Source organism: Cannabis sativa, chromosome 6 (genome assembly GCF_029168945.1).
Source record: "Cannabis sativa cultivar Pink pepper isolate KNU-18-1 chromosome 6, ASM2916894v1, whole genome shotgun sequence".
Lineage (NCBI taxonomy): Eukaryota > Viridiplantae > Streptophyta > Magnoliopsida > Rosales > Cannabaceae > Cannabis > Cannabis sativa.
This window is the reverse complement of record NC_083606.1, coordinates 71,290-143,378: the sequence shown is the minus strand read 5'-3', so window position 1 is coordinate 143,378 and position 72,089 is coordinate 71,290. Positions and strand designations below refer to the sequence as shown.

At 30.6% G+C, this 72,089-nt stretch overlaps 6 protein-coding genes across 6 annotated transcripts; 3 read left to right on the top strand and 3 right to left on the bottom strand.

Annotated features, from left to right (window-relative positions):
- Window positions 1-15,515: 15,515 nt before the first annotated feature.
- On the bottom strand, window positions 15,516-19,598 carry LOC115725352 (COP9 signalosome complex subunit 6a). Its single transcript, XM_030654840.2, has 9 exons — window positions 19,146-19,598; window positions 18,972-19,060; window positions 18,782-18,875; window positions 18,499-18,560; window positions 18,318-18,396; window positions 18,044-18,136; window positions 17,375-17,475; window positions 16,788-16,843; window positions 15,516-16,648 (listed from the first exon to the last, which is right to left on the bottom strand). Exons 1-9 carry the CDS (start codon window positions 19,480-19,482, stop codon window positions 16,567-16,569), a joined length of 993 nt encoding a protein of 330 aa, XP_030510700.2. The 5' UTR covers window positions 19,483-19,598; the 3' UTR covers window positions 15,516-16,566.
- Window positions 15,667-16,284, top strand: LOC115725353 (putative 4-hydroxy-4-methyl-2-oxoglutarate aldolase 3). The gene has a single exon (XM_030654841.2). The coding sequence runs from the start codon at window positions 15,667-15,669 to the stop codon at window positions 16,168-16,170; it is 504 nt and encodes a 167-aa protein (XP_030510701.2). The 3' UTR covers window positions 16,171-16,284.
- Window positions 19,599-20,483: 885 nt separating the features above from the next.
- On the top strand, window positions 20,484-26,943 carry LOC115725097 (peroxisome biogenesis protein 5). The gene is made up of 15 exons (XM_030654521.2): window positions 20,484-20,780; window positions 20,885-21,019; window positions 21,111-21,273; window positions 21,502-21,695; window positions 22,061-22,312; window positions 22,551-22,673; window positions 23,294-23,434; window positions 24,082-24,287; window positions 24,704-24,950; window positions 25,061-25,145; window positions 25,337-25,446; window positions 25,655-25,879; window positions 26,125-26,190; window positions 26,324-26,418; window positions 26,508-26,943. Exons 1-15 carry the CDS (start codon window positions 20,658-20,660, stop codon window positions 26,584-26,586), a joined length of 2,244 nt encoding a protein of 747 aa, XP_030510381.2. The 5' UTR covers window positions 20,484-20,657; the 3' UTR covers window positions 26,587-26,943.
- A 12,088-nt stretch (window positions 26,944-39,031) lies between these two features.
- LOC115725148 (scarecrow-like protein 18) lies at window positions 39,032-40,912 on the bottom strand. Its single transcript, XM_030654576.2, has one exon. It carries the CDS (start codon window positions 40,554-40,556, stop codon window positions 39,162-39,164), a length of 1,395 nt encoding a protein of 464 aa, XP_030510436.2. The 5' UTR covers window positions 40,557-40,912; the 3' UTR covers window positions 39,032-39,161.
- A 9,544-nt stretch (window positions 40,913-50,456) lies between these two features.
- LOC115725091 (probable protein phosphatase 2C 66) lies at window positions 50,457-52,990 on the bottom strand. The gene is made up of 5 exons (XM_030654516.2): window positions 52,546-52,990; window positions 52,096-52,455; window positions 51,868-51,985; window positions 51,390-51,613; window positions 50,457-51,301 (listed from the first exon to the last, which is right to left on the bottom strand). The coding sequence occupies exons 1-5, from the start codon at window positions 52,744-52,746 to the stop codon at window positions 50,771-50,773; spliced, it is 1,434 nt and encodes a 477-aa protein (XP_030510376.2). The 5' UTR covers window positions 52,747-52,990; the 3' UTR covers window positions 50,457-50,770.
- Window positions 52,991-53,048: 58 nt separating this feature from the next.
- Window positions 53,049-55,046, top strand: LOC115725092 (single-stranded DNA-binding protein, mitochondrial). The gene is made up of 2 exons (XM_030654517.2): window positions 53,049-53,199; window positions 54,156-55,046. Exon 2 carries the CDS (start codon window positions 54,208-54,210, stop codon window positions 54,886-54,888), a length of 681 nt encoding a protein of 226 aa, XP_030510377.2. The 5' UTR covers window positions 53,049-53,199; window positions 54,156-54,207; the 3' UTR covers window positions 54,889-55,046.
- The last annotated feature ends 17,043 nt before the right edge of the window (window positions 55,047-72,089 follow it).

Below are 72,089 nucleotides of genomic sequence, written 5' to 3'. Positions count from 1 at the left end.
ATTTTTGTTTTGTTTTCATAATCTTTATTATGGTGAAGAAACCGGTTTCTTAATGAAAAAACCACTTTCTTGGTGATTTTTCTAGTGATTTTGCTAGCGACAATGCCAATTCTGACGACTTTTTTTATGCCGGCAATAACTCCGACGATTTTTCTGACATCGACAACTATTCCGACGAATTTTCTGGCACCGACATCAAACTCCAGAATAGTCGTCGGACTCGGCATTGTCACTGGAAAAATCACCAAGAAACTAGTTTCCAAGAAACTGGTTTCTTGATATTTTTTGGTGATTTTTTCAGCGACAATGCTAATTCTGACAATTTTTTGGCGCCGGCAGCAACTCTAGCACTTTTCCGGTACCGACGACTACTCCGACGACTTTTTCGGTGCCGGCAGTAAACTTCAGTGACTTTTTCGGCACGAGTAACAACTTTGGCGATCACTATAGTTTTATTTGTTTTATTTTTTTTAAAAAAATAAATATGAAGAGAATTTTAATATTTTTTATGGTAATTTGATTAAGTTTTTATTTTTTATGAATTTTAAATTTAAATTTCTTTTTAATGTTTTATATGTTTTTTTTTTTAAAAAACTATATTTTTAGTTTGATTGTTTAGATAATGTCATATATAGTGACATTTACTTTTTATGCCATATTTATCATAAGCTTAATAATTTTTCTCATATTTTTAAAAATAGCCCCAATATCTAACACTACTTAAAATGTTACATTGTTACATTTACATTATAATTAAAATATTAAATGAATTTCACAAATAATTATTTACACGGCGTTATTTAAGAATGAAATCTCCAATTAATTATTAATTAGATCATATTATTATTATTATATATCTATATATAATATAAAGGAAAGCATCAACAAGTTTATGTGGCACTCTATATGAGTTTTTTCATCTATTCTTAATTTTCTCATATTTGTCATTTTATTATTTTTTCAATTATTTTTAAAGTTAAAAATTTATATATAAAACATCTACATTAATGTATAACACATTTATTATCTATTATTATTACTAATAATTAATAATGAAATAACATCTAACTATTAATCTATTATAGATATCAATATATACAAAATATGTTAAATGATGTTATGTATATTTTTTAATCTATTTTTACTCTTTTTTTAGTGTTTCATATTTTGTTTTTTCTTTTTTAAAAAAATTCCTATACCAACATATGCATTAATATAAATTATTTTAAAAATCAATATATCTATCTAAGCAAGTGATGTGGCATCATAAGATTTTTCTAATGTGTTTTATCATTTTTTATACTTAACAAAATTTATTTTCATTTAAGAATCTATCTATATAAAGGAGAGTTTTAGGAAAGTTGATGTGGCATCTTATATGTCATTTTTGTCTAACCTCTCTTCTCTCAATTTTTTAGATTTACTAAAAATATTTAATTATATATTTAGTCTATTCTTTTCTTTTAATTAGTACCATTTAAACCCATGAAATAGTTTTAAAATTTATTACATTAATTTATCACTGTCAAAGGTTACTAAAAAATTTGTACCATTTTTGTTAATTTTTTCACATGTAACATTTTTTAACATTTAATAATAATGTAACATATATTAATAAAGGTTATTATATAACCGTTGCTCTTCATATAAATTCATATAAATTTTTATTGATTATTAATTTTTTTTATCATTTAAGAATAATTATATAGCATTTAAACAAAACTTTAACCATATAATAATATAAGAATTAACTATTAACCTTTCACTTTTTTTTTTAAAATTAACTATTAACCTTTCACTTTTTTTTTAATAAATCTATATATCAATAAATCATCAATATATCAATATCAATATATAGGAAAGTATAAAACTTTCCATGTGGCAACTCATATAAGCTTATTTCCTAATCTTGCTTCTCTCAAATTTTCAATTTTAATAATTTTTTGGTCTGTTTTCTCATTTAATTAACTTTCTATATTCTCTGATTTAATTATTTTTTTTTTCACTTTTTTTTGAACAAATAATAAGTAACCGTAATTCCCTCAAAAAAATAAAATAATAAGTAACCGTAATTAATTGGTTAACTAGACTTTTCATTTTTCTTTCAAAAAAAAAAAAAAAATAAAAACTACTCTTTTCATTTCACTACTTATTATATGACTTTTGTATTGGTCTCATTTATTTTTGTGATTTAAGTGCTCTCTTTCTCTCAAGATATATATATATATATATATATATATATATGATTCCTTTTTACTTTTCATCATAGCCATCGTTTGTTCTTTGTACTAATTTTTTATTTCTATTTTTTACTTTTCTTTCTCTTAAGCTTAATTATCATATGTTTAAATTTTCTTCTTTTATTATGGCATTGATCTCTAAATTTTTTTATTTATTATGTTATATTTGCAGTACTCAAGAATTAGTCAACATTTTGGATCATTTATAATCAAAGAATTTGATGTTGTGGTAAGTGTTTTTATGTTGATATATGATTCAATAATATTCAAAATATAAACTAAGTATTTCAGATACTAAAATGTTTTTTTGAAACACAGATACTAAAATGTTAAGTTCACTCTATATACATATTTGTATACACATGTTTATTCTACTTCTTTTTTCTTTTTTTTTTATATAATTAATTAGTTCTTAATCACAATATCAATATATATAAAGGAGAGTCATGTGGCAGTTTATATGTCATTTTTTTCAATTTCTATTCTCTCAATTTTCTAAATTTACTCTTTTTTTAAAAAAATTTAATTATATATTATATATTGATGTGAGTTGGAGTAAAAAAATTCAAAATATAACCAAAAGTTGAACATGATGTGTGAGGCTCGAAGAATGATGAAAGCATGCTCTCAAAATTTTACCTTACGAGAAGTATGCTCTTTTTTTTTTTTTATTTATTGGTAAGTATTTTTATGTTCTCAAAATTTTAACATTTTTAATGCATTTTAAGTATGTCATTGTCATTGTTATATAATTATGGTCATTCAATATTTAAAGAGTAGAAAAAAATAAAACAATTTTATTATTTGTTTATTCTATTAAATTAAATTTATATATTTCATTACAATTTAATTTTAATCTATAATAAAAAGGCCAATATAATATTTCATTGTTTGTAGTACTTTCTTATTTTTTAGTTACTATTTTAATAGTAATATTTCTAATTAATTGAAATTGAAAATTAAATAGATGATAGAATAGATTCATCTTTTGATTTTTATAAAAATAATTTTTATTTTTTACATAAATTTTTGTATTCTTAAGAGAATTTGGATGGCAAAACTTTATATGATATATTAGTGATCTAATACAACAACTTACAAAAATAGGATAATAATTAGAGTGAATATAATTTTTTTAATGGTAAGACGCCTGTACACAATTTTATTCTTCAATTATTATCGCAAATTAACTTTGTTATTCGATTACCAAAAAGCATCCCTACTTACACGATAGGGACATCCCCACCTAACATTTTCCTATAAATATAACAATTACGCTTGGCAAAAATTTATTTACATGATATTCTCAATTTTTTCCATTCTATTTTTAAATGTTTTTTTTTAGACTTTCATATTTTGTCCAAAAAAAAAAATAACTAAAAAAATATGTTTATAACAATAAAACTATGTAAATATTCTTTTTTAAAATAAAAACTATTAGCATTCTTATAAAAACTATTTGTATTCCTTAAAAAAAACATGTTTACATTAGTTATATGAAAAAATGCATATATTAATCATTCCATTTATCTTTGATGTAAAAAGAACAATGCATACCTTAAACTATTAAAATTTATGTTATAACATTTCAACACAGGTAAACATTTTATGTATTTAGAGCAAATATAAAGAGTAATAAATTTTATAGTTTTAAATTGTAAAGTATTTTGAAGTGACCGTTATATTATTAATGATGTATTGTGTTAGTATCTGTGTGACCCTTCAGTAGCATATATCTTTGAATTGAATTTCTTAAAAATAAAACCACTTTTAGCTTATATTTTTGTTTAAGCTTTCATTTTTTTTTATTATTGAGTTTCTTCTCTCATTTCTAACCCATAAATTCCTAGAAAGGAAGATTTTTTTTTTGTAATTTGATGTTTTGTTATGGAATTCTCAAACTCTAATTCAAAACTATTTTTCTTAATTTTTAAGAAAGTGATGTCCTTCTTGCAAAATAATAAATATAGTAATAATAATTTTTTATTATTTTCTTTGCATTTATATGTATCCTATATTTTTATTATGTAGGCATATCAATATATGAAAGCTCCAAAATTTAGAAAAGTAGTAAGAACATGAACAATCGATAATCTCACTTATAAAGTGTCAAAAGACACTTGATCTTATTTATATATGTCATAATGAGTGTCACAATCTTTTGGTCAAATATGGTGGAGGCAATGTATGTCTATCTATTTTTATTTTGTTTGTAATAAAGAATATTATTATTTATTTATTTATTTATTTTGGTTTTCTTTTTGTGACATATGTTATTATTCATGAGCTTCTTTCAATTTTTTTTTTTGTGTAGTTTTCATTATGTCAAAATTTAAAGACTTTAAAGATTGTGAACTATCTTAAAATTAATTTTAGGATGTCTTTAAAATTGGTCGACAATGATTTTAGGCAAGGTTAATTAGTTCATTTACTCAAAATAGTTGAGTTGTTGTAATAGAATTATTATTACATGACTATTGTATGGGTTTCAAAAGTTTTATTGGGGAAATCCTACAAGAGAGAAGATTCTTTACAAGTTTCAAAAGTTTTAATGAAGTAATTTTTCACAAAACAACCAATTATGCCTATTTTAACCAATTGTAAGAAGACATTCACTAATTATCAAAAGAAAAAAAAACAAAATAGTATAAAGCCAATCACAACTATAACATCTTGATTATTTAATAGTGTGTTAAATATATATTTTTAATTAATTAATATTTTAATTATATAAGTTTTGTGTTTAAAGAAAAACAATTAAACGATAATGACAACAATAATGATGATTATAAGAATATTAAAAACAACCGAAACAATAATAATATTTGATATTATGCTACATACGTTTTATTATGACAATTTTTGGAGTTAAAGTTTTTAAGTTAAAAAATAATTAGGATAATTAATAGTTATTTTTATTCTATTTGAAAAATATAACGTAATATATAATTATATAAATAATTCAATATTCATGTGAAATGCTAAAAGATTATCCTAAAAAATTGTACAAAATATTGAAAAAAAAAAAAGATGAACATGTTTTAAAATTAAATATTTAATTCAAAACGATATCTTTTAATTTAAAAAGAATAAAGAATAATATTAAAACCGTTGAATTTATCACTAAAATTATACACATTTAAATATAAAAAACATAAAAAAAATCTAATAATTTTCACAATATAATATTATGTTTTATATCATATCACTAATTCAGTAAAAAAAAAATTACAACATACAAAGAATAACAAATATTATCTAACACCGCGCGAAGCGCGGATTAAGTCTCTAGTTAATTATATATGAATGCATAGGGCTCCACAATTCATGCATGTGAAACCACTTTAATTAATTTGATTGTAAAAAAAGTAAGGTAAATAATGATTAACGATATGGAATTGGGTTGAATTAATTATCATTTTAACCTTTTTCAAATATATAAATTTAAACCAAAACCCTCTAGAGCTTAATTAGCTATTCTCTCATGAAATATTCAGAAAAAGTATATAATATGCACAATGCATATATAATATAAATAATATATATTATGTATCATTGATCCATCTCTTTCTTTGGTGGCCTAGCTGGCTGGCTACTTGTAATTTTATACATATATGATATGGCCAATTTCAACTAAGTGAATAGTTGTATTAGATCGAATGTCTTCTCAATATATATATCATATACTTCCATATTTATTAATTTGTAATGATATATATCATATATATTTATTAATTAATCCTCTTTTCACATTCTGCTTATAACTTACTCAAGTTTGACTAATTGCGCATTATGGCAATTGCATATATATATATATATATATATATTTAAATTAATAAACACATTTATCAAACTATAATTGTATTTAACTTTTAGTGAATGGCTACTTTTAATATGTATTAAATTATACTTATTTATCAAAAAAAATTAGCTTAATAAAGTAGATACTGTTTTCAGCACATGGCAAAAAAAAAAAAAAAAAAAAACAATGAGGACCCCGCTTCCTAAGGATATAAGGCAACAAGTGGTTTAGAATGTTATTTATCCTTCACCAAACAGGTCACAATGATCACAAAACAATGAATCATAAAACTGAAAATGTCACTTGGACATCCTCGAGCTCAACTGGGCACAAAGTTGACATGTCGTGCTTTGGCTTGTATCATTTTTAGTTTCCAACTAATTCCTATGTGAATATAATTAGCCATTATACTGTAATACATGAGAGACATGCCCCAATTAAGTTTTAAGTCTTAAATACAAGTTTGAAAGAAACTGCACCCGGAGACACCAGGGTGCCTAGGTTGATATTCAATTGACCTTGGCGGGATGAAGGCTAAGGTTTAGGCTTTTAGAAACTTCTTTGGATCCAAATTCCTCAAATCCAACTTGGAACAATGCAAAAACATGAGTTTTGTCAACGACATCCTGAAGAAGCATATCTGAAACTATGGGTGCCCAAGCTGACATTGTAACATGGGCACCGATTTTACTCCACTTAGTAACTTTAGTGCGAATTAGACAAATATGAAATAAAGTGAGCACTTTTCACCAAAAATAAGTTAGGACATGAACGAGATAACTTTCAGAGACTTTGCCCCTCTACTTGGACGCCCAATGCTGGCTAGGCCACTATGGGCGCTCAAGTTGACGTATCTATAAGGAGCACTTCGGTACACCTTTCTATATTAGTCTTTTGGGAATTTTTCTTATTTTTGTCAACGATGAAGATACAAGTACTTTTGGAAAGAAAACAAAACCACCTAAGGCCTAGATAAAAAGCTGGGTGCCCAACACATCAAGAGCAGGTGCCCTAGGTGCCCAGGTGGACATATACCATGCCACTTGTGATTTTGTCAATTCAATTGCGATTCCGTCTCGAGCATTATTGTTTTTCTCCCAAAGCAAGATATGAGACTTGAAATCAGAGGAAAATGTCTAAGTGGTGGTTCAACCCCCAGGTACCACACTGGGCATCCAAGTTGACATTCAACCTAGAGCTCAATGTTTTGTCCATTAAACGACAATTCTGTCCTAGGCATTAGTCTTAATTTGCTGCCAAAATAAGATTTGGATGCTTCCACAAGTCAATATCTCATGTATATGTGTCAAGCACAAATCTACCGACATTTACGAGCACTAATCACCCCATCATCAACTAGTTGCAACCGGTGATCACCCAGACATCTCTTGCGTGCATCAACTATAAGACCAAGAGATATCCTGCTATTTGTGGAATAGAGAAGAGAGCTACGATGCATGCATGTTATTGATATATAAGAATTTTTTTTTGTTGAGCTTATTTTGTCTACTTTTCCTTAGTAAATAAGGAAGTGCAACCACAGGTTGGAGTTGGGCTTTCCAACTCACACAGTTTCCTCCAAGTAGGAACATGTAAGATGAAGTAGACTTTCTGCTGTCTCTGTCCCCGGCATAGTCGGCATCGCTGTATCCTTCTATGTTGGTGCTGAACTTCTGTTGCTTGTAGATGAGTCCAACCTTAGGTGTCCCTACTAGGTACCTGAAAACCCATTTCATTGCAAGCCAATGAATCTTTCCTGGGTTTGCCATGTATTTGCTCAAGGTACTTATGGCAAAGGCCAGATTTGGCCTTGTACAAACCATTAAGTACATAATAGTCCCAACTGCACTTGAGTAAGGCACTTTACTCATTGCTTCCTTCTCTGCTTCAGTCTTAGGACATTGTTCCTTTGTTAAAGTGTACTGGCTAGTTATTGGCTGAGAAGTTTTCTTTGAATCTTTCATTGAAAACTTCTCTATAATCTTTTGAATGTAGTCCTCTTGTGTCAAGAATAACTTGCCCAACTTTCTGTCCCTCTTTATAGTGATACCCAGTATCTTAGATGCTATCCCTAAGTCTTTCATCTCAAACTCAGCCTTGAGTTGCTTCTTCATCTCATCCACTTGAGATCTTTCCTTGCTTATGATAAGCATGTCATCTACATAAAGTAACAAGTAGATGACTGTGTTGATGTCAGTTCCTTTGTGATAGAAACATGCATCATAGTAACTCCTTGAGAAACCTTGTTTCATCATAAAGGTGTCGAACCTTTTATTCCACTGCCTAGGGGATTGCTTGAGTCCATACAAGGACTTAACCAGTTTACAAACATGGTTAGGTTTTCCCTTCTCTACATACCCTTCTGGTTGGGTCATGTATATTTCTTCTTCCAATTCCCCATGGAGAAAGGCAGTGGTAACATCCATCTGATCTATCTCCATGTCAAACTGAGTAGCTAAGCTTAGGACCACTCTAATCGTTTTATACTTCACCACTGGAGAGAAAATATCATTGAAGTCAATACCTTCCTTTTGTGTGAAACCTTTAGCCACTAGCCTAGCCTTGAACCTTATAGGCTCACCTTTAGATCTTCCTTCCTTGTGCTTGAACAACCACTTACAAGACACAATGCTTTTACCCTCGGGTTTTGGTACCACAACCCAAGTCTTATTCTTCTTGAGAGATCCCATCTCATCATCCATGGCCTTATTCCACTCCTTAGAATTCTTTCCATTTACTGCCTCACTATAAGTCTTGGGTTCCATATCATCCATTTCCAAATCTGTTAGAAGAGCATAAGCCAATTCTTCACTCCAAATGTTGTAGCTGAATTTCTGATTAGGCTTCGGAGTCCTCTTAGATCTGTCCCTTGTCAACTGATAGTTTGTAAGGTCTTCTTCGGTGTCTTCATCCCTGATCTCTTGATGAGCATCAGTTCCTCCCCCTTGACCATTGTTAATGGGCTGCTGGCTTTGGTTAGGTTCCACCTGAACCATTCCCGGTGTGTCTTCATTTTGTTCCACCTGATTAGAACCAGTTTTAACTTCTAGGTTTGTACCTGCAGGGTTAGTATCTTCCATTCCTACACTAGACTTTTCATTAGGTAAACAAGGAAAAATATTTTCTTGGAATATAACATCTCTACTATTCATAGTTTTAAATCCCCCTTTTTCCTTTACCCAAAGTCTATACCCTTTTACCCATTCGGGGTACCCTAAGAAAACACACTTTAAAGCCCTAGGTTCAAGTTTTCCTATGCTTTGATGTGCATAAGCTGCACATCCAAAAACTTTCAAATGAGAAAGGTTTGGTTGTTTACCTGACCATTTCTCCTCGGGAGTTTTACCTTCAATTGCTCTTGATGGGCTTCTATTTATTAACTGAACTGCTGTCAAGGCAGCTTCTCCCCAAAACCCTTGAGATAATCCTGACTGAAGTAGCATACACCTTACTTTGTTTAGTATGGTGCGGTTCATTCTTTCAGCCACCCCGTTTTGCTGAGGTGTAATCCTCACTGTTCTATGTCGCTGCAAGCCATTTTCTTTACAATAGAGGTCAAATTCATTGTTACAAAATTCCAAACCATTATCAGTTCTTAAAGTTTTCAGCTTTTCATTAGTTAAGTTCTCAACCAATAATTTCCAATGTTTGAATTTTGTAAAAGCATCATTTTTATTCTTAAGTAGATGTATCCATACTTTCCTAGAATAATCATCTACTATAGATAAAAAATAAGAACAACCACCATGAGTGCTGATTTTTTCTGGACCCCATAAATCAGAATGTACATACTCAAGTATTCTTTTAGAGTTGTGAGTACCTGCTGTGAACTTTAATCTGTGATGCTTTCCAAGTATGCAATGTTCACAAAAGTCTAGTTTACTCACTTTATCCTTACCCAACAGTTGTTGCTCACTCATGAGTTGCAAGCCTCGCTCACTTATATGCCCTAATCTTCTGTGCCATAGAGTAGCTATCTCTTCTTCTTTGTCGTTGTGAGTTGTAATATTACAGCTTGAAATAGGAGAGCCTTGTAGGTAGTAAAGTCCACCATTTTTGATTCCTTTCATGATTGTTAATGCTCCTCTACTAAGCTTCATATGACCTGCCTCTACCTTACTCACAACACCCAAATCATCAAGCACACTAATAGAAATTAAATTTCTAGAAAGATTAGGCACATACCTCACTGCTGTTAGGGTTCTTACTATCCCATCATACATTTTAAATCTGACAGATCCCGAGCCTTTAATCTCACAAGTCTGATTGTTTCCAAGGATTACTTTTCCTCCTTTAGATTCCCTATAATCAAACATATAACTCTTGTCATTAGTCATATGAAAAGTACAACCTGAATCTAAAATCCAATCATCTTTAAAAGATGATGCAGCAATGTATACTTCACCACTATCAACACTCTCATAACCATCACCATAATTAGCTTGGTTATTTTTATGAAAATTAGGTTTAGAGTTAGAATTTTCTCCCTGTCCTTTATATTTATTTGGTTTGCCTTTGTTTAGAAAATAGCAATCTCTCTTGAAATGCCCTGGCTTGCCACAGTTGTAGCATCCCGTAGGATCAGTTGGTTCTTTTGAGTTTGATCTTCCCTTGTTGTGACTCTTTCCTTTGTGGTGATCTCTGCTGTGACTTTTACTCTTGTAGTGTCCATGTTTTCTTTGATTGGGTCTCCCTCCACTGAAGTTTACTTCTCCATTAGAACCTCCATGCTTCTCATTCTTGATCTCCAAGTCTTTTGACTTCAAGGCTGAAATTACTTCTTCTAAAGTAATTTCTGTCCTACCATATTTAATGGCATTCTTCACTTCTTTGTAGGATTCAGGTAAAGAGTTTAAGATGATGATGGCTTGGTTCTCATCACTTAAAGCCTCATTTTCACCAGAATTAGCCAATTCAATATGTAACCTTAGAAATTCATCTAGGTTTTCATCAAGAGTCTTGCTAGTGCTCATCTTGAAACCAAAGATCCTTTCTTTAAGAAAGATCTTATTGATTAAAGATTTCTTTTGAAATTGATCTTCAAGCTTTTTCCATATTTTTGCTGGTGTATCTTCTTTATCAACTAACCTGATAATAGCATCAGACAAGTTAAAAATGATTAAACCAGTAGCAGTTTCAAGAAGTTCTTCTTGTGTAGATTTAGAAGTATTTTCTGGCCATTCTATAGGTTCACTAAGAACCCTAAGTAATTTGTTATGAGCAAGAAGAGCTCTAATCTTCTTCCTCCAAATCCTATAGTCCCCCGATCCATCAAACTTGTCAACATCTACTCTAATATTACTCATGTTTAATTGTTATAACAAGATAATAAAAGTAAGAATGTAACAAGACAAAGTTTAGGTTAGAGTTTTCCTTTTTATCAACTTCTTGATAATTTCAGATTTTGCTTCTTCAATGTTTTGATGATCTTGCTTGTTTCTTGACGTTGTTTCCAGGTGTTGTTGAATCTTCTTGCTTCCCCGAGCTCTGATACCACTGTAGGAAATGAGCTGGCATTCCGAAAATGCCCCCTACACACAATACCAACGTTCAAAACAGAGGGGCCAAACCGTCCTTTTTCTTGGTGCGGATCACAAAGGGAATATTCCCTTTACCAATCAGGATATGCCCTTTTTAAAAAAAATCTGATGCCCTTTTGAAAAGCCAGATTTGCTTTTATTTACACTTCTGCCATTAATGACCATATAAAAGCTTATTTTCTTTGTTCAAAGAAAACCCTAGTGCCACAATTACTTTCCACAGCCGGCCCTATTATCCTTCTCCTCTTCTTCTTCTATTTTCTTTGAACAGCAACCAAAAATCCCAGCTGAGTTTCTGCAAAGTGCAGCAGCCAAGTCCCCTTCCTTTCCTTCTTTTCTTCTTGCTACAGCCCAGCCGAGACCTCTTCTTTTCTTCCTTTCTTTCTTGCTGTGACACTCCCCAACCGAGCTTTATTCTTCTTCTCCTTCAAGCTACGGTTGTAGCTTTCATGGCAACCCTTTTATCTCTTCAAAAACCTGCAACACAACCACACAAATACAACCCAAAAATAGTAACAACAAAGATCTAAAATGATCTTTGTTGGTTATAGAAAAGAAAACCCGAAAACACTACAGAAAAATAAAGGAGAACACAACAAAGTTTGATCTCGGAGTTCCCCTTGAAATCAAGAGTACATCTCCGTCAAGCTTCCCTCAAAGACGCTTGATTCTTCACTATGCAAGTCCAAACCGATTACAAGGATTTTGGAGACTCCAAGCTACAAAGTCAGCTGGTAATCTCTTTGCTCTTTTCTCTCTTTTCTCTCTTTATTTTTCTGGTATTGTTCATACAATTTTTTCTCACTAACTCTCTCTATTTTTCTCTCTTGTTTCTGAGGTGGGTTACACAAAGAAAACAAAAAAGGTTGCTCCTTTTTTCTGCTTGGCCGAAATGGTGTGTTGTACAAAGTGGAAGGTTGAACCACTTATTTATAATGTTTTTGTTGTTGCTGGCTGTGTTGTTGGAACTGAGAAATAACTATATTCTGTTGAGATATTTTTCCTTGAATAGCTGAGAGTTTGTTAGAGTCTTGAGATATTTATTTGCTTCCTTTTATTGTAAAGAAATAAAAGACCTAAGCCTAGGAAAACAGAACCGACAACTCTATGAGTTATAATGGTCTGTTGAGGCTTTATAAAGAGGTCTATTTTATTTTCCTTGTAACTTTATTTATGGGACAATAGTATGGGAATTTATCCAACAGTTTTCATGTGTTTTGTTTCTCTAAATAAGAATTACCTTGCAAATGAAGAGTTAGAAGGAGATTTCATGGTGGATTGAAGAATATTTACTTTTTAAATTTAGCAAGTATTTATCCAGTAAATTTTCACCCGAACAATTTAAAAAAAATAAAATATAATTGTTAGGTTATTTTTAGTATTAATTTTAGATTAAGTTTAGTATATTTTTAATTAAGTTTTAATCGTGTTTGGAGCATTTTTAGGCTTGTTATTTTTTATTTTTGCAGATTTAAAATAAAATAAGATTAGAAAAATATTAGAGGAAAAAGATGGAAAAAAAGATAAAAATATCTCACCAAAAGATGATATTTAAAACAGAGAAAATTGTGCAAGAAAATAAAGCTGAACCTTCAAGCCTGAATTCGACTATCTTCTGATTATATTTTGGAAAAAGTCAAAACATAAAAGTTTTGGATCTCTCTTTTATCTTTTCAGAACATCTTGAATCGTCCAATTCCGAGCAATATCAAGAGAGTTATGGCCAAAATACTATTAGTCAATACAGCAGAAAAAATACTATGTTCGTTAATACAGCAGAAAAAAATATCCTTACTACTTATACATAAGTAGTTATTGGTTTGAATTTGAACTAATTATGCTTGTTAATTTGAATTAATGACTAATTTGTGAAGACTACTTTTCTCAACACTTCATCACTAAGACTAAGCAAAGCAAAAGTAATAATCATGATTTTACTGAATGAGCAGTGACATTTTCATAATTACAATTTGCCAAAGTAGCAATATCAAAATTGCATGTACGATAAAGGCTCTAACATTTATCTTGTTTTTCCAATAGTAATTAAGATTTTACCTGAAAAAACTTTGGCCTATATTCATTGTTTCACTTAATAAGGATCAACGAGTTGTCTTATGTTATAGGGATTAGGTAGGTAAAGAATTCACCAAAGTAGCACTTCAAATATGGTATTGTTCAAAATGGTTAAGAGAGTATTGGTATATTTGACTGCTTTGAAACAAACTTTTAGTTGCAGCAGCAAAAAAAAAAATTATAGTTGTGTAAAAAACTTAGTAAAAGCATATTTTATTGGGAATGCTTTATGACATGTTTATATTTTTGAAAAAAAATATTAAAAGCACTAGTGGTGCGTAGCATCTTCTTCAGTATCATATTGTTATTGGTGTAATTAAATATCGTATCTCATATAACTTAAGATAATAATTTTTAGAGAATATTGCTAACTAATTGCAAGACACTAACTTTAAGTGGTCCTAGACACTAATGGTGCCTAATAGTAATATTCATACTTTTAGTTAGTATCTTTTAATGGGTGTTAACCATTGGAGTGAAAAAAAATACTTAATGTTTACCGAGATTTTCAGATTCTGATTATAAAATAAATAAGCTTAAGAAAGAAATAAATTAAAGAAGAAGAAATAAGGATTTTTACGTAGTTGGGGCATTAATAAACCTTATTCCACGAGTTAATATTATTGAGCTAAAAAAATTTCAAAGTATTCTTACACAAGTGTTTTTGCCCTAGCTGAAGAACCCTAAATATTTGCTCTTGATAGCATAAATGATTTTTCAACCCTTTGCATGAAGGTATAATGTTCTATTTGTAGGTTAGAATAAGGTATAGGGCAACTTTTAGAGTTGTCAACCATCATAGTATCTTTTTTAAGAAATTGTAACAAATCTTACGTGGATGAGAGAGAAAATAATATTTTAAGATGATGTGTTTATTTTGACAACTATAAATATTTCTCCCCTTAAAATGGTAACATTTTTAAAAGGTGCTAAAAATCTTCACATCATCCAAAAATATAATATCTTATTTTATCTCTTCTATACTATTTTTATACTCCTACTATTAAAAATTCTCTACTAACATAACACCTTATTATATTTATGGTTTCACGTGTTATTATTTATTTTATTATAATATTATACTATTTATTTATCTTTAATTTTTTTTTTAAAAAATAGCATCAATGACATTATTAAATTGTTTAAATTTAATTTTATAAACTAAAAATATAATATTATACTATTTATTTATTTTATTTATATTTTTTTTTTCTTTCAAAAAAAAAAAAATATAAACTAAAAATACATATACACAAATTTGTAGCACAATTTATTAAGAAAAATGTCACTTGTAAGGTTATTATAGTACTTTGCTCTCACTCCACAGCAAAGTTTCGTACTTTTCCATCACACTTGTTAGAATTTTTTTATGGGGAGTGATATTTGCACTCCTTAAACTTATAAATACACCCCATTATTAAAAAAAATATAAACTTAAATAATTTTTTAAAATTAATCTTAATATTTTTTTAAAATTTTTTCTTCACATTATTTTATGTTAATTTCAATACTTATTTTGATTTCATTTTTATAATTTTTTCTAAGTCATGTGTATTTTTTTTTATTTTTTTCTTAAAAAATTTCACATAATTTTTTATTTTAATTTTTTTGTCATAATATTTAAAATACACTTTATTTTTGTTGGATAGGTATATTTTTTAAGAATATGAATTGAAAGAAAAAAGTTAAAAGAAATTAGTACAATTAAAAATATAAATTTTATATAAAATAAAAAATATTAAAATGGGGTGCTTTTAAAACTTTTTGGGGTGTAAATAAAATTTCTCTTTTTTTATATATTTATGCTGACGTGGTAGTGTTGTATGACATAAAAACTAGTCGAAATTAGAAAAAAAGTTTGAAGATAAATAAATATAAAATAGATATAGTTAGGCGGTGATGACTATGAATGAGATGAGGAAAGGAGGGCACACAAGCCAATAAAGAAGAAGAAGAAGAAGAAACTCTTGACTGAGAACAGAAGAAGAAGAAGAAGAAGTGATTTTGAGAGATGGCTGGGATGGTGGCAACTGCTGAGCTATGTGACACAAACGCAGGGCTTGTGGGAAGTGGTGAGGTGAGAATCATGGAGCCAGTGTTCAAGATGTACGGACAGAGGAGATCATTCTCAGGTCCCATAATGACTGTGAAGGTGTTTGAGGACAACACCCTTGTGAGGGAGGCACTTGAGACCAGAGGAGATGGGAGGGTGCTGGTGGTCGATGGTGGGGGCAGCCTGCGTTGTGGGATGCTGGGTGGCAACCTGGCTCTGCTGGCTCATGACATGGGTTGGTCTGGGATTGTGCTCAATGGTTGTATCAGAGATGTGGATGAGATCAATGGTTGTGATATTGGTGTTAGAGCTCTCAATTCTCATCCTCTTAAGTCCTTCAAGAGAGGTGTTGGTGAGAAGCATGTTCCTCTTCATATTGCTGGTGTTTTTCTTAGGGATTCTGAGTGGTTGTATGCTGATGCTGATGGCATTCTCATCTCCAACACTGAGCTCTCTCTTTAATTCAAAACTCAACACATGTATGTCTATGAATTCAATTGAATAGACTACAATGCTTGTTTCTTTCTTTCTTTGTTTTTGGTTTATCATAATAATATTAATAATAATAGCTACAAATGCTTTGCTCTTTTCTTTAAAACTTTCTAATCAAAACATGAAGTAACCACATACTATTTCCATTTTTTCCATTTCCACCAGTAAGAAATGGCTAAGTAAGTTAAACACACAAAAAAAGATACAAATTTCCATCTCTCACTCTCACTCTATTGTTTTCTAAACAAATTGCTCTAAAGCCTTGTTGTATATTTCAACAAACAACAGCACCAGGTAAAAAAAACTACTTCCACTCCATTCCATTCCAACTCACTGAGATAGTCAGGTGAAGAGTAGACCAAACAATCAGAAGAAAGCAGTTCGTCCACCTCTTCTGCTATGCCGATCATAAGAAGTGTTGAATTTGTCCACTAGCTCATTCATTGCACTAAATCACACAAAACAAAACAAAACAAAAAACATAATGAGAATATCACTATGCAACATTAGCTATCATAATTGCTCACACTTCAGGCCTCTCAACATGTTACCACAATAAAATGATAAACATGTAAGAGTTTAGTTACCTTGAGCAGTTGGTGAACATGGCTAGGTATGTAATCAGCAACGTATCATTGTATTCCTATTAAGAAAAGAAAAAAAAACAGCATAACAGGAGACAAGGTGAGCAATAACACGATGATTATTAATTGAATATGGTTCACTATATTCATCACTACTTTACAATGTTAATTTAAAATTGAAAAGGAAAATTGCAACATAATGAAACTTTGACCTCTTCGTTTAATCAAATTCAAACCATGTAATCATCACCTTATCCTCCAATCTATTCTGTCCAATTATTAGAAAGCAACGAGGATTTCAAATAGCAACAATCCCCCTTCCTTAATCACACTCACAAATCTCATCTATTTGACATTCCAACATTGACCGGATATTTTTTATTTTTTTTCATATATAGAGACAGTAAGATTGCAACTGAACATATAGTCATTATTATATAACCAATTATGTCATATTTTTGATAAAGGCATAGTCAAGAGGTTCCACATTCTTTTTGTTTTAAGTGATTAAAATTCTTATGTTCCACAAAATTGTAGAAAATATGCTATAAATACAAGTGAATGTTAGAAAATGAGCACGCTGCACTTACCATCAAGAAATCATCCAAGAACTTTCCAGATTCAATGGCTGGCAACCTTCTCAGAAGACTTGATACTTGTCTCAGCAGTGAATTCTCACAAGGTATTTCACCTAAACATCCAAATAAAAGTAAAGAAGATTAAAAAGTGCATTGTCAATAGTAGCTATCCTCTGACCGAAATTGTCAAACGACTGAAACCTTGAGTCAAATTTGATTAAAAATTTTATGCCAAAAATATTCTAGTTATCATCGAAAATTCAGTCACCCAATGGACTCGCAGATTCGTGCTTGTTTTCCGATTGAGTGCGAACTTTGACTAAGGGACTTTTAGAAGCACAATTTCTAGTGTTCAAAGACAAGCTCAGGGTAGTTGAGTTGAAAAGAGTCTAGAAGAGATATAGCTAGAGTTAGAGATACAACTACTAGCAGCTGTATTGGTTAATACTAACTGAAATATGGGGGCTGATGACAGATTTCCCTTTATGTACTACTCTTTAACTCAACTCAGAAATCTATCTGAGACTTTTGCTCTAAATTTCCAAGTGTTGAAATCATATATTTTCTCTTTTATTTATTTCTTACTTCCCTAGTCTTCAAATTATTGATCATTAACCATTGCACGTTTTTACATTTAAGGATAAATATCTATCCAGTCTACTACTAAATGTCTGTTCATACCTTTCTGCATCGAAAGAAGATAGTGATGTAGCACTCTAATTCTGCTATTCAGCATTTTGATGGCACTATGAGTGCCTGTAAGGTGAGCAGCCACTGCAAACAACTAAATTATATTAATTTACAAAGTAACAAAACACAAAAGGAAAAAATTACTTATGCTGGGGTGATCAGTGATCAATATTTTTATAATTTTTAGGAGAAAGAATAAGATAAATTATAAATCCAGCAAAATCTTTAGGCAACACGGGTAAAGAGAGGATGAAGAAGGGCTCACATTGTGTTGCAGCGGAACCTCCATCCGAAGGTTTAAGATGAGCAACATGATCAACTGAGATTCTTTCTGCTTCTACTGTCTATAAAACATGTCCAACAACAACAACAAAAAAAGAAAGTGTAAGTAACTCTGATTAATAATAGTTAAAAGTGTTAATAGTCCATAGATACTAGTGTCTAACCTCAATAGTATAGCTTGAACGAACAAAAATTAGTTGTGGAATCCCATCTATGACATGCAGCTCTAGAGTTTGCACACAGAAAAAGAAGTAACAAAGTTAATAGACAGAGTTTCTATAGAGCTACTTAAACTAAATAAGGAATAAACATGAACAAATCCACAAAATTAAAGACAATTTCGAAGAAAAATGCTTATAGGGGAAAATGTAGGTCCCCTGATCCTGTAAATACAATGATTGAGTAAATAAATATAAGCTGTAAGGCAAAAGAAGGTGAGTGACATACCACTCTCAAAAATGGTAACTGGAAGATCCTTTTGAGCATGGTTGATCGATGGATTGAGGAGAACATAAAGAGGGCTTTCATTAATATCCATCAACTGTTTCAACCCAAAAACGTTCCCAGTAAAATTATTGAATTTAAGGGTTAGCTAAGCTTAGCTTTACAGATAGAGATATAACAGAAATTGACTTACAGCTTTATGAATGTTCATGTCTGATTCCTGAGCATCACTTCCAGTGGAGTACCAACCAAGTACGTAAAAGTTAGGGAAAACCTTCTTATCTGATAAAAACAAAAACGAAAAAAAATCAGCAAAACCCTACGATTATACTAATAGAATATGAGAAGAAGAAGAAAGGCACTGAACAGAGTTCTTGCTTCTTCTCGAGGAAAGCACGGTCGAGGGAATTAGTGGTGGAATCGTAGAGAAGCTCGAAGCTATTGAAGATCTCGACGGTACGGCCTCTCTGGACTCCGATAACGCAGCCGTAGACCCTAGGAGGTGTAGATGATGGAGGGGACGATGAAGAAGGGGCTGCATCAGAGGAGGCAGCGTTGGCGTTGGCGTTGTTGTTGGCGTGACACTCGGAAGAAAGATGTGGTGGTTGCATCTGAGACTTAACCCTGGTGTAGTGATCGGATATGTTGACTATAACCAGTGGGTGTAGCTTGAACGTTAGTCCACTGCTCGACGACGACGCCATTGTTACCGTTCTTCTTCTTCTTCTTCTTCTTCTTCTTATTTTCGCCGATTTGCAATTGCACTTTCACTGTACCCTTTTCCCAAATTCAGACCAATATTTATTTATTTTTTAGCTGGGCTGTGAAATTTGGACTTGGATCAAGGTCTAATAAACAGCATTTTGGGCTAACTTGGGCCAATATGGGCCGACTCATCTATACACTCCAAAAAATTACACTCTATACCCACTTTTCAATTTCTATTTTAATTTTTACATTTGATTTAATTTATACCCAGGTCATATTCCCATGATATGTGTTAGGAACTCTAATTTTAATAAATTATATAAGATTATATTTAGTATTTTGATTATAAAAAAAAGGTATTTATCAATTAAATTTATTTTTACAATTATATTTAATTAATGTATAATATATAATAAAAAAATAGTTCTCAACTTATTCCTCTATACTCTCTCTACCGTCTTTACCCTTTTTCCAAATTAAGGATAATGTTTAGGCATAATTTCAAAAAAATATAAAAAAACAAAAAATTTATAAAAATACGTAGAGTTTTCAATATTTTTACAATTTTTGAGATTTTATTTACATAAAATAGTTTATTTTAGTGTACGTTTATGTTGTGTTTTTGTTATTTATATATTATTTTTTTATGTTGTTTAGATGTCACTTTTTTTTTCTTATTTTCATGTAGTTTTTTTTGTTGTTTTTTATGTTATTTTTATGAATACCGTAAAAATGTAAAAAGAAAAACTTAAAAGTGTAAAAAAAAGGGCAGTTTATGTAAATTTTCCAAAAAAAAATCCATAAAAATTATAAAAAAATTCCAAATATTTGGAATTGGGCCTGTCAAATTTGGAATTGGATCAAGGTCTCATAAGAGTGTTGGGCCTTATTGGGCCGAGAGTGCGGTCTTATATGAATGAATATGACGTCAGCAGAAAGAAAGTAAGGGGTAGAGCTGGAATATATATAGAATAGTTATCTTTTTAATTTCCAATCCCAATACCAATCAAACTATATTTATTTATTTATTTGTATTTAAATTGTAGAATTATTTTTATATTTATTTAAATAAATATAAATAAGAGAGAAGAGAATAGAAGAAGAAGAAGAACACGAAGAAGATTTTAGAGTGTGTGGAGTTGAGTTGAATTGAAATCGGAAGCTCTTAGCTATGGCGATGCGTGATCTTGTTACTGGTGGAGCTGCTTGTGCTGTTCCTGGCTCTTCTTCTTCCTCCGCAAATCCTCTTGGTTCTCTTGCCAACGCTCTTATTGGTTCTTCCTCCAAGACTAAGGTTCCCTTTCCTTTCACTATCCACACTTCAATTCCAATTCCAATTCCAATTCCAATTCCAATTTCAATTTCTCTTAATAATAATAATTATAATAATAATTGCAGGAAAGGTTAGAGGAGATTCCTACGTCGGCTCAGGGTGGTTCTTCCCAGAGACCCTTTTACGACCAAACTAATGACCAATTGCTTCAACTTCCTGGCTCTGAGTTTGACCGTCCATTCCTGCAACCTGGCACCCAGGTTTGAATTTTAACCCTAGCAATTTGATTTGTTGTTGTTGTTTTAATTTTGAGTTTTTACTCACTGCACAAGGTATTTTGTTCATATTCAGGGATCGGAATTTATTGGGGCTTTTCGCTCTGGTGATCATGCTAATCTTGCAGATGCCTGGGATGAGGTACAAGCTCCTCATCTTACTCCTCACCACAGAGATATTGAATTCCAGCATATCTATGACCGTGGTGCTGTTCCTCACCTTCAACCAACTATGGAAGGTAATTCTTTTGCTTTTCATGTTTGTTTAAATTATGAGTGTGAATGAAATACCCATGAGGAGAAAAAAATGAAATTCACTTGTTTCGAACAAAAAGTAAATTGACAATTATGTAAGTAGGATTAGTAGAGAGTGCTTAAATTGTCATACCTCATTATTCTCACAAAATTGAAGCAAAGGGGTTTGGGTTTGGTCATGTTTACATGTGTTTCTCCTCCTCCTTTTGCAGGGCCACCACAAAGAGTATTGTCAAGCTTTTTGCACTCATTTGTTGAGAGTGGTCGGGGTGGAATACCTTTCCGTCCTGCTCCGCTCCCTACTTTAGGATTGTCTCAAGGAGACAAACAGTGTATCCGTGATCGTTCCAGCATAATGGCCAGACACATTTTTGCTGATAAGGGTGAAGAATTTATTAATGCACAGGTCTGAAACTTATTCTTCTTCAGTTAAAGCTGATAAGTTCTTTTTCCATTTTCTTGGGTTTCGCCATTTTTAACTTCATCCTCATCTGTTTGTATTAAACCAGTTATAAGTGAACACTAAACTCATTAGTCTGTCTGGTAGTTGTTTGGAATTTGACAACATGTTTTAATTTTCTTTCATATTTGTCCAAGCTTTTTAGCTGCCATCTTTACATTCATTGTTTGGAACTGATATCTGTTGGCCCCATTTATTTGCTTCTGATTACACTTGTTCCGTTTTATGTATCTTTTTTCTTTTTTTCTTTCATTAGAAAGGCATCGTGTCATTTTCTTCCTCACGACTAACTTTGCTCTTGTAATTTTCAGGTGAATGCCCTTTTATCTTCTTTAGATATAGACAGCAATGGTCAGGTTAAAGGACCTTTTCCTGCTGGAATACGAGAACTAGAGGGTTATTGGAATGAGTCCCAAGGCATGGCAAAACCAGGTCTTCCAGGTGCAGATGGATGGGTTACTGAATTCAGCCAGAATCGTGCAGAACTTGGTGATCCTAATGCTTGGGCCCACTCCTTTGAGCGACAGCATGGGGCCAATGGATGGGCCTCTGAGTTTGAGCAGGCAAGGAAGTGTATTTTTTTTGTTTTGAATTCTTTTTTCTTTTTTGCCTCATCTTTATCCACTTTCCCTTTGATTGACTCTTTATGTAATATTGTTTCAATCTTTCATATCAGTTGCATTGATGTGCGTAGTGCACAAATTGGTTAGCTATTGATTGTTGTGTTGCACTTTCATCCTTTTGAAGAATTATAAAATAGGCATCCGTATATTGTGTTTCATTTTTTAATTTTGTTCACAGGAGCAATCTCAGTTGACGTCGATGGATCATATGGGAGGGGTAAATGTTGCAAACTTGGCTGCTATGGAGCAAAGTCGTATGCTTGCTAATACATTAGCTCAGAACAATGATCCTAAATTTCAGGTTTGTAAACTATGTTGCGCTTGCACTATTGACTTTATGGTCCCCTTATCTATATTATGAAGATGTTCTTCTGCGTGCATTTATTGCTTTGAACTTTCATCTTTATTGTGTTTTGTCTTTCTGAGAGTTTGTGATGATATGAGTATTGTGATTAATGCACTTTTGGTTGATTATGATTATGCTCATGTTGTCGGGCCATTAGTTTCTTCAACACTCATCTTTCAAGATGTTTGAAGAAGGAAAATCAATGACAGACTATTGTTTGGATTTTGGTACTTCATTTGTATTGTCTATTATAATGGTCCCACATTTTAGGTTGTTTATTTATAATATTTTGATTCATGAGGGGTAACTTAAGTGGTTAGGCTTGGCTTAATTAAAAAAAATTACAAATTATATTTTGGAGAAAAGGATTATATATAGATTAATGGTTTAAGTGATCTAGCATGCAAATTCATGAACAATAGGCACCATTTGCATTTGAACAATTAGTGAGTCTGATTCTGTTTCAAAAAAATATAATAATAAGAATAATAATAATAAAATTAGTAAGTCATATTAGTTATACTAATTGTCTTTTTATCTGATATAACTAAGCGTCGAACTCATTGTTTATGCAGAATTCAAAGTTTCTTCAGTTTGTGTCAAAGATGAGTCGTGGAGAACTTAATATTAATGATAATCAAGCATCATCATCGGGGGACTGGGCAACAGAATATCAACAGAAGTACAATGCGGGTCCTGCTTGGGCTGATGAATTTGTATGTATATTATTGTGCTTACTTCATAATCCTGATGTCTTGAGAAACTTCTTATTTTGTCATCGAATATCTGATTTGCATAATTGCATACCAATTTAATGTAGCGCATGCAATTTTCATTTTACATTTTTCACTAACTACATTACAGATTAAAGAGTAAAGAAGCCCTTAATCCCAATTTTCCCCTCTATTTTTCATATCTTTGGACTTCAATTTTCATCTGTAGGCTTAGCTGATTCCCCGTTTGTTCTGAGTCTACTTGGCATTAGAGCTTTTGCGATTCTTGGGCTGTTAGCATTTATAATCTTCTAAAGTTTGTGTGGTTACTCATGTGATTGATAGATGCTAGTAGTGACCTTGTTACCCTACTTGTGTTATTTAATTTGTTCCTAGGATGTAGAATTATATTTGCTCTAGTATTCACTACATTCTATATTACCAGTCCTTGAAATGTCTTCTAATATTATAAGTGGGGCCTAAATCCTCACTTTTCCCTTAATATCAAAGCAACTTATTTTGTAAGATTTTTTATTCTTCTAAATATTGTTAAAGGTGTTTGTCAATAATCAGTCCCAGCTCTATTAGTTGACTGAGGAGTGATTTATCTCCAGTAAAACTTCTGTAAACTGATTTCTTGAGGTTTATAGGCTTCTCGTGGAGCTGATCGCTGGGTGAATGAGTTTGCGTCTGGTGGAGAAAAGCATGCTTCAGCTGATGATCAGTGGGTGGATGAGTTTTCTAATTTGCAAATTAATAACGAGTCCAATGACTGGGCAGATGAATTTGGGAAGCAAGTTGGTGAAGGAGCTTTTGGGGAGAGCTCTGCTGAGGCTTGGGCTAATGCTTATGATGAGTAAGTACTCCTGCTTTTCCATGATTTTTTATCATAGCAATATTGGAAATAAGCAAAAGAAACGTAATGCAATCAATTACTACTTTTAATAGGGTAGCCTATTTTATTGAATGTAGAAGTGTGCTTCTCTCTACTTATTTTTCATCACCATCACCATTGCCTTTTTTTCCCTTTTCTGTTGACCATGATATTTATCTAGTAGAGGGCATATTGATATTTATTTTTCATTAGTTTATTCCAATGAAGAACTAAATTTTTTAGACTTAGTTGTTGCTAGAGTCTAAAGTTTGAAGGTTGTACTTGCCTTGGATGGATACTTATTGGTCATTATAAAACCAAAGAACTTATATAATAACTAATTTTTCTTTCTTTCTTTGGAAAATGTGATTTGTATCTATATGACTCCATATGTACAGTTACCTGAATGAGCAAGTTACTTCCAAGCAGCGGTCGGATGCTTCTAGAGGGGTCTATGTCTTCTCTGATATGAATCCCTATGTTGGTCACCCGAATCCTTTAAAAGAAGGTCAGGAACTGTTCCGCAAAGGCCTTTTGAGTGAAGCCGTGCTTGCTCTAGAGGCTGAAGTTTTGAAAAATCCTGAAAATGCTGAAGGTTGGAGGCTACTTGGAATAGCAAATGCGGAGAATGACGACGACCAACAGGTGATTCTACACTACTTCTGTATTTTAAATGACAAAATGCCTATTGCTAGAAAATATCTTGTACTCTAGGTTTACAGTAACATATTTTTCTTGAAATTCAATGTTTTCAGGCTATTGCAGCTATGATGCGGGCACAGGAAGCTGATCCAGCTAATTTGGAAGTGCTTCTTGCTCTTGGTGTGAGTCATACAAATGGTCAGTAGCTTTTTCCTTTCACTTTGTATTTTTACCAATTGCTTTATTTGTTAATGATTGATTATGTATTGAGAGCCAGTTAAGTTGGCGGTAGACTGGAAATATATTTCTAAGTATTTTGTTACTGGTAGAGGACAAAACGAGTATGACTTTTAACTCCGTCGAAATGTTTCTTCTTTCTCAATATGCAGAGTTGGAGCAGGCTGCAGCATTAAAATATTTATATGGCTGGTTACGTAATCATCCAAAATATGGGACGCTTGCGACTCCTGGGTTGGCTGATTCATTGTACTATGCAGATGTATGTGTTATCTTTTTGCATTATTTGTTATCCATAGTAGCAAGTAGTAACATAAAAATGCGTGAAAGTCATTTAAATATCTAAGTTCATACATTAGGTTTTCAAGGAAATCTTCTCGTGACTATTCATGTCAATTTGCATGAATATGAACATAAATAATGTAAATATCTGTGTAAACATTAGTGCGATTTCTTTGTGCTGCTTGTAGGTATCTAGGTTATTCAATGAAGCTGCTCAAATGTCACCAGAGGATGCAGATGTTCACATAGTTTTGGGTGTTCTTTACAATTTATCGAGAGAGTATGACAAAGCCATCGAATCCTTTCAAACGGCTTTGAAACTGAAGCCACATGACTACTCTCTTTGGAACAAGCTTGGTGCAACACAAGCGAATAGTGTTCAGAGTGCTGATGCAATTTTGGCTTATCAACAGGTAATCTTTAATTTTAATCCCTCATATACTCCCGGGGTAATAACTAAATGCACGATTTAACTTTGAAATTTATTTGTATGTAACATTTGATACCTATACTTCTGATAGTCTAAATCATAATGAGAAATTATGTTAACATCTACAGATACAGATAAAATTCATATTTACTAGTGTTATGATATATTTTTTTTCTTTTTGGGGTCGTTACTAATGTTCTCAACTCCCGCCTCTTACTGTGTTTCTAGGCTTTGGATTTGAAGCCCAATTATGTTCGTGCTTGGGCAAACATGGGTATCAGTTATGCCAACCAGGTTTGTTCCTACTCTTTTGTCCCTTCTCGACTAGTGGTAGTATTATTATATGTTTGTAAAAGACATTTGCCTATGTATAGCTACTAATAAAGCTGATTTATCATGTTTTGGTTTCTCTTGTTGGTACTTTTAGGGCATGCACGAGGATTCTATTCGTTACTATGTTCGTGCGCTAGCCATGAATCCAAAGGCAGACAACGCATGGCAATACTTGAGAATTTCATTAAGGTATGACAAGAAGAAGATTGCCTCTCTTATAATTGTCTTACCATAAGAAGAAGATTAACATATGTCTTTTGTTGTTGTTGTTGTTGCAGCTGTGCTGATAGGAATGACATGTTAGAAGCTTGTGATTCCCGGAATCTCGATGTTCTTCAAAAAGAGTTCCCTCTATGATAAACATATATAGATATATATGTATGGTTTAATTGTTAGTATTAGAGGAGGAGATTAAATACATGGGAGTTACCACTACTACTAATTGGTTGAGTATATAGCAAAAGCTAGCAAGGGCAAGCAAGTTGGGCTATATTATTAGATGAATAAGAAGGATCCCCTCCCAATCCCATGTCTCTCTCCTATTATATATATTATTATTATCATTCATCATCATCATCATTAATACAAATCTTTTCTTTTTCTTTGATTTATACTATAGTTAAATTTGTTGATGGACACAAACAATGTTGTATCATGTGATCATTATGAATCATGTTTATAAGAGAGAATGAAATGAATCCGATTTTTCCTTTATTAGATAATTATAAGAATAAAATTTGATGTGAGGTGGAATGGAAGTAAAAGAGTGATATGATATTGGGATGTGAGTAAGCCACACACACACACACACCAAACCAAAGCCACTCACTTACACTTAGTACTACTGAGTATAGTGAGTGTGGTAAATAGAGTGTACACCTAACATAACACTATTTAGTATTATATAAATATAAATAAATACTTGAGCTTGTTACGTGCTTCACTGGAGAATAATAATAGTAAATAATAATGACAGTATCCATTGGAGAATCCTTTTTCACAGTCTCTGTCGTGGTACACCACTGCTACGTGTGTCTCTCATTTTTTTTCTTTAATTTTTTGCACTTCAATAATTCATTTTCTTTTTGTAAATGAGAAACCACAAATATATATATATATATATAGGGAGCCGATTTTGTGCCCAGAAATGTAAAATATGAAATGTATTCACGGTAGGTAGGTCTCAGGGTACGTTACCATTTTTTAACCCTAATTATCCTTAGATTTACTCCAACCCTCAAATCAAATAACTACTCTATCTAACGGCTGCTGTACATCATGAAATACATTCCTTTAAAGTACACTAACGGGACAAAATTGTATATATATATTAATATGAGTAATTTGCGGCAAAACCCCCCAAACTATCAATTTACTTGCAAAAAACCATCCAACCTCATATTTTAGTGAGAAAATCCTCCAAAGTACTGTTTCGTTTATATTTTTAAGGTGTCGTCTGTTCAGCCTCGTTAAGTCCTAATTTTGCCCACGTGGCAATGACATGTCACTAAAAAATTATCCTATGTGGCCATATTTTACAAAATCAAAATAAAAACTTTAAGAGTAATTTGCTGCAAAACTCCCCCAACTATCAATTTACTTGCAAAAAACCATCCAAAATGAAAGTGTTTCCCTAAAATAGGGCGCCTCTAAAAAGGAACATTAGGGACGAAGTATTAGTGGCGACATGTTAGTAGCAACTTGTCGTCCCTAATATATTTTAGGGACGATTATAAAGATTTTTGGGGGCAACTTTTGTCGCCCCTACTACTATCTTTTCTTGTAGTATATTAACACAATAACACATATACTAGATGTATAGATAACTACAAATAAAGTAGTATATACTATGAACACTTTTGTTTTGATTTGTTTGTTTGTTTTTAATTTTTAAACGTGTTTGTAGCACAATGAGTAATAAAAGGGTGACAATATATATATATGAAAGAGGTTTCAATGGTTACATTTTTATTGTAACCATCATGGTTACATTTTTTTAAGTCATTGGATTACTATTAAATGGTTGTGATTAATTTGGAAATTAAATAAAAATAAATAATAAATAACTTGTAACCTGAAAGTAACCTAATCATTTATTTCCTTATAAACTTTAATTAAGATTAATTATATTTTAAAATTAAATTAATTATATTATTAATTTATTACTATATAAGGATCTTTTAGCAATTTATTTTTTTTATACTTAAATTATTTAAAATTTTATAGCAAACCCTTTTAATAATTTAAAATTATACACATATAATTTCATAATTTAAATTTTATTATACTTGTAATCTTAATTTTAAATTATTACACTTAATTATTTAATTTTTTTATTTAAATATTTAAAAAGTAAAAAATGAAATAAGTTGAAGGATTTTTTAGAAAAAAAAGGACTGCACTTGTTATCGATTGATTAGCTTGAGACCTCATACTTAATTCATATAATTGTAACAAAATAATTAAATATCATTTAAAAATAATTAATTATTTGAAAATTTATTATAAGAAGAGAATTTTAATTTGTGTCAAAAGAAGTTTAATTTTTGTAAAAAAAATAAATTTTATTGTAAATATTATAATTAAATAGCTTAATTATTAAAATAATTTAAGTAAGGATTTAAATATAAATATTAATTGTTAAAAGAGGTCTTGTTAAATATTTAATTAATTATTTTAAGAAAATAGTTAATTATAATTAAATAATTCTAAAAAAGGAATGTCTATTTAATTAATTATTTTAAGAAAATAGTTAATTATAATTAATTAAATCTAAAAAAAGAAAGTCTACCTATTAAGAACTCCGCTATTACAAGTTAAAGAAAAATATGTAAACTATACTTCTACAATAAAAATGTAACTATCAATAATCGCCCATATATATATATATATATATATTTATATAAACTTTATATGTGTGTGAGTGGGGCTGGGGCTGGGGTTGAAAGAAACGAGTGATGGACTAAATAAGAAGATATTAAATGAAGATCTTCATCAAAAATATACATCATGACCATGCAAATGGCAAAGAATAATGTTATATTTATGAGAATTCCTAAAAACTATTATTAATGTCTAGTACTTTCTATATATATATATATATATATTTATATAAACTTTATATGTGTGTGAGTGGGGCTGGGGCTGGGGTTGAAAGAAACGAGTGATGGACTAAATAAGAAGATATTAAATGAAGATCTTCATCAAAAATATACATCATGACCATGCAAATGGCAAAGAATAATGTTATATTTATGAGAATTCCTAAAAACTATTATTAATGTCTAGTACTTTCTTTTATATCGCTATTGGTATAGTTATGTATCATGTTTCATAGTTATGCAAGTGTCTAGTACTATTACACTTGGAGCAATAAGCAATTTTGAAATGATCGAATTTTTTCTAAGATTGATCGGTTGCTTGCTAATCAAGAGTGGTTAGCCAAATATCCTTTTGCTGAGGTTGTGTTCATGAATGAGGGGATTTTTGATCACTCTTCGGCTGTTCTAATGGTACACAACAAAGTGGTGACTGGTAGGAAGCCGTTCAAATACTATAGGATGTGGGAAAACCATCCTACCTACTCAGAATTAGTGAAGAAAACATGGCAGCATGGACACTTTGCAGGAACCAAAATGTATCGTGTTATCACCAAGTTGAAGCCTTTGAAGAAGGCTTTCAAGGAGTTAAATTCTCAATTTTTTTGTGATATCCAAGCTCAAGAGACTCAAGCAAGGAATACACTGGATGAATGTCAAGATAAACTACACCAGCAACCGTTTGATATTGATTTACAGCTTTTAGAGCAAGCAGCTAGAGACGATTTTGTCTCTAAACACAAAAGCTATCTTGCTTTTTTGCACCAAAAAGCGAAGCTAACTTGGGTAAAGGATGGTGATGAGAATTCTACATTATTTCACACCAGTATTCGTGAAAGAAGAAGACACAACCAGGTCTTATCTATATCACTAATGCTGATGGGAAAAGGGTGGATGAACCAAGTGAAGTCAAAGATGCTTTTATCAACTATTACATAGGACTTCTTGGCACCTGTATGCAGAACCAAATGAAGGTTAAGCAGGGTATTATTGATGAAGGACCTGCCTTGACAGGGGCTCAAATTGATCTCCTTATGGCCACGGTTACAAGAGATGAGGTCAAGAAAATGGTGCTAGCAATCCCATGGGTCAAAGCTCCTGGTCCGAACGGCTTTGGAAGCTACTTTTTTCAAAAAAAAAAAACTGGGATATTATTGGTGTTGAGGTATCTGATGCCATTATTTCCTTTCTTGAGACAGGTAGCTTACTGAAAGAAATTAACAACACAGTCTTAACACTTGTGCTGAAGCTTAAATGCCCAAACACAGTGAAGGACTACAGGCTAATAGCGTGCTGCAATGTTATATATAAAGTGGCCACCAAACTGCTTTGTTCACGGCTCAACTGCTTGCTTCCTAATTTAGTGTCGCAAAACCAAGGGGGGTTTGTACAAGGGCGATTCATTGCTCACAACATTATGATTTGTCGGGATCTAGTGCGCCATTATAGAAGGAAAATGACAAAAGCTAGCTGCATAATCAAGTTGGATTTACAGAAAGATTATGACACGGTAGAATGAGACTTCATTGAAGAAATGCTACATGGATTGAATTTCCCGAAAGCATTCATTCAGCTAATCATGGTATGCATTCGATCTCCCAGATTCTCACTTATGATTAATGGTTCACTTCATGGCTATTTTAGTGCAAGGAGAGGATTGAGACAAGGTGACCCAATGTCCCCATTAATCTTTGTGCTTGGCATGGAATACCTTACCAGAATCATGAAGAAAGTGGGTCGCAAACCAGATTTCAGCTTTCATGACAGATGCAAGGATCTGAAGCTGAATCACCTCATTTTTGTAGATGATGTCCTTCTCTTCTGCAATGGAGATTATAAAAGTATCTATTATCTCTTACAGGGACTCAAACTGTTTTCACAAACATTGGGATTGCAACCTAATCCAAACAAGTCAGCTATCTACTGCAATGGAATGTCAAATTCTGAGGTACAACGTATAATTGATGCATCGGACTTCCAGAGAGGTGTTGTTCCATTTACCTACCTGTGAATCCCTATCAGTCCTAAAAGGCTCTCCCCAAGAGAGTGTGATGTCCTAGTAGACAAGATGACTCACATAATTCGAACTTGGAGCACCCAGCATATTTCTTTTGCTGGTAGAGCAGTTTTAGTCAACTCAGTTCTCCTCACCATACACACATACTGGAGTCACATCATGCTCCTTCCAAAGAAGGTTATCAAAGAAATAGAAACCATATGCAGAGCCTTCTTATGGAAAGGGCAGCAGCTGATGGAAGGTCCGGGCCAAATTGCTTGGGAAAACATTTGTCAATCTAAAGGATCTGGAGGAATTGGCTTTAGGAGAGTTGCTGATTGGAACAAGGCAGCGATGTTCAAATATGTTTGGGAAATTGCAACCAAGGAAGACAATCTATGGGTTAAATGGATCCATAGTGTGTATATCAAAGAAACTGAATGGTGGAGTTACTTTGCTCCACAACAAGGTAGCTGGTACTGGAGGAAGATAGTTGCATTGAAAGGTATCATCCTAACTCTAACTACTCCCTCTTCTTTTATACAAAGTCGATGCAAAATAGCTGAAGGATACAAATTTTTATGCCCCAATGAGAATCGGGTTAAGTGGAGCAAGGAGGTTTGGGGTAGACTTAACACACCCAAACATAAGTTTGTTATGTGGCTTGCAATTCAAAGAAGGTTGAAGACAAAAGATAGGCTATTTCGATTCAATATTGTAGCAGATATGCAGTGTCTTTTCTGTAATACAGGTGCTGAAACAAGTGATCACCTCTTTTTTGAATGCACCTTTGCTTTGAGCTGCCTACCACAAACAAAAGTGTGGCTGGGGTGGAAGGTCACAGCCACACGGCTGGACAGCTTGGTGAGATCTATTGGGCGAAAGAAGTGCTCTGGCTTCCGAAAGAAGGTTCTGGCAGCTGCAATGGCAGCCTTGGTGTACCTTATTTGGAAGGCTAGGAATAGGAAATATTGGCAGCAAAGTGATGAGAACCTGAATTCTATTGTACAATAATTAAAAAATACTTGTAAAGCAGAATACATAGTGTATGGCCTAACAAAGTCTCTTTAGAAGATTCAGCTTGGTTTAATACATTGTAAATAAGCATAGAATCATCATCAGGCCCGATTTGGGTGCTGTTAGACTTGTAATTGTTCAAAAAATTATTAGAGTAATGAAGAACACTACTGATTTTTCAAAAAAAAATATTTTAAAAAATATCATTAACTAATTATATATAAAGCGTACCTATTGAAGATATTGCACACTACAAGTATCTAATAGTAATGTTCTATATTTATATACCAATCTCACTCAAATTAATATTAATAATGAAGATTCACTGTTGACGGCACTTATAAGGTCCAACACCATACTAAATTACTAATGTGATATTTAATAATTAGTTACCGATTTCTCATATTTTTTAATTAAAAATATTTGTATTGGCCAAATATTAAAATACTCTAATAAAAATATACCACTTCAAAAGATACTTCACACTCTCTTAACATTTTTCTCACTACTGATACATTTATTCAACAACAATAATTAATACATTTATATATACTAGGTGATTGTTACGTGCCAAGCCACGTAGTGTTAGTTTTATTTAATATTTTAGTTTTTTATTTTAATTAATAATTAAAATAATATAATTATTTGAACGATTTGTTTTATAAAAATAAAATATGTGTCAGTATATTTAGTAAGTAAAACATAATTGTGTTAATAATGTATGTTATTAATAGTAAAATGTACACTAATCTTCTAATTGAAAAAAGTTCTATTATCTCATTTCATATTTAATAATAGCTACACAACTATATATTTATAGACTTTCACATTCTTTGCAAATTACTAATAAGCACCAATAATATTTTCATATTCTAATATTTTTCAACATTCTCCTCTTGGTGGTAAAATTAAAAATAAAACTAAAAATAAGCACAAACATATAAGGTAAATACTAATTACAGCCCATTTCATCTTTTTTTATTATTATTTTTTTAAGCCCAAGCCCAAAAATCTCTAAGCAAACACAATCAATCTTCTTTTATATTATCTTTTCTAGATATTTTATCTATATTTTTCTTTTTTAAAAAATAAATAAAAAAATTATTAATATTCTCCCAAGATAGGTTTGTTAGAGAGATATGTGGCTAAGATGATTTTTTTAATTTAAAAAGAGATTATTAATATTTAAAAGATTGTTTATTTAAAAGATTATTTAATTTTTTGGGTTTAATTATTGGGTTTATTTTTTAACGGGAGATCAAACCTAATCGTTAAATTTAACAGAATATTCTTTTATTTTTAAGTATATTCTGTTAAACCAAGAAATGCCGTTAGATAGGCACTTTTAATATATAAAGACATAGGCGCCCCAATTAATTTTCATTTTTTTGAAAAAAATTATATTAGTATATAATGTAGTTATAGCATGATATTTTAGTTATTTTTGAAAAATTCTAAATAATTTAATAAAATCACAATTAAAAAAATATTACACATATATGAGTATACTAGCAAAAACCTACGTGCAAGACACGTATACTAAATTTTATACTAGTTTTTTCTATGTTAGTTGAAAGTGATACAATTAAAAATTAAAGAAAAAATATTATTAGTTATAAGGTGAGATTATTATTATGTGTATCTAAATATTATAGTTTATAATGTTGTCAATTAAAAGTGAATACCGAATACAATATATTATTGTTTAAGAAAGCTTAATGATTTAAATATGTTCTTAAGTTAATCCAAAAATAAATTAAAAATTGATGTTCCAATACTTAAAGAAACATTACTTAAATGGGTGTAAGATAAAAAGAAAATTAAAAATCAATCTCTAAATTATTGATAATTGAAGATAGCATTTGTCTAAAAATTGTAGATAAGAAAACTAATGATAGTCATTGGTGAATTTTAATCTTCATTTGCTTCGATAGAGACAATAGTGTAATTTTTGTATTTTGCACTTTTCACTCTAACTGGATCCGCATATATTTGGATTGTCTATTTTTTCGTTGATAAATTGAATATAGTAGTGTCGACAAAGTGGCGGTCTGCAAAGCGTGATGTATTTTCTTTTAAAATGATTAGACATGGTGTGCATAGCTTATTTAATTAAAAAAAATCAACTTATGAAAGACATGTAAAAGTATTTTATTTTTTTAAAATTATACCTTTGCAGTATATTTCATTAGTTGGGCAGCAGTACACGAAAATATTTTTTCCACAATATCTGCGAACATGACAGCAGATAGGCTCTTTGTATTGTCATCAAGTTCAACATATGCTATAGCATTGTAAAATGCATAATAAGATTGTTAGTATCTTTTTTTTTAACTTAATTTCAATAACATCATATGTTTTTTGTAATATACCGTGGTGTAGGAAATCCTTCCTGGCCGCATGTTGGCTTGTCACATGTAATTTTTTCATTGCGATTGTATAAATCTATTTTTTTATGACATGCGTCACATGACATGTAATAAAAATTGTAGACAGTATCAGTTATTTTTATTGCCGCCTCAATCCAAAAATATTTTTTCTACATCCAAATTAAATGATGTTAATAATAGTAAGATATTGAAACAAAAGTTTTATAAGGTAAATATTGTAGTAGTCTTTACCTCATTCAGTTGCAGATTTTTCGTCAACTCTGAAATTTGGATGTTAGTCACTATTTCGCTAATATATTTAATTGTGCTTCTAATTTATGAGCACGTGATCAAAAACAGTGTGCTATAATGTACTCTCTAATTTGTTTTTTTTTTGCATCTAATGTCTCAGGTTTAATTATGATAAGTTTTGGTGGGTTTTAGTAAATATTTTTCTTTTTTTGGTTTGCATTAATAGCTAGAACATGGAGAAATTAATAAGATTGACATTCCTTTTTGTCGCAGCATGTACAAAGCAACATAATTATAATAATGCTTTAAGTTGCTTTTATTTTTATTTAACAGAAGACGAAATTATAAATTTTATGGCTTCTTAATTATACTGTATGTGCTAAAATATAACTTTTTCTTTTAATGAGTGTTTTTATAGAAAATGGTAATTCTAGAAGAGAAGAAGAGAAGAAGAAGAGAAAAATCGTAGATGTACACCATCAAAAATCCAATCGTATTTTTTTTTTTTTAGATTTAATGAGATTTATTTTATTATATATAAATAAAAAGTGACTAATGAATTTCTCAAAAACTATTTTATTTTTAATATAAATAAAAAGTCATGCATGAATTTCTCATAAACCAAGAATTGAGTTATATAGACACACTTAATATAATAATAATAATAATAATAATAATAATAATAATAATAATAATAATAATAATAATAATAATAATAATAATTGTGCAATCAACAATTATTAAAATTTGAATTTTCACCACTTTAAATCATTTTTTAAAAGAACAAATGAAATGGCTGATATGATACATTCATATAACAACATATATTTTAGGTTTGAGAGCTTAAAAATGTGATGAATGAACACTGTACATCAATCATCAATTAAAGAAAGAGTACAAAATAAAGCATTTATACTCTCAGCCGACTAACCACAACTAACACTAACTAGCTAACTCTTTCTATATTTAATTAACTAATCAACATTATTTAATACTTCCCCTTATAAAGCATAAATTAATTTAATAAGCCCTCATATCCTTAAGTTGATGAGAATGAGTAGGAAGAAGCGGCTTAGTGGAAATATCAACAAGCTGGCTGGTGTTGAGTAGAAACATAATGTACATGTCGGCTGGATTAGCCCAGCTTCAAGTTTTTTCCTAACTAAGTGACAATAAATTTCAATGTACTTGATTCTCTCATGCAAAATGAAATTAACAAGTAAATTTGTTGGGTTGTCTTAGTGTCACAATACAATATACAAAACAACTATTTTGGGTTAGGGGTAACCACACTATTTCATAAATGTTAGCCCTCAAATGTTGAGTTTGAGGAGTGTCTAAATATATATTAATTGTGTTTGTTTCCAGAGTATGACAAATAATCAGGTCTAGTGATTGCATGTAAGGTAACGTAATTTGCTATTCAATTTTCATAAGTATTTGGTAACAACCATGCCACGTTATAAGTTTAAGTTATGAAATTGTGGTTATAACCTAAATGCTATAAATAGCACACTTGGTTAGAAACACTCATTAGGCAATTGATAAATCACTAAAGTTATTTCTATCTTCTTTCTCTAAGTGTTTGTGATAAGGACAAATATTTTTTAACCAAATGTGTAAAACATTATTTGAATTTGATGATTCCTTTGTAGTGGTGTTGAAATTGTTCTCACTTTTATTATCCTTGTGTTTATATACATTTTATTTGATCTATTTGTAATTTTGTGTTTGTATATATAATTTCTTCTTCTTTTCATTTTTATATACTCTATTTTTTTTGTGTAATTTATGTTTCGAAGTGTCATTATTATGTAATCCTTATATATTATATTATTTTGTGATAGAGTTGTGTTTAATTTGTTGGTTGTATAATTTCATTGAGGATATCCATTATTATTATTATTATTATTATTATTATTATTATTGTACGTGAATTGTGTAATATGATGAAGAGAGGGCAGGTAGAGGATGAGGTTGCTTCTGAATAATATATATAAAAATACTACCAAACCCAACTACATCCTCTATCTCTCTCTCTCTCTCTCTCTCTCTATATATATATATATATATATACATATATATATATATAACTCTGACCCTGAGCTGATCTGTCTATATCGATCTATCATGTCATTCATATATATATACATTATATGTAAGTTTCTAGCTACATGACATATATATATACGAGCTATATGTAATGTATTAATAAATATATATTATAGCCATTAATTAATTATAGTTTAAAAGTATTTAAAATGGCACACACGCATGTATACTATACTATAAATAAACATAGAGATATGTACATAAATAACCGAATCAACAAGAGTTTGTGGCAAAGTGGTTCCATACAATTTAATTTAATAAACAATATAAAAAATTGTTAATTAATTATGAAGCATTATATTTATGTAGTAGTGAATACTTTAAGATATCTAATAACACTACTTTATCTATAGTAATTAAATAATTATATATTAACATTAATAAATAGCTTAATTTGTTTTTTAAGTTTAATTTATATGGTGAGAGATGTATATAAATATATATATAATATAATAAAATGTGATGATGATGGAGAAGAGGAGACATGTGTGAGACAAAACTACATGTCAAAGGAGATTAATATATTATTAATTTGAAAGAGATCATATAAACTATAAAGAGAGATATGAAATAGAGAGAGATTATATATATATATAAGACAAGTGGAAGTGGTCCTTATATTATATTATATAGGGAGGCAAGGTGAGCATGAAATCCTCCATATTTTTGAGGAGTTTGATGGTTTTGTTGAGGGGAACACTTACACAACCCCATTTTTTATGTTATGTTACTAATTAATATTCATATAATATATATGATCCTAATTAATTAATTAATTAATTTGAAAAGACAGGGACACAAGAATATACGCTTCTTTTCTTCTCTTCCAATATCTTAACATCTCTTCTAACATGCCTTTGCTTGTGTTGTGTGTTTCCACTCAATAAACACATATAATACTATTACTAGGTAGGGTACAACAACATTACATTTATTATTATTCAATACCTATATTTTATTTTTCCTTTTTCCATTTTCAAACCACATATATCTATATATATAGCATTGTTAATATTCATCCTTTTATATAAGTGATGTTTCACAATTAGTTAAAGATATTTTTTAAAAATTATTTTTTCTAAATTATATGAGACCTGATAATTACTACTCATCAATAATATTTTTAACAATTTTGGTATTTATGAGAATTAAGACATGCACACGACAAAACCCTACATATACATATAATATTATTCAAGTAAAACGGCCGATCAATAAGGAATCAATATATAAACTAAAATATTAATTAATTTTATAACACTAATGATATAATAATATTTAAACTATATACGTACTACTTGTTATTAATTAAGGATAGATGTAATTAAAAGAAGGGATAAAATGATCAATATATGTTTATGTATATACATGCATGATCCCAAGAAAGATCCAGCATGCATTAGTTTTGAGATGAAAGATAAAGATTGATCCATGAAGATTATATATAATATATATAGCAAGTTAAGCTTCTAATTTTTGTTATAATATGTATATATATAGCAGTAGTATTTCTACTACTCTACCATGGATCATATATATATATATATCATGTATATATATATCAGCTGACTTAATTTCACATTAATTAATTAATTTCCATAATTTCCATTTTCCATGCACACAAACACAACACAACACTACTCTATATATCAATTACTAGCTATATGTATATTTTCGTAATTATTATAGATAGATTAAGAGAGTATATACTATAGTACCATATATATGTTATGGATATATTGCACAAGATCAATGATCCATATTCAAAACTAGTTAACTAACTAACTCTAATTAATTGATGAATATGATGATACATTCATAATTGATATTATTATTTATAATTAATGAGGGCAAAAAGACTAACTAATTATAACAGATATAAATTGTTATCAAACATATATAACATGCAATCATTATAATTAACTGCTGAATCATGATCATCAATCGATCATCATCATCATCTATATATATATATATATATAAAATAATGTGATGATGAAAGTGGTTGATCATCTATGATGATCAGAGAATTAATAATTATAATTATGTATTTATATATATATATATAATTAATTATTAGCTATATAGCTAGTGCCATGAAGATACCGAAAAGAGAGGTCGATTCTGCCAAGAGAGAAATAATGAATTGTTAAGGATATGAAGATGGTACCCTTCCGATGGGTAATGAAGCCTCAATAGCAACTTAGCTTGTGAAACTGCAAAAGGGCTCAATGCAACATTCTCAAACCCACACCTACCAATAACCACATCGTAATTATTATTATTAACTACATGATCATGATCTTCATCTTCAATATTAATCTCATTCTCATTATTACTACTACCATTCCTCATCATCTTCATCACCTCCATGATCTCTCTTCCCAGCCACACTTGCTCCACCTCCACTCTCTCTCTACTGTTCGGCGGCAGAGTCGCCTCCAGGGACTCGAATATAGCACTGTAATGCTCCAAAGCCCCATCCAAGTAATACCTACTAATACATCTCTCTGCTATGGTAACCACCGTCGGATTAAGTACCCCTTTGATGCTGTTCAAAAACATCTCCACTTCCTCTTTCGCCACCACTCTCTGCAAGTACAGTACGCAGTTCACTGCCAGAGCTTCATCATCATCTTTAGCTCTACTACTACTCGTACCACCACTACTTATCAGTGCGTTGATGATGAGATGAGGAGGATGATTCCGCGGGAGTAAGAAGGGTTGGAACTGAAAATGGAGTCCCAAAGACTGAGCGAATCTCAACAGCCTGTCCCCCGTGCGTCGGAGGAGACTTAAGTCTGTTCCGGTGGCGGTGATTCGGAGACGTAGCATGGGGTGTCTTTCAGAGAGTGCTTGCATAAAAGGCGGCCATTGGAGTCCGTGCATGATGTCGAAGTCGATGATGTGTAAGGAGTGGTGTTGAGTGTGGTCTATGACTTCTAAGATTGCTTGATTGGCTGTGAGATGACAAAACCTTATGAATGGGGTAATCTGATTTAGGGTTAAATAGGAAGAATGAAGAGCTTCGAGGTCGTAATAATGATCAATTGGGTTTTGATTTTGAATAATTTGGATTTGGTGTAAGAGGGCTTTTGATAACTGATGGAGGAGTCTTTCCATGGAATCTCCATAAGGAGAGGAATTGGCTGAGAGAATAGAGATGAGTCTGTGAGCAGCGGTTAAATCGGAATGAGAGATTAGGTCGGCGCATCTCGTAACCAACTGGCGCATCTGAATTGGGTTGTTAATAATTGGGTATTGTGGTTGTTGTTGTTGTTGTTGTGGTGGTTGTGGTTGTAGTGGGTTATTAATCCCTAAACCAAGCTCATCAATATCATCATCGTGTACTACTACTAGATCTGATGAAGCTGTAGTAGTAGTAGTAATAGTATTAGTATTAGTAGTAGAAGTATTATCTTCATTTGGTTGAGGTTGAGGATATTGATGATGAGAGCTGGAATTAAAAGAACCCATCAGCATTATCAGATTATAATTAATACATACAAACCACACATTGATGATTATATATATACACTATATATATACTATATAGCTAGGTAGGTAGGTAGTTGATCTATATATATATAATTGTGTGTTTCTGTGTACAAATTAATGGAGGAAGAGAGAGATCTAGAGAGAGGGAGAAACTACACATGGATCTGTTTATATATAAGATGATGATGATAATGATGAAGAAACAGCACCAGCTTTTTATGTATATATATATATCTGGCACACACACACATGCACTACTGGGCAGGCCAAAAATTCAAGCTTTGCAGTGGTACTTACTTAACGTACTCTTCTCTGTTTCCACTTATATTTTATCAGATCACCCTTTTCTATCTAATTTCTAATTATATATATATATAATATTCTCACTATATACTATCTCATCAAATCATCGAATCAATTCAATATATATTCTTTTGTTTATATACTAATGCTTCTCTAAAACAATATAATAAATTGTAAATGTGATATGTGTGTGTTCATATGGTGGACATTATAATTAATTAATTAATTAACTTCATGAAAATGGGGCACATGGAATGGCATGATGGATATTATGAATCATAAATTAAAGGAGACTAAATAATATATATATTAACGCAACATATATATATATTTATATTATTGAAAAATCCTACGTACATATATATTTATAGGGATATGATTTTGTCCTGTTATTGTATTTTTACGGATTGTAATTCGTGATGTACGGCAGCCGTCAGATGAGGGAGTTATTTGATCTGACGACTGAGATTGATCTAGGGGTAATTAGAGTTAAAAAATAGAAACGTACCCTGACACTCATTTAATGTACCCTGAGACCCATTTAATGTACCACGGAATACATTCCGTGAAAGTACATCACAGGACAAAATCATATCCCTATATTTATAATATGGTTTTCTATTTTAGTTTAGGGTACTTATATTATACTGGTACTAGTCTATACTACCCCTTGTCTAGAGATGCTCAACCTTTCTGCGCTTCCCCATTAATATATACAGAAATGCTCAAATATTTTTTCTCTATTGAATTTTATATAATTTAAATTAATTATTTTTAGTAAATATTACAAGCACCATGTTTAAGTATTACTCTAATATATATTATGAGCTCGCAATTTAAAATGCTTAACACTATAATATAATATTAGTAATTAATAGTTTTTTTTATGTTATTTATTAAATTAAAATGTATGAGACTCTCTTAAAGATACCCTTAATATTTCTCATTTATTATATAGAGCCAAAAAAAAAAAAAAAGAAGATAAATGTCCATATAGATTAATTACAAGATAGATTATATATGTATAAAATATATATATGGGGATATAATTTTGTCCCGTTATTGTACTTTCACGGATTATAATCCGTGATGTACGGCAGCCGATAGCCGTCAGATAAGGAAATTATTTGATCTGACGGCTGAAATTGATTTAGAGGTAATTAGGGTTAAAAAATAGAAACGTACTCTGAGACCTATCTAATGTACCACGAAATACATTCCGTGAAAGTACTTCACGGTATAAAATCATATCCTTATATATATGAGGAATCTTTGGAGAAGCAATGGCATTGTATTGAATAACTGAATTAATGCGTATTTTTATTATATCCATGTAAGAGGATCAAATATTTTTATATATTTATATATAAATTGGATCTGTAATGCCTCATCATCCATATTATTATTCCATATATATCATCAGTTTGTTATATTATCTATTAATTAATTAATTAATTTCTGTCTGTTGTTCTGTGTGCGTGTACATATATACATATGTAGTACTTATTTCAGGTAATTAATCAGATTCCATGCCAGCAACATCACCTTCTTATTCTGTGATGATATAATTATTTCAAACCTAAATACAGTATATCTTATTTTTTAAAATAAATAAACACAACACAATATTATTTAATTATTAATAATTAAACATAATTCAGAATTAAATAGCAAGTACACACATTATATATATTAATTAATTAGGCTACACAATTTATTAGGGTACATAGTACAATGTAAATCATTATGAATGTAGATACACAAAAAATTAATGATGCTTTTGAAAATAACTGTATAATTATAACATAGTAATTGCACTATATTTAAAATATAATGTATTTTTGGAATTTGTTTGGTAAAATATATAGCTTATATTTACAGAGGAAAATAATAAATTTTAATAAATATTTAAAATAAATTTTTTTAACAATTACATTACAAAGTGTAATTAATTATACTCAATTTTTATAAGAGTATGAGAATTAGAAAGTTAATTACATTTAATGATACAATTATAGTATAATTATGTAATTAGACAAATTAAACATGTAAAATAAAATTGTGTAATTAGCTCGAATTATACTCAATTCTAATTCCGTAAATTTGACACCCTAAAAGTGTACAAAATGAATTTTTGAGGGGTGTACTATGAATTTCACATGCATATTTAAAAATGGAAATAAATGTCTTCAATCGTATTTATGGATGATCCTTTATTATACCGTACAAATCTAAAATGTACTTGAAAACTTTAATTATATATACTTTTGTATATAATATTAATCACTTCTACATATGAACTTAATTATATATATCTTATATTATTACGAGGGCATGGATATTTTATTAATAAGATATAGAAAAATATGAATATCATGATCATTTATATAACTAGTTGAGATAGAGATATTGATAGATGGGTGTTAGTTTTATTATATATCCTTTTAATTAACTTTTACCCTCGAAATTACATGCATAATATTTTTTTTTTCAATTTTTTTTAAAGTGCGGCATTTGTTATAGTTACAGTATTATTTTTATAAATTTTTAAAAAATTTTAAATAGTTTACAATGTCAAAAATAAAATTCTAAATATTTAATTTACCGCGCGCGTTTAAAAAATATCAAACGTATTTTAGATACTATAAATTATTCGAAAATTTTGAAATATGATGTTGTAACTTGTAAGTATATAAATATGAAAAAAAATTGAAGTATGTATTTTTGAATACAGAAGTTGACTAAAAAATTACAATAAAAGACATCAAACTTAGGAAGTCGGCCAGGAGTACTGTAATAATAAATGAATGTATGGTATTGAATTTCAATTCTAGCTATTAAAGTAGAGATAGAGAGAGAAAGCTATTTTTATATATTTTATAAAAATGTATTATTGCATTGGCATATATATATATATATTATTTTATATGAAATAAAAAAGAAAAAAGAAAAAGTGAGGGATGTGGTAGAAGTTATAACAAAAAATACACGCAAAGCCTTAAATATATATTCACTCACTCACTCACTGGATCTTCTTTCTCATCAGTAGTAGAGTATATAGGAGAGAGTAGAGTAGTGTAGTACTATATGTACTGTACATGTGTTGAATTATATATAAATATATATATATATGTTGGCATTGGATGATTGATGATTAGTAGTAATAAGTGCTGACACCTGTTGTTCCTTGTTTGTCTCTCTTTGTTGGATTCCCTCAGAATCATCATACCATTTACCATTATTTACCATTTACCATTTACCATTTACCACTAACCATACATACATATTAATTTTAGAATTGTGATATATATATATATGTTAGCGATCGAAGAGAAAAAAACTGTGTACTGCCTTGTACTATACTACTTCATCTGCATCTGCATGCATGTGTGATTATTATTATTAATATTATTACTACCTGGTCCTGTAGCTACCTACATATATAAGATATAGCATTTAGTATTACTTATTACTATATATTCTAACTTTAAATCTACATATATAATTTTGTTAATTTAGCTGTAACTTAATTATCATTATTTTTTGTACAAATTATTATATTAAATTATATAAAATTAAAGATATTACACCAAAGAAAGTGTTAAATAGGTTTAGCATTTTCATATAATATATATAGTACATACATATAGTAGGAATAGTAACATTAATATTAGAAGTAGGTAATAGGTAATAGGCAATACTGTTGATATAAGGTACGTAGGTGATATATATTTGTTTCTCAAGTCTCAACTCATGTCATCAATCAATGGAGTAGAATATTATATATGTGTGGAAATTGGAATAATAATAATAATAATAGAGAGAGAGAGAGAGAGAGAGAGAGAGAGAGAGAGAGAGAGAGAGAGAGAGAGAGAGAGAGAGAGAGAGAGAGAGAGAGAGAGAGAGAGAGAGTGTTTTGGAGTGTTACTTGGTGGAAAGTAGAAAATAGAAGAAAAGTGAGAAGTGGAAAGGCATGTGTATATTTGCCAAATTAATGGGTATGGTATGTGCAGGAAGAAAAGGAATAGTACTAATTAATTAATAAGCTATAGCTACATCATCACATCACACTATATATGTATATATAGGCCTACTAACCCTATTATATATTATATATATACATAAAAAGAAAACAAAACAAAAGTAAGGGTATTTATATTATATTTACTAATTTTAAAAAAGTATTATTTTTTCTAGTGATATATTATTAGTGTATTTAAAATCAAATTTATATGCTAACTAGTCGTAAAAAATCTCTTACAGCACGGGTCCATATCATTAATGTGTACAATAATATATATTGTGTATATGTATGTGGGGTCTGAGATGATTTTGAGAAGCAAAGTAAACCAATCCTTTTTTTCTATTTCTCATTTTGTCCCCAATCTCATCTCAATATCTATTTCTGATATTCTCTTTCTCTCATATATATCTTTCACTCTCTACCCCACGCACGTGCACCTCTTAACTCTTAAGTCTTACCTAAATATATAATCACATCAACTATACGTTATATTTCATTAATTATTAATTAATTATAACTAATTATAATCATTATTCTATATACATGCATGGTGTGATGGATTGGATGATTGAGGACAAGCCAAGGCATGCAGGTGAAGTAGAAGTCATCATCTTATAATTTTATTAAGAAATGAATTGATGGATAAGTAGTTTTACGTGTTAAATAGATATATATGGAGAGGGAGAGAGAGAGAGAGAGAGAGACTAATGAAAAGGCATCTCTGTGTGTTGCGTACAAATCAAATGACTAAAAAACAATGGTATTTAATGGTGCATGCAGTAGTCTCTCTCTCTATATGTGTATATATGTGGAAATCAGTGTGAAGAAGATCATTTCATTTATAAGAAAAGAAAAGTCATCAACATCCCTCTTTGTCTCTTCCCTTCAGACAACACATACCACATACATATATATATATTTATTATTATTGCATCTTTTTCTTTTTACATATATATGATATTTCAAATGAATAATTATTTAAAATGATCCACACAAGAGGAAAAAAATAGCTATATATAAATATAGTAAGCAGGTTTCTTTCAAGCATGCATGCAATTATTAATGATGACAATATATATTAATGAGATCAGGAGATAAAATGAGAAATATATATATATATAAATACATATATGGGACGCACAAATTGCAGAGGAATCTTCCTCAAAACTCTTTTTTGTATGCACTACCAAACAGTAATCAACAAAGGATCAAACCAAGAACCTAATCATCCTCATCATATACCAATATATATATATATATATATATATAAATTTATATTAATATAAGGAATATACTCTCTCTTTTTATCTTTCTCTAAATATACATATATATATTCATTATTAAGGTTAATATTGTAAATGTGCATTAATGGTTATGGAAGGGCAGTTCTTAATTATTAATTAATTGATATAAGATTTATATTACTTGTTCTAATAATAATTAATTGTTGTTGCATATATATGAGCTTATTGAATAATATTGTTCCACGTGGATTAAATGTAAAAATATTGAGCTATATATAAGAACATGGACTATTCCACTCATCACTAGTCCCTTTTCAAACATTTGAGTTTACTAAACCAATTGATACATAGGAAAACATGAAACTAGTTACTTCCATCTTCCAATGCTCTTTTAATAACTCCTTAAACCAGTTGATTTTCGCCAAAATCTGAAAAATCTTAACTCTTTACCAGTCTTGAGCTCAAGGTAGACAGAAAGAACAAGAGGGCGATGATCAAATTGACCTTCTGTTAAAAAAATTGCTTCAACATTTGTAAACCTTATGAATCTTTTAGTCACAACATGAATTTTTTGTGATTAAATGTGATTTTTAATCACAACAAAATGTTACTTGTGACTAAAATACATTATTTAGTTACAAGTTGTCATTAATTTAGTTTTAGTCATAATAAATATTATGACTAAAAATACATTTAGTCACAACAAATTGTAACTTTTGTGACTAATACCTTTAGCCACGGACCTTTTAGTCATAACATAAGAATGATATTTTATAATTAGTCACAATTTTTTTTTACTTTTAATCACAAATTTTATTGTGACTAGAAATAAGATTTTTTTTGTAGTATTTGCTGTTATTAATCATGATAACTCTGCATGGAGTGAAGTAATTTTACAACAATATATATTTAGTTTTGTTTAAATGAATGTTAATATAATTTTTTTTTTTAAAAAATGAATGTTAATATAATTAAGTAGAAAAGTAAGTTATTATTATTATCATTAATACTTAATAGTAGTTAGAGTTGATGAATAGTAATATATATAGATAATAGCAATAGTAATATTAATAGTAGAAGTAGGTAGGTATTACTGTTGACAAGGTAGGTGGTGCAACCAATTAATTATGCATGCTGCCATATATATAAATTATATATATTTCTCTCAAGTCTCAACTCATATCATCAATTAATTAATGAAGTAGAATATGCTTGTGGGAATTGGAATAATAATAGTAATAATGTATGTATATATATAGAGAGAGAATATTTTAGAGTTAAAAGTAGAAAATATTAAGGCATGTTAAGATGTACTTTGTACATATATTTGGCAAATGGGTATGGTATATGTGCAGGAGTTATACTAATTACTAATTAAGCCAGATATATCAAACTATATATTATATGATATTTCTTAAAATTAATTATATTATTATTTACACCTCTCATAAAGGTGCTAACTAAGTACTGCTGCTAGCTTTCAGTATTTCTCTATTATTTTATATTTAGAAAATAAGAAGGGTACTTATTATTATTACTGTACATGCATGTATGTGTGTGTGGGCTCTGAGATGATTTACACAAGCAAAGTAATAAACCAATCCATTTCTTTTTGTTTCTCTATCTCTCAATTCTCATACATATAATATTGTACATATTTTTCACTCTACCCCACGCACGTGCGCCTCTCTTTGATTTACCTCTTTTAAATTTAATAATATCACTCTTATATATTAATTGGAAATAATTTATTAGGGTTTTAAATCATATTTTGGAATGTAGAAATGAATTGATGGATATAAGTATAATTTTACGTGTTAAATATAGATATATCATATATATATATAAAGAGAGAGAGGGAGAGAAAAGGCATCTGTGTGTGTTGCGTACAAATCAAATGACTAAAAAACAATGGTATTAAATATTGGTACTGCGCATCCAGTAGTCTCTGCTACTCTTCTCTTTCTTCAATCTCTAATTAATATCATATACAAATATGAATAATAGAAAAAAAATAGTTGTGTGTATACATTATAAGCTTTTCTTCCAAGCATGCATATATATTATTAGTTTGTACGTCCGTAGTAGATGAGTATGTATATATACAATGATATGGTGAGATGAGATCAAATGAGATAGATAAATATAGCACAAATATTGCAGAGGAATCTTCCTCAAAACCGAACAGTAATCAACAAAGGATCAAACGAAGAACATAATCATCCTCATCATACCAAAACACACATATATATACTCATTCTTTCTATATAGCTTGATTGTTAGACTATGAAAATGTTATAAGGGCTAGTAAATTGTGAGTGGTGAGAAAAATTATAAATATGTAATGTGTAACTATTATTGAATATAGATTGAGAAAATAGATTCAACTTTGATTTAATTGGGAGATTGACACTGTCTTTTAATAAAAGCATTAATATACAATCAATTGTATCGAGATACACTTTTTGAGTCAGTGCTAAACTTCAAATGCATTTTTCGAAACAGTATCAATCTTCAATTAAACCAAAGTTATATTTTTTCAATCTATATTCAATAAGAATTACACAGCTACATATTTATAGACTTTCTCACCACTTATAATTTACTAATAAACCCCTACAGCATTTTCATAATCTAACGTATATATTTCATTGTTAATGGCAGGACAGACATTATTATATATATATATAAGTACCTCTGATTAAATATTCTTGTTGCATGAGCTCTAGTACTTTTATTGAAACTAAATGTGTTATTGATATTATTAATTTAATTATTTTTACATGGTAAAAAAAACATTTTGTTGTGTTGTTATCTTTATATAGACTTAAATATAATATTTCTGATCTATTCATTGAGCTAAAAATTGTCAACAATTGTAAGAAAAAAAAAAGAGAAAAATTGGAGTTTGGCCTTAATATTATAATTCCTTTGAGGGTTTTTAAGGAACAACCATTTATTATGATAAGGGTAGCTAGGTCGACCTAATTATTAGATATGTATGGTCCTTTCTAGTATGGGCAGAGATGGATCCACTTGGGGGCCTAGGGAGCTATTCAGCCCACAAAATATATTTGTATATAATTTTTAAAATAAAATATGATTTTTTTACTGAATTTATGATTGTTTTGTAGAGTTTTGTAATTTTTTAAAAGTAAAAATTATTTCCAAAACCTTAAAAACTAGGGGTGTACGTCGCTCGGTTTAGTCGGGTTATAGCATATTTTTATCAACCCAATATAAATATCGGGTTGCGAATATTTAATCGTAACCCGCCCAATCAAAAATTAGAGAAAGTTCAACCCGCCCAATGATTTCGTCGGTTTGGTCGGGTTAACCCGTCCAAACCGTTCTTCACTTTTTTTTTATATAATTATTATTGTTAGTTTCTACTATTCAAATAATTAGATTTTAAAAAAAAATAAAAATATATTATTTATATTTCAAGTTAAAAAATACTATAGTTTAAATTAATTTTAAGAACCTTAATATAAGATAAATATAATTGAGTAAACATAAAATAACTGAATAAAATAATTAAAAAAAGTAATAAAATATGGTAGAGATTTTAAACTTTAACTTCAATATCCAAATACAATAAAAATTATTAACTATAAAGTCTAAGTTTTAAGTTAAACACTAAAATGTCTAAACTTTAAATACAAAATAATTTAACTAATAAATGTAATTTACGTGATATAATATATACACTTCTATAAAAATATATAATTCGGTTTATTCGAGTTAATTGGGCGGTTTAGAATAATTTGTAAACCACCCAATATATTTATTGGACGGTTTGGATTTTTATTGTATTATTTCGGGTTGTAATTTTTGTCGGTTTATTCGGTTTGGTTTGGACAGTTTATTCGGGTTGGACGGTTTGTAAATTTTGTTGAACACCCCTATTAAAAACTATTACAAAGGTCTCCATGTGGTGCCATAAATATGGACATAAGAAAATACGGACGGTGTGATCCAGACAAAGAGAAGGAACATCAAAGTTGGAATAGCAAAAGTGTTTGTAGGTGCACGACACCGAAAGGGTAGTCATGGATGAACCAACTTGAGAATAAGAACGAGAGAGAAAGAAAATCTTTGTATTGAGTTGATTGCTTTCCCCAAGGTACAGAGAGAATTATTTATAGAGTTAGTCAAGAGAACTAAGATGAAGAAAAGCTTGAACTAGCTCTAACCAACTGAAATAACATAAAACCAAAAATAACTGAATTTTAACAACTAGTCAAGTGTATTCTCAACAAGGGAACGTTAAAATCATGATCCACAGACTAATACTAGATAAGAAACAAATAATAATAGTGAAGGTGAATAATGTTGATTGTTGATTTGAAGTGAAATCAAAACTGAAAAAAATCACAAGTCACTTGAATGTGTACTATTTGCTTATCACATTCACGACCCACAAATATTGCACATTCAATGACACAGTCAGAGATCAAAACTCCCTAATATAATAAAATGGCCCTGGAATTTCTATAAATGAAAAACAACAACTTATATTTTACAGCCAGTGAGCTAGCACAAACTAATTCCTTTCTACAAAGTAAATATGGTCGTGATCAGTGAAACAAAAATGAAAACAAGTCCTGTTCTGTTCTTGTGAGATGTCACAACCACTTTCTCCAGTTTGCTGCTGCTCTTTTATCACCAGACAAAAATCGTGGAAGGCTTAGCAGACTGTTAACCCGAGTAACGCCTTCCAAAGCTGACCACTCCTCATCGTCATCTGCATTTGAAATGAACTCAGCTAGGCTTCTCCTAGATTGACTCTTTGCAGGAAACTTTTCCTCCGTCACATCTCTAACAGGTACAATCTCACTAGAGCTTCCTATATTTCCCGAATGGGGATCAGGATCGATAACAATACCATGAGAATAATCAACTTCTAAACCTTCATCAGCTATTTCCATTGCTCCTTCATGATTCTTTGTCCTATCATTTTCAATAACAGCTGCACTGACTGGAGACTTATGGTCTAGAAATAGACAAACAACAGCACAATCATCATTTTTCGACGTGGGATATTTAAGCTTCCAGGCTCGAACAGCACAGTCCACCAGAGCTCTTGCAGCTGTTGCGCGACTGGGAGCTGAAGCAACAATTTCTACAGCTTCCTTATTTGATAGGACATCCCAAACCTGAAATGAAAGGAGTTAATTCACTTTGTTATTTCCAGCACTGAAAAAGAAACATAGAAGAGAAAGAGAGAGAGAGAGAGAGATATACCCCATCAGTGGCAAGAATAATGAACTCATCTCTTTCCGTAAGATGGTGATAGTAAACATCTGGGACTGATATCAAACCGAAATCCTTGAGACAGAAGTCCCCGAAAGCTCTAGCCATTGCCAAACCAGGTGAGTCATTATTAGGCAGCCAGACACGCGCTACCTCGGGCTCATCCTGCAATGCAAATACCCTTCCTTTGCATTGTTGGATCCTAGCAGCTTCACCTAATCAAGTTGCATAGAAGATAGTACAATAAACAAAAAAGTTGCACAAATGTTCAAAACAGAGAAAAAGGGCTTTTATGATTTCAGTTCATACAAGATAAATTCAAACCAACTTTAAAACATGTAGCATAATCTAAACTACTAACTGTTGTCTCTTGCAGTATTCATTCATAGAGATGAATAAAATTATAATGTACACAATCAATCATATTCAATATATGTATGAGGTAATAGAATGAGAAAGAGAGAGCGACCAGGAAGATCAGGCTTTAAGTCCACAGTTAACTGTACAGCAATCAAAGTGTCGTGTTGATCCCTTGTTGCCATTACAGCTCTGGAATCCCCAACATTTCCAAGCACAAGATGGTCACCCTGAGAATGAGAAGCCATACAAATGGATTTGAATTAGTTTTAAGAAATAACTAAATATTCCAAATGAAGAAAGAGAAGTGAATGGGTGTGAGTGTGAGTGTGTGAGCTACCTGTTTGACTAAAGTAACAGCGGTTGAGCCACTGCAGAAGCAGTCAATAGTAGGATGGAGCTTCAATTCCTTATCCATTAACTTGAAAGCTTTCAAGAAAGCATTTTTAAGAGGTGGATACATGAGTGGGAGTGATTCATCATTGTTATTATTGTTATGATCATGCTCATTGTCATTGCAATCTTCTTCCTCTTCCTCTTCTTCTTTTTCTTCTTGTTCTTGTTCATCAAAGGTAGCTTCCCAGTGAGTAGAGAGTATTAGAGGAAGTGAATCACGGATTTTCTTGGATACCATATGACCGTAAGGACCATGCCCATCAAATACCCCACAAAATACAGTATCACTACGCCCACTGAAATTCTGTTTACATATATATAATATGGATTCAATGAACTGATTTTCAGAAAATGAAATTGGAAAATAGAAATTAAGGATGATTTGATTTGTTACCTCCCAAAAGAGCATGGCGTCTTGATTGGTTCCTTTCTTGCCTTGCTGGGTATGCAAGCATGAGAGTTTAGAGGCTGAATTGAAGCACATCCTTCCAGGGATCCCAATCCCAATCCCAATCTCAATCCCAATCCCAATCTCATTCTTATTCTTATTCTTCTTGATCTTATTATTAGTAGATTTGGAATAACAGGAACCCATGGATTATTATTATTATTATTATTATTATTAATAAACCTAAAACCACTCTACTGCTATAGTACCACTATTCTACTACTCTACCTCTTCTCTTCTTCTTTTTCTTCTGTAGTCTTCTCTTCTCTACTCTTTCACATACAATCATTCTCTCTCTCTCTGCCTTTCCATCTTTAATTAATTAATTAATTAATTAAATTAGTTGGTAGTCAGCTTCACCTGGCTTTCACTCAATATACCCCTTTGGTTTGGATATAAAATATAAATAATAAGATACATATTAGTTACTGTGGGCCGACTTTAATTGGATGGGAATTGGGCTGGCCCATGTATGGCCCGTGTAACCCAACCCGGCCCGCTCTTAAAAGAGCCCTAAACCCTCTTCTTCTGCTCTCTATTCTCACTCTCTCTCTCTCTCTCTCTAACTATCCATCTTCTTCCCTAAGCAGCTACTCTCAGGTACTCTCTCACTCTCTTTCATTTTTTAATATTATATTTTTCTTATGATTTCAGATTTGTTTCTGAGTTTATTACCAATGTTGTCTACTTTACTAGTTTTATTATTTTCAATTGTTTGAAACTGAATATATATTAGTTGTTAAAATAATGATATTACAATCTGATTTTTGCAATTGTTTTCTGATTGTATATTGTTTATTGAAATTATATAATAATAATATGTTATGTGTTATTGTTTTACTGAAATCATATAAAATTGTCTAAAGGGGTTTGGTTGGCATGTTATTCTGTTGGTGTTTTGGAATACATCAAACTTTAACTTTGTATTGTGTGAATAGTCTTCAGTTTTTGGTCTTTTATTTTCTGTTGTATATATATATATATGTATTATATATTATGGTGATGATGATGAGTTATAAAAGAAATTTCAGCAAAAATATTTTATCTGTTTTTTCTTCTTCCGTTGGTTCCTCTTTTTGGTCCTCATTTTTGTGTTCAGTTTATACATATATTGTAGTTAACTTTTTGGTCTTCATTTTGTTAAGTGGATATGGTGTAGTTCATACATTTTTTTTTGTATATTCTGATTTTTAGTGATGAAAAATAAGTTGTTTTTTTGGGTCGACTTTAATTGTATATTCCTTTTGTCTTTCTTAGAATCTTAGTTTTTGTTTTAGTGAGAAGAATGATTTCATTTGCTCTATCTATTATTTGTAATTTTTTGCAACTGTTTTGGGCCTTTTGGTTTGGCTAATTTGCTTTTGGTTTTTGAGAAAATATGAGTGATTTTATTATATAAGAAAATGCTCAGTATTATTATTACAAGATGAGTTGTAAGTTAGTTAGCGTCAATATTAGGATTAATAAAATTTTGAGGATGTTAAAGTATTTATAGTTGTTAAATCAGAAGAATAGGGATTGTTGTAAGTTTTCATTTTTATTCTTCATTTTTTTAGGTTGAACAAAGCAATTCAATCAAGTATCTAAAACAAAACCAACACTCTGAAAATGGCAACGTCCATGGCTGCTCTATCCCGAAGGCTGTCTCGCTCTCTCCTATCGAATACTAATTCCGCTCTTCAGAGCTATCAGTTCTCTACTCCCTTCTGCACCAGCACAACTCATCCCACATCAGACAAAGAAGGCTCCGACTTGGAAGATCCCCCAACCTTGTCCGACTCTGAATCACCCTCCCTCGAGCCCACTCCAACAAAAGATTCGTTTAGGAACCACGGGTTCAAGGAGCCGTTGCTGGAGAATGGCCTAGACATGGGCATTTATAAGGCGATAGTGGTGGGAAGAGTGGGGCAGAAACCAATCCAGAAGAGGCTGAAGAGTGGGCTAACGCTGACAATGTTCTCAGTTGGAACGGGAGGAATGCGCAACAATCGACGACCATTGGAGAACGAGAGCCCGCAAGAGTTTGCTGAGCGCAGTTCCATCCAATGGCATCGGGTTTGTGTTTACCCCGAAAGGTTGGGTGACGTTGTCATGAAGCATGCGGTTCCCGGTTCAATTTTATATCTAGAAGGGAATCTAGAGTCCAAAATCTTCACTGATCCGATAACTGGCATTGTTCGCCGAATCAGAGAGGTTTCTATTCGCCGAAATTGTCGTGTTGTTTTTTTGAGTAAAGGCAGTGAAGCCCAGGAACCAATAGAGCCACAGATAAACGGTGTTCGCTATTAATAATTCCCTATTCAGAGGTGTAATCGGGTGCAATTTAATATTCGGTCCACTTTTACTTTAATATGTATTATAAACAATCGCTAACCAATTATAAGACGATAGTGTTATTGCTCGATTGAAAGGATATAACACATTAGCATCACTTACTTTTTGAGGTATATTTTTTGCAGCTTCTAAGTACTATTAAGGATGTTTTCGTTTTCATCGAAAATTCAAGCTTTTCTTCTCAATTCCTTGTATAGAAAAACGGTCGAGATGGATTTGCAATCTTTGTTTATCAATGCTTCTCATGGCATGAGTACCAAGTAATCAATCGCTATTATAAAGCCTCTGTAACGTTGATTAATTTAACTTAGTGAAGAATAAGTGTAACCAAAATGATGCTACACAAGGAAGATAGCAAAACCTTTTTATGTTTGGAACTTGTATTGTATTTCTAATTTTTGAGTGGTGTTCATTCTAATTAAAATTTAAGTGAAATTTATCTATTTATTTATGTCTTAATTAATATAAATTTATTGTGCCTAGCGGAAAACATTTCCAAAAGGACACTGAGAAAAGTAAGTTTTGAATAATTTTTTTTTGAAAAAATAAATATTAGCTTATAAAACTTACATTTTTTCTCCATATGTCAAATAGAAAAGTCATAGACCTTGGTTTTCTGCTTGTGAAATTTAACGAATTTGGATGACGTGTGGGGTAAGATTTGAGGAGAACACTAACAAATGTAAAAGTAAGAAAAGAAAGCGCTTTCCCAATAAAATTCATTGGGAAGAAGATATTAGAATTTTGTAGATTACGTTTTGTCAAAATTAGTTAAAGCTTCAATCACCGCAGCGTACACTTTTTGATTAATTTTTTTTTGGTATTTTAGAATTCGAGCAATTTTTAGAAACTACAAACCACTTAATCTAAATATTTTTTAAGCACAATTTGTTGTCTTATGTCTTATACACCTAAATTATAGATTTCATCCAATTTTGAGACGTCTGGAAAGATATACGAGTAGGGGTGTTTCATCTGATTTAATCTACATTATTTTGTTCATAATGCATCCGACCACCGCATTGTACCATTTTTATAATATCAAAATTTTGAATTCGAGCAATATTTAGAAATAATAAATCACCTAATCTTAAGATTCTTTGAGCACAAAATTTGTTTTCTATGTCTTATGCACGTAAATAAAAGAATTATCTACTTTCGAGAGGTGTAGAGGGAGATACAAGCAAAATGATGCCTGATATTGGAATATGACTTAAAAAATTGTGAGTAATAGTCCATAAAATTTGTAAAAAAATTTTAGTTTTGAAAAAATTATTCGTTCCTATACTAAATGAAGCATTTTCACGATAAAAATCATTGGAAAAGAGATATAAGAGTTTTGTAGATTAATTTTGGAATAATTATATAAGACACATTTTTTGTAAAATAATTACATTTTTACGTTCAAAGAATATTTTTTTTTTATATATATTTTTACGATTTTCCAAAAAATAACACGAAAACAACATAAAATCAACAAGAAAACTACATAAAAGTAACATGAAAATAACATCAAAATAACAACAAAAAATCAACAAGATTACAACATAAAAAGACCGTATTTTCTGTAAATAAAATAAAAAAAATCATGAAAATATTTAAAATTTCGTAAACCCGTACTTTTGTAATTTTTCTGTTGTTTTTATGTTTTTGTGAAATAATTCCATTAATTTTTGGTAAAATTTGTTAAAAGTTAGAGCAGCACATTGTACCCCAAACCCCAACCCCTAACCCCAAACCCCAAACCCTAAACCCTAACCCTAAACCCTAAACCCTAAACCCTAAACCCTAAACCCTAAACCCCAAACCCCAACCCAAACCCTAAACCCCAAAACTCAAACCCTAAACCCCAAACCCCAAATCCCGAACCCCAAACCCCAAATCTCAAACCCCAAACCCAAAAACCCAAACCCCAAACCCTAAACCTAAAACCCTAAACCCTAAACCCTAAACCCTAAACCCTCAGAAATTTTCCTTACTCTTTCACTCGTTAGTGTTCTCTTAAAATCTCACTGTACACATCTCCAAAAATCTTTAAATTTCATGGGGACAAAGCCAAGACCGTTGTGCATCACATTTCTATTGGACACATTGAGAGTAAAATTAGTTTTCATGCACTAACAAACATTGGGTTACTACTATAAGAAAGTAGAGATTTTCACTATTTCGATTAAAATGATTATTAATGCATGAAAACTACTTTTTCTCTCAACGTGTCCAATAGAAAAGTCATACACAATGGTCTTGGCTTCGTCCCTGTGAAATTTCACCATTTTTGGAGTTTTGTAGGGTGAGATTTTAACAAAACACTAATGAGTATAAGAGTAAGGAAAAAACTTGTTAAAATTTCCCCTAAAATGAAGAATATTTTCACTTTTTGAATTAGGGGACCAATTGAACAAATTTTTGTTGGAAATTATTTTACCAGGATCTTAGATCTACTCACAAGTATGTTGATTAACACCCTAAATATGAACTTCTAAAACGATTACGAAATAAACACATATAAAGTATTAGAAACCTTAAATTGGGTGCAGCGGAATTAAATGCCTCCTTCCGTTCAGATCTCTGTTGGGTTTTATGCCCTAAATAAAACTCATTTCAATATAATCAGATTTACTTATTAATATAGATCAGAAATAACATTTAATGTTGCATGGTTCACATGATTTATTTCATGATTATATGTACATAATGTATGAATTCATCTGAAACCCTTTTCACATACTTGATCCTGTTTATTGTGCCGTCAACACATTGGAAAGTAAACATGACTATGTGAATAAAGTTTCCTAGATTTATCAGACATAAGGTTTTACTGATATGATAATCTACAACAAGAGTTTACTTGTATTTGGAGAAATGCTATGTTCTTTCCAGAGCATTGGTTAAAGTAAAGCTCAGGTTGGATGCATGGAGTATGCATCGGAAGGGACCGATATTAAACTTTGACTTAGATTTATTAAACTTACCGTAATATCTATTCAAGTCAATATCGCCTAGTTGATCTTAGATCAAATGTTCTTAATCCTTTTATGATTAGGCTCAATCTTGAAAGGATATTCGTGTTCTTTGATTTGTTAGTTAAGCCTACTTTTAGGTCAGGGTGATACGTACATTTTGGGAACACGGTAGTGCAATTGAGTGGGAGCGCTAGCATAAATATAGAATCTATAGCTTCTATCTGGCGAATAGTAAGCAAAGGATGATCTCCTTCGAGCTTGACCAAACGAACATAAATGGTGGAGTACTCATTTCACATAAGCTGAAATATCATTTATACGGGGTCAAGTGTTTTAAGGATAAAATACATAGTAGGGTGTTACGGTAATCTAATCCCTTTACAGTGTAGATCATTCATATAGAGGATCATTGATCACATTAGGATTATAACAATGGATAACTTATGATGCGTCTATATGGTGGAACATATAGAGCATTCTATTATACTGAGAGTGCAATTCTAAGTTCTATGCGTGGATTCAACGAAGAATTAATAAGTTAGTGAATTTTAGTGCTAAATTCTTGATCTACTTATTGGAAGCTCGGTTATATAGACCCATGGTCCCTGCACTAGTTGAGATAATATTGCTTGTAAGACTCATGTAATTGGTTTTGATTAATCAATTATAATTCTCAAATTAGACTATGTCTATTTGTGAAATTTTCACTAAGTAAGGGCGAAATTGTAAAGAAAGAGTTTATAGGGGCATATTTGTTAATTATGATACTTTGTATGGTTCAATTATTAAATAGTTAGAATTGGCATTTAAATGGTTGAATTTGAAAATTGGCGTTTTTGAGAAAATCAGATGCAGAAAAGATAAAACTGCAAAATTGTAAAAAGTGAGGCCCAAATCCACTAAGCATGGCCGACCACTTTTGTAGGCAATTTAAATTGATATTTTCATTATTTTAAGCCAAATAATTCAAACCTAACCCTAGTGGAATGCTATAAATAGATAGTGAAGGCTTCAGGAAAATTACACTTTTTCTGACACTTCTGATTCAAGAAAAACTGAGCCTCTCTCTCTCCCTATCTTTAGCCGCCACTTCCCTCTTCTTTTCTTCTTCAATATTTCGAAATTCTTAGTGTATGAGTGGTGCCCACACACATCAAGTGATACCTCAATCATAGTGAGGAAGATCGTGAAGAAAGACTTTCAGCAAGAAGGAGGTTTCAACATCAAAGATTCAGAGAAAGAGATCCAGGTTTAGATATTGATAATGCTCTGCTACAGAAAGGAATCAAGAGCTAGATATCTGAACGGAAGGAGTCATTATGTTCCGCTGCACCCAATGTAAGGTTTCCTAAACTTTATATGTGTTTATTTCATCGTTTTAGAAAGTTCATATTTAGGGTGTTAATCAACATACTTGTGAGTAGATCTAAGATCCTGGCAAAATAAATTCCAACAATCTTTAACCCTTATATCCTTTCTGTCGCAGAGTATTATCAAGATCTGAACCTGGATCTCTTTCTCTCCTTCTTTAATGTTGAAACTCCTTCTTCACGATCTTCCTCACTATGATTGAGGCATCACTTGCTGTGTGTGGACACTACTCTCACACTAAGTGATTTCGAAATTTCAAGAGGAAGAAGAGAGAGAGGGAGTGGGCGGCCAGATAGAGAGAGAGAGGCTCAGGTTTTTCTGAATGAAAAGTGTGAAAGTTAAGTGTAAATTTCCTGAAGCCTTCACTATCTATTTATAGCATTCCTCTAGGGTTAGGTTTGAATTATTTTGCATTAAAATAATGAAAATATCATAGGTAAAACCCTACAAAAGTGGCCGGCCCTATACAGTATGGATTTGGGCCTCACTTTTTGCAATTTTGCAGTTTTATCATTTTTGCTTCTAATTTTCTCAAAAACGCAAATTTTCTAATTCAACCATTTAAATGCCAATTCTAACTATTTAATAACTATAAATAATTATTAAATAATATTGTCATTTATCATACTTATTAATTGAACCATACAAAGTATCATAATTAACAAATATGCCCCTAAAACTCTTTCTTTACAATTTCGCCCTTACTTAGTGAAAAATTCACAAATAGACATAGTCTAATTTGAGAATTATAATTGATTAATCAAAACCAATTATATGAGTCTTACAAGCAATATTATCTCAACTAGTGGGGGACCATGGGTCTATATAACCGAGCTTCCAATAAGCAGATCAAGAATTTATAACCTAAATTCACTGACTTATTAATTCTTCGTTGAATCCATGCATAGAACTTAGAATTGCACTCTCAGTATATAGAATGCTCTATATGTTCCACCATATGGACACATCATTAGTTATCCATTGTTATAATCCTAATTTGATCAATGATCCTCTATATGAATGATCTACACTGTAAAGGGATTAGATTACAGTTACACCCTACAATGTATTTTATCCTTAAAACACTTAACCCCGTATAAATGATATTTTTGCTTATGTGAAATGAGTACTCCACCATTTATTTTCGTTTGGTCAAGCTCGAAGGAGATCATCCTTTACTTACTATTCGCCAGATAGAAGCTATAGATTCCATGTTTATGTTAGCGCTCCCACTCAATTGCACTACCGTGTTCCCAAAATGTACGTATCACCCTGACCCAAAAGTAGGCTTAACTAACAAATCAAAGAACACGAATAGCCTCATGAGATTGAGCCTAATCATAACAGGATTAAGATCATTTGATCTAGGATCAACTAGGCGATGTTGACTTGAATAGATATTACGGTAAGTTTAATAAACCTAAGTCAAAGTTCAATATCGGTCCCTTCCGATGCATACTCCATGCATCCAACCTGAGCTTTACTTTAACCAATGCTCTGGAAAGAACATAGCATTTCTCCATAAGCAAGTAAACTCTGTTGTAGATTATCATATCAGCAAAACCCTGTGTCTGATAAATCTAGGAAACTTTATTCACATAGTCATGTTTACTTTCCAAAGTGTTGACAACACAATAAACAGGATCAAGTATGTGAAAAGGGTTTCAGATGAATTCATACATTATGTACATATAATCATGACATAAATCATGTGAACCATGCAACATTAAATGTTATTTCTGATCTATATTAATAAGTAAATCAAATTATATTGAAATGAGTGTTCTTTAAGGCATAAAACCCAAAAATTTTAACCAAAAACTAATCTTCATATTCACATCTTAGTAGTACAACTTTATGGTGACTAGTGGCAAAATATATTCTGAGTGTTGGAATTTATTTTACCAGGATCTTAGATCTACTCACAAGTATGTTTATTAACATCCTAAATATGAACTTTCTAAAACGATAAATTAAACACATATAAAGTTTAAGAAACCTTACATTGGGTGCAGCGGAATATAATGACTCCTTCCGTTCAGATATCTAGCCCTTGATTCCTTTCTGTAGCAGAGCATTATCAATATCTGAACCTGGATCTCTTTCTCTGAATCTTTGATGCTGAAACTCCTTTGCTGATGATCTTTCTTCACGATCTTCCTCACTATGATTGAGGTATCACTTGATGTGTGTGGGCACTACTCATACACTAAGGATTTCGAAATTCTCAAGAGGGAAGAGAAGAAGTGACAGCTAAAGATAGGGAGAGAGAAGGCTCAGGTTTTTCTCTGAAGGAAAAATAGAAAATTTAAGTGTAATTTTCCTGAAGCCTTCACTATCTATTTATAGCATTCCACTAGGGTTAGGTTTGAATTATTTGGCATTAAAATAATGAAAAAATCAGTTTAAATTTCCTACAAAAGTGGCTGGCCCTAAACTTAGTGGATTGGGCCTTGCTTTTTGCAATTTTGCAATTTTAACACCTTTTGTATCTGATTTTCTCAAAAATGCCAATTTCCTAATTCAACCATTTAAATGCCAATTCTAACTATTTAATAACTATAAATAATTATTAAATAATATTGTCATTTATCATATTTATTAATTGAACCATACAAAGTATCATAATTAACAAATATGCCCCTATAAACTCTTTCTTTACAATTTCGCCCTTACTTAGTGAAAAATTCACAAATAGACATAGTCTAATTTGAGAATTATAATTAATTAATCAAAACCAATTACATGAGTCTTACAAGCAATATTATCTCAACTAGTGGGGGGACCATGGGTCTATATAACCGAGCTTCCAATAAGTAGATCAAGAATTTAGCACTAAAATTCACTAACTTATTAATTCTTCGTTGAATCCACGCATAGAACTTAGAATTGCACTCTCAGTATATAGAATGCTCTATATGTTCCACCATATAGACACATCATTAGTTATCCATTGTTATAATCCTAATGTGATCAATGATCCTCTATATGAATGATCTACACTGTAAAGGGATTAAATTACCGTTACACCCTACAATGTATTTATTCCTTAAAACACTTGACCCCGTATAAATGATATTTCAGCTAATGTGAAATGAGTACTCCACCATTTATGTTCGTTTGGTCAAGCTCGAAGGAGATCATCCTTTGCTTACTATTCGCCAGATAGAAGCTATAGATTCCATGTTTATGATAGCGCTCCCACTCAATTGCACTACCGTGTTCCCAAAATGTACGTATCACCCTGACCTAAAAGTAGGCTTAACTAACAAATCAAAGAACACGAATAGCCTTTCAAGATTGAGCCTAATCATATCAGGATTAAGATCATTTGATCTAGGATCAACTAGGCGATATTGACTTGAATAGATATTACGGTAAGTTTAATAAATCTAAGTCAAAGTTCAATATCGGTCCCTTCCGATGCATACTCCATGCATCCAACTCCGAGCTTTACTTTAACCAATGCTGCGGGAAAGAACATAGTATTTCTCCAAATACAAGTAAACTCTTGTTGTAGATTATCATATCGGTAAAACCCCGTGTCCGATAAATCTAGGAAACTTTATTCACATAGTCATGTTTACTTTCCAATGTGTTGACGACACAATAAACGGGATCAAGTATGTGAAAAGGGTTTCGAATGAATTTATACATTATGTACATATAATCATGAAATAAATCATGTGAACCATGCAACATTAAATGTTATTTACGATCTATATTAATAAGTAAATACGATTATATTGAAATGAGTTTTATTTAGGGCATAAAACCCAACAAACTCCCACTTGCACTAATATAAAACAAAAAGTGCGTTTCAAATAATCTCAACACCTTGATATACAAATCAAGTGTAGTAGTAGTAAACTCCTCGTAATAGGATCTGAAAGGTTGAATTAACCACAACCTTTTCTCCACCATTACTCTTCCTTTAATCACAAAATCATTGATAATGTGAAATTCCTCTCTATATGTTTACTCTCTTGGGATACTGGATTCTATACCTTTGGCAACTACTTTTGGTTAATCAGGAAATTAACACTAGTAGTTTAAGGCAATTTGGAATGGTGCCAAAGATGTATAGAACTTTCCTTAGACTGAATAAGTAACTTTCCCTGTGACTTTAACATTCGGTCCCTTTCGGTAGACCTAGAGACTTCGGATAGGTTTTTACACTTCTCCAAAATCACTATTCCACCCCCGAGTAACCACCATCTTATCGAAAGATTTACTAGCACATAGGCAAATTTCGAAATCTGATATGGTGTAGTCTAAGAGTTTTAAACACACCCTTATAGACTAACATATAGTTCCTCTTCTTTATCTTAAGATTTACTTGATTGTCTTCCAATGTTCTTCTCCTGGATTAATCTGATACCTACTCATTACTCCCACTCAACAGCAGTGTCCGGTCTAAGGCATACAAAAGCATATCTAAGACCTCTCACTTTGTTGATATAAGAAATTTTTCCATGGCTTTATCTTTTCCGGAATAGTTGAGACTTTTCCTTAGATAAATAAAATCTATGCCTAAGACGTTGTGGAGCTTCTATAGATTGCCATTAGAAAGAAAATGCTTCAAACATCTTACTAAAGTAAGTTGCTTGCATTAGAGTAAGTAATTACCAGGTATACCACAAGCCATAGGTTTAGATAAACTCAAACCTATAATACTAGGAACAGGAAGTTTTGTTAAGTCCATAGAATAGACTTATTAACGAAAATTTCCTTTTATGTCCTTGTAATAGAAAACTTTAGGTCATTCCATGTGAATGGATTAAACCATAGTTCTATTGGCTTTCTTCTTAGTTTCTTATCTTGACAATCCATTACTTGTTTAAACTCACAATGGATTTTAATCACTAGTGTCTCCCAAGTCATAAGAAGGTGAGTTCCTAGAAACTCTCCCACTACGACAAGGTACCGCGAATTATGTCGAAGAAAACTAAATGGTATTAACCTCTTTGGTTGTGACAAGACAACGAGAGGCAGTGGGATCATCATATGTCATATAAGATGATAGAACACTTTTGGAATCAAGAATTAAATATCTCCTTTATTTGCTACTTGTTTTCAGACTTAGTCATTTTCTTAGAAAAGTAGTATTTGTTTGAACAAACACTTTCTTATCTATTGACAATGGGATGGTCCACCCCTAATCACTTAGAAAAGCTAACAAACCATGGTTAACAGTTCTAGCCTTTCTTAAGATTTTGATTAGGTCATCCATGAATCTAGTAATGATTTACATTAAGTATACAACCATTACATCATTCTGAAATTGTATTACCATAGAAGGATTTAGGCAACGACTAGTAACTAATGATCAACATGCAACTCGAAATTTCTGGGGAGGTAAGTTTGGATATAATTCAAAAATCAAATTAATGATCTTTGAACTGCATATCAACTAACTATTTCTCCACCCCTATCAGTTCGCAAGATCTTTAACCACTTACCTTAATGGTTTTAACCATTGCTAGAAATTAATGAAATTTTTTAAACATTTCAAATTTCTTGCTATAAGGTATAATCTAGAGTTATCGTTTTAAGAATACAACGAAAAACTCATATCCACCCCTGAATGTACATCCATCTCATGAATGAGATGAACTACTTTCAGTGGATATAGGCATATTAACTCTTTGCAGAGATTGATCTTGTCAAATCCACTATGAACAAGATACAAATGCCATAGATTAAAAAAAATGTGGTAGTGTCTATGATGACATAGGTTTAGTTACATCAAAGAGTTCTTAGAATACTGCAGTGGGATCCTGGTCACAGAATACCTAACTCATATTCCATACAGTTTTAATCCATTAATAGAAGATGGATATTAAACACTTGAGAAAGTGTAACTGTATTGTATTCTGGAATTAGAAATATAAGAAAATTTCTATGTGGAATCTAAAATTAAAGTCAAAGACTTAAATTTATACCAAATATTATGAGTAATTCTATCTTGGACCAGCACTACTAATACAAACTCTAAGTCAGATTTGCCCATTCAAGTAGGAGATTTCTAAGATTGAGGATTTATATCAATTGGGAATAGAATTTCGGGATTATAATCATATGCGTCATATAAAATGACATGAAATGATTTATAGACCATTCATCCAATGATATATTATGAAAGCTAATTCGAAATGAATAAGCTAAGAGGAATTAGGATAATTTCGTTTAAAATAAGAATCCAACGATGCTTCGATTAGCGAAAGTCAAAGTAATCTTATTTATATAATCTTCTTGTTTCATATCGTAAAAATACTAGTCTAAGGTGTCATCAATTGATGAACAGCTAGATGTCGCATATACAATATTTATCTTTCGAGATCTAACACTATTATGTATGTCTAATGGTGAAAATCCACTAGGGATTTATCTCATTAGATAAACAAGCCAAGTTAGACCAACAATGAAGATTCGAAATTAAACTACAACTTAATAACAGAAAATAACATGGTTCAATATAAATTCATACACAATTCAGAAATTATAAACATATAGTAAGTAGGAATGACAAGTGAAAATACTAAAACTTACAATCCTAAATAATTTCCAAGGTTTTCAACAAACTGATATCAGTGTCCCGTTTAGGCGAGAGTCAAAGCTACCATTCATTGAATAGAGTTGTCAGCTCGTCTAAAATAATAAACATTCTAGCAACCTTTTATTCGATCAAGATTGGAATTCAGCGTTGTCCCGTTTAGGCGAGAGTCAAGGCAATTCTATCTTATGAGCTTCCACCATTGTTTCATAATTTGCAAGTCAAGTATGGTCGCCACCATTAGGGTGATCCATACCATACAAAACACTTACAAACTACTTATCATGCGAGGTTAAACGGTGTGAAATTGCTAATGAACGTTCCTCCATTAGGGAGGATTACTCACTAAAACAAACGCGGTGTAAAACCCACAATGGAGATCGAATGTCTCTATAATAAAGCTCATTATTTGAAAAGAGTTGTATTTTCTTTTATTCTCTTTATTTATTCTATTTATTTTAAATATATATTTATTTAATTAAAATTTCCAATTCAGAATGAAAAATTCTAAATATAAATTTTAATTTAATATTTATAAATTTTACTTAGATGGATATGAAAATAATATGAATTATTTCCATCTTAGTAATAATTTCCAATAAATATTTAGAAAAAATATTTAAGTTGTTACAAAATTAATTTAAATTAATTTACAACTCAAATTTAATTTTCTATAAATATATATTGCATTTCGAAAAATTAAAGTATATAAGAATACAATTTTCGAAAAATGCATATTAAAATAAAAAATAAATCCTGGAAAAATTATTCTAATTTAATGTTGGCCCAAAATTAATTAATAAAATTAATTTACAACAAAAAAAAATATAATTTTCCTATTTAATTAAATATATAAGAAAAAATTTCAAATATTTAAGTAGATGATGAAAATCAACTTAAATATTAATTTTCTATTTAATTAAATACACTAGAAAAATACTTCAAGCAAAAATATCATCTATCTAGATTTTCCTTCGACTAATTAATTCAATTTCTAATAATATACTTTAATTCAATTTATTTTAAATTAATCAATAAATGAAAAAATCATTGATTTAAGTTGATCCAAGAATTAATTAAAATAATTAATTTACAACTTAATCTATTTTTCAAGATAAAATTCGAAATTCTAGCATTTAAGAAATGCAATTTCGAAAATTGATTAATAAAATAAAGAAAAAATATATTTTGAAAATTATTTAAATTTAGTTGAAAAATTAAATTTCAACTAAAAATAATTTTCTATTTAATTAAATGTCATGAAAAAGAAATATTTAAGTATGATGATAAAATCAACTTAGATATTTAATTTTCAAATTAATTAAATGTATTAAATTCAAGAAATAAATAATTAAGTGTAGAGAAGACTTAATTATTAATCTCTAGTTTAATACTAGGAAAAATATACTTAAAATAAATTGTACCAAAATTAATTATTTAAATAATTAATTTCACAATTTATAATATTTTCCTATTTAATATTAGAAATAATAAGTAGTCTAGAAATAACTATCTAGAAAATATCTTATTTGACTAAGTATCTTTTCCACAAAATTTGAAAAAATATCTAATTTAAGTTGTACTAGAAAAATCTAGAACTTAAATATTTTCAAATTTAAATTTAATTAAATATCAAAAATTAAGTTGTAACCACTTAATTTGAAAATATTCCATTTTAAGTTAATATTCGAAAAGATATTAACTTAAAAAATATCTAAAGAATCTTAATAACCAATGCCTAAAATTCCTCAACTTAATTTTGAAATTTGAAATTCAAAAGATATTCGATTTAAGTTGGTTAGTTGTAGATAACTAAATATCAACTTAAATAAGAATATTTAATGAAAAATTTAAATTAAGTTCCAGAAAGAATCTAGATGGTTATAATTCTATATTTAATTAAATACAAGAAAATACATATAGTTTAGCTTAGAATAAAAAAAATTCTTTAAACTATAATTTTCTTAAATTAATTTCAAAATAAATGAAATTAATTATGTTGCTAATCAATTTTATTAGGTTAAACTAGTTTAATTAACCTAGTACGATCATTCAAATCGAGCAAATGGGCCTTCACAATTGGGGTGGTTTGTGTGAGGGTGCTGGGTTCAGTATGTCGTACCCACTTCTATGGCTCCCAACTCTCACACAAGGCCCAAAAGAGAGGAATTTAACCTTAATAAGAACAACTGTTATTAATTGAATAAGCCCAAAACTAAATGGGCCTAAATAAAATCTATCAATGACTATGACATTTTATTTAGCAACATTAACCTATATGCATCTATAATAAAATTAAACACATAGGCTCACACAGGCACACTTTGGATGGGTCCTATCATGTTGCTAGGTCATACACAGATGAAAGAAGATTGTAAATATACCTGTTACAAATTATTATCTTGACCAAGGGAGCCATGGCAAAAAGTAACCATGGCTATTTGCAATCAAGTAATAATAGGTTTTAAAAACTTACACATAAGCTAAAACACATACTCCTGCAACAAGGTTAGTTGGATAGTTGGATGTAGGATTTATTTAATTTTAAATTAAATATTTAATTTCGAAAATAATTAATTAAATAAAAAAAAATAATTTTTCGAAAAATTTAAAAAAAATTTGAAAAATTCGAAATTTTTAAAAAATTTAAATTTAAAATTAAACCTACAATTTTTGAAAAATTAGGTTTCAACCAACCTAAATATCATTTCAAAAAAAAATTGCTAACTACTTTTAAATTTTAAATGTTATTTTATAAATAAAAATTAAATAAAAAATTAGAAAAGATAAATAAATATCTTTTTCAAATTTTAAATGTAATTTAAATAAATAAAATAACAAAATTTAAAAAAAAATTAGCAAAATATCTTATATCATTTAAAAATTACATGATTATTAATATCTTATTTTTAAATTTAAAATAAGATAAGATATAATCAAATTTTAAAATAAGATAGATTTTTAAGCAAAAAGATAAATACTAATTCTATTCAAATTCAAATTACACTAATATCTTGAATTAAATTAAAAAAAATTTAAATTAATTCAAAATGATAATTAGAATTGAATTAGGAATAGTAATAGTATATATACAAAACCATACAAAAAATTGGAAGTTAATTCCATGAAAAAGTATGAAAAATTGAAGAAAATTGAAAAAATTCGAAAATGTACGGACAGTTCTGCGATCGTTAGAAACTATCAAGACAAATTTCCGATTTTGTCAAATCTTCAAAAAATCATAACTAATTCAAATAAAATCCAAATTGAGTTCTGTAAAAGGCTAACTTGCTTAATTTTTTCCATACTATCCAATAAAAATAATGCCAGAACCGAAATAACAATTATTTTTCACGAAAATTTCACAATCATCAATCAATCATCAAATAACACTCAATACAACATGATACCATCCAAAGAACATACAAACAATCGTTTTAAAGTCCAAATTACATGTAAGTAAATCAATTACCATGGCTCTGAGGCCAGTTGTTGGAATTTATTTTACCAGGATCTTAGATCTACTCACAAGTATGTTTATTAACATCCTAAATATGAACTTTCTAAAACGATAAATTAAACACATATAAAGTTTAAGAAACCTTACATTGGGTGCAGCGGAATATAATGACTCCTTCCGTTCAGATATCTAGCCCTTGATTCCTTTCTGTAGCAGAGCATTATCAATATCTGAACCTGGATCTCTTTCTCTGAATCTTTGATGCTGAAACTCCTTTGCTGATGATCTTTCTTCACGATCTTCCTCACTATGATTGAGGTATCACTTGATGTGTGTGGGCACTACTCATACACTAAGGATTTCGAAATTCTCAAGAGGGAAGAGAAGAAGTGACAGCTAAAGATAGGGAGAGAGAAGGCTCAGGTTTTTCTCTGAAGGAAAAATAGAAAATTTAAGTGTAATTTTCCTGAAGCCTTCACTATCTATTTATAGCATTCCACTAGGGTTAGGTTTGAATTATTTGGCATTAAAATAATGAAAAAATCAGTTTAAATTTCCTACAAAAGTGGCTGGCCCTAAACTTAGTGGATTGGGCCTTGCTTTTTGCAATTTTGCAATTTTAACACCTTTTGTATCTGATTTTCTCAAAAATGCCAATTTCCTAATTCAACCATTTAAATGCCAATTCTAACTATTTAATAACTATAAATAATTATTAAATAATATTGTCATTTATCATATTTATTAATTGAACCATACAAAGTATCATAATTAACAAATATGCCCCTATAAACTCTTTCTTTACAATTTCGCCCTTACTTAGTGAAAAATTCACAAATAGACATAGTCTAATTTGAGAATTATAATTAATTAATCAAAACCAATTACATGAGTCTTACAAGCAATATTATCTCAACTAGTGGGGGGACCATGGGTCTATATAACCGAGCTTCCAATAAGTAGATCAAGAATTTAGCACTAAAATTCACTAACTTATTAATTCTTCGTTGAATCCACGCATAGAACTTAGAATTGCACTCTCAGTATATAGAATGCTCTATATGTTCCACCATATAGACACATCATTAGTTATCCATTGTTATAATCCTAATGTGATCAATGATCCTCTATATGAATGATCTACACTGTAAAGGGATTAAATTACCGTTACACCCTACAATGTATTTATTCCTTAAAACACTTGACCCCGTATAAATGATATTTCAGCTAATGTGAAATGAGTACTCCACCATTTATGTTCGTTTGGTCAAGCTCGAAGGAGATCATCCTTTGCTTACTATTCGCCAGATAGAAGCTATAGATTCCATGTTTATGATAGCGCTCCCACTCAATTGCACTACCGTGTTCCCAAAATGTACGTATCACCCTGACCTAAAAGTAGGCTTAACTAACAAATCAAAGAACACGAATAGCCTTTCAAGATTGAGCCTAATCATATCAGGATTAAGATCATTTGATCTAGGATCAACTAGGCGATATTGACTTGAATAGATATTACGGTAAGTTTAATAAATCTAAGTCAAAGTTCAATATCGGTCCCTTCCGATGCATACTCCATGCATCCAACCTGAGCTTTACTTTAACCAATGCTCTGGAAAGAACATAGTATTTCTCCAAATACAAGTAAACTCTTGTTGTAGATTATCATATCAGTAAAACCCTGTGTCTGATAAATCTAGGAAACTTTATTCACATAGTCATGTTTACTTTCCAATGTGTTGACGACACAATAAACAGGATCAAGTATGTGAAAAGGGTTTCAGATGAATTTATACATTATGTACATATAATCATGAAATAAATCATGTGAACCATGCAACATTAAATGTTATTTCTGATCTATATTAATAAGTAAATCTGATTATATTGAAATGAGTTTTATTTAGGGCATAAAACCCAACACTGAGATGGGTCCGGGACACATTTCACAAAGGGGTACCACTATCAGAAATGTGAGATTTTTACTATTGTGATTAAAATGATTATTAGTGCATGAAAACTACTTTTCCTCTCAACGTGTCTAGTAGAAAAGTGATCCATAACGGTCTTGGCTTCGTCCCCGTGAAATTTCAAGATTTTTGGAGATCTGTAGGGTGAGATTTCAACAAAACACTAAGGAGTGTAAGAGTAAGAAAAAAACTTGTTAAAATTTCACCTGAAAAGAAGAATATTTTCAAATTTTGAATTAGGGGGCCATTTCAACTAATTTTAACTCGAAACAAATCTTCATATTCTGTTAAAATCTCACCCTACACATCTCCAAAAATCATGAAATTTCACGGGGACCAAGCCAAGACCGTTTTGCATCACTTTTCCCTTGGACACGGTTAGAGAAAAATTAGTTTCCTTGCTATGACGATCATTTTAATCGAAATTGTGAAAATCTGACATTTCTGATAGTGGTACCCCCTTTGTGAAATGTGGCCCGGACCAATCTCGTAATATTTTTTGCCACTAGTCACAATCAATTTGTACTACTAAGAAATGAATATGAAGAATGGTTTTGGGTTAAAATTTGTTGAAATGGCCCCCTAATTGAAAATATTCTTCTTTTAAGGGGAAATTTTAACAAGTTTTTTCCTTACTCTTACACACACGTTAGTTTTTTGTTAAAATCTAACACTACACATCTCTAAATATTGTGAAATTTCACGGGGACCAAGCCAAGACCGTTGTGAATCACTTTTCTCTTGGACACGTTGAGAGAAAAATTACTTTTCTTTTACTATGATCATTTTAATCGAAATAGTGAAAATCTCCCATTTCTGATAGTGGTACCCCTTTA

Excerpts from the sequence above, each read along its gene's own strand:
- LOC115725097 (XM_030654521.2), top strand. The coding sequence starts at position 20,658 with ATGGCGATGCGTGATCTTGTTACTGGTGGAGCTGCTTGTGCTGTTCCT. Across the intron at positions 21,274-21,501 it reads CCTTCAACCAACTATGGAAG|GGCCACCACAAAGAGTATTG; the intron begins GTAATTCTTTTG and ends CTCCTTTTGCAG. Across the intron at positions 26,191-26,323 it reads GTATCAGTTATGCCAACCAG|GGCATGCACGAGGATTCTAT; the intron begins GTTTGTTCCTAC and ends TGGTACTTTTAG.
- LOC115725352 (XM_030654840.2), bottom strand. The coding sequence starts at position 19,482 with ATGGCGTCGTCGTCGAGCAGTGGACTAACGTTCAAGCTACACCCACTG. Across the intron at positions 18,137-18,317 it reads AGGTTCCGCTGCAACACAAT|TGGCTGCTCACCTTACAGGC; the intron begins GTGAGCCCTTCT and ends AGTTGTTTGCAG. Across the intron at positions 16,844-17,374 it reads TCTTGGATGATTTCTTGATG|GAATACAATGATACGTTGCT; the intron begins GTAAGTGCAGCG and ends TTTTCTTAATAG.
- LOC115725091 (XM_030654516.2), bottom strand. The coding sequence starts at position 52,746 with ATGGGTTCCTGTTATTCCAAATCTACTAATAATAAGATCAAGAAGAAT. Across the intron at positions 52,456-52,545 it reads ACGCCATGCTCTTTTGGGAG|AATTTCAGTGGGCGTAGTGA; the intron begins GTAACAAATCAA and ends ATATGTAAACAG. Across the intron at positions 51,614-51,867 it reads CTTAAAGCCTGATCTTCCTG|GTGAAGCTGCTAGGATCCAA; the intron begins GTCGCTCTCTCT and ends CAACTTGATTAG.
- LOC115725148 (XM_030654576.2), bottom strand. The coding sequence starts at position 40,556 with ATGCTGATGGGTTCTTTTAATTCCAGCTCTCATCATCAATATCCTCAA.
- LOC115725353 (XM_030654841.2), top strand. The coding sequence starts at position 15,667 with ATGGCTGGGATGGTGGCAACTGCTGAGCTATGTGACACAAACGCAGGG.
- LOC115725092 (XM_030654517.2), top strand. The coding sequence starts at position 54,208 with ATGGCAACGTCCATGGCTGCTCTATCCCGAAGGCTGTCTCGCTCTCTC.